At 39.4% G+C, this 72,089-nt stretch overlaps 1 long non-coding RNA gene across 1 annotated transcript; it reads right to left on the bottom strand.

The window, feature by feature from the left end:
- Positions 1-14,129: 14,129 nt before the first annotated feature.
- LOC116911003 lies at positions 14,130-47,583 on the bottom strand. Its single transcript, XR_004389295.1, has 3 exons — positions 47,141-47,583; positions 15,259-15,378; positions 14,130-14,303 (listed from the first exon to the last, which is right to left on the bottom strand). It is a non-coding gene; the product is annotated as an uncharacterized LOC116911003 (long non-coding RNA).
- Positions 47,584-72,089: the final 24,506 nt, after the last annotated feature.

Below are 72,089 nucleotides of genomic sequence, written 5' to 3'. Positions count from 1 at the left end.
ATGGTAGTCTAGTGCTCTGACATGGAACTGGATTAATCCAATGGGGAAGGAGCTGAATCTGGTTTTGGCTCTGTGTGTACAAGCATGAACAGCATTTCTATTCTGAGAAATTTAATAGCAGTTGGATGGAAAATGGTCCTGGTAATAATGACTGTACTTCTTTATGAACAGGTAACTAGTCCTTTGAAAGATCCTCAAGTGTCCTGTAGAAGGGGAAATGTTTTCATTCTCCAAATGTGTTCGTGATCTGTACACCCATACATAAAGAAATGTCTTTCGACAGCTCTTTTTAAAGGCGATGAGACTAAGGTTTAAATATTTTGCTCTTGAACCTGACAAATATAATACAGGAGGCTTACTCTCCTGATCGAAGAATTGTAGGAACGGTGGTGCATACCTACAATCCTAGAACTTGGGAAGTGGAAGCTGGAGAATCAGTGACATGGTGAGGTCTAGGACAGCCTGGAATACAAGGTCTCATGTCCTAAAACAAATAAACAAACAAAGAAACAAGCAATGGATTGTGCTGAAGAGGTAGGCATGGCGCTGTTCTGTAATACAAGCACTATGATACTGAGGCAAGAGGATTGAGAGTTCAAAGTCAACCCGAGCACCATAATAAAAACAACACAAAGAAAACGAGACAAATGTAATATACAGCATGTTGCACGTTTGACATAATCTGTTTAAGTGCCATTCTGCTTACATGACTTTGACCTATCTTTTAAAATGTCATAGTAAATTAACATCAGTGAAACCAGTGGTGGCCTACATCATATGGATGATAGAGTAAGGGGAACATAAAAACCAACACTCCAAATGAATTATTAACTTTGAGATTCCCAAACAAGATTCCATCTTTCAGAGATCACCTCTCTTGAGATGTGTAGCCAACTGCACTGTGATCTACTGCAGTGTTTTTACAAGAATTCACTCAGAGCTGGCACTCTGTCTTTGCCCCTTAATAATGGATGACACTTATCTTTTTAAAATCGCACTTTTTTTTTTTTTTGCTAAGATGAGTAAGAAAGGTCAAATGAGGCTCCTTAATGGTTGGCCTGTATATACATCTATAGACTTACCTATCCAGTATTTACTAACTTATAAACTACAGTAAATATCTTAAAATATACAATACTCTTAATGATGGCTATTTCATACAAATGTAGTCCGTCATTTGAAGAAGAAACAAGAATTGCCTCTATAAAATGTACAAGATCGTGTTATTAGGGAGAATCCCGTTTTATGAGATTGAAGTTAAGAAGAGCAGAATGAATATTACATCAACACTCAAGTTTTAGTCATTAGAAAAATAGAAACATTCATGTCAGAAAATATTTTAAAATTTAAAAACGTTACAAACAATTATCAGGGTCCTGCTTTCTGTCGATCCAAAGAAAGAATTAATAAAACCCAAAAACTTAACACCCAAGATCACAAGTGCTCATACTGACAAACATCACAGGTGCTCATAAGGACAAAATCACAAGATAAAAAGAGCTCATATTGTCAAGATCACAGGTGCTGATACCCTCTTACTGACAAGACCACGGGTGCTCTATACTGACTTACGCAAGTTTACAAAAGAATCTTCATAGCCAAAAAGCATTGAAAATAAAAGATTCAACAACTATTTTATGGTTTGTTGTTCTTGTTTGTTCCTTAATATCATTATTCATGACAGGCCAAGAGTTAGTGTGTGTGTGTGTGTATATATTAGTATTCATATATATTAGTATTCACATATATATATTAGTATTCATATATTTATATATGAATGAATGAAAGGATATTCTTCCTCCAAATGAAAATGAAAGAAATCTAAGGCCTTATGATAATTGGGATGAGCCAATTAAAGGAAGGCTATCCTTCTTCCAAGTGAATTGAGTACGACAGCCTTGTGATAATTGGAACGAGCTAATCAAGTGACTCTACACTTGCTCACAGGATGTAAGAAAGAATCAGTTCCATAAATACAGAGTGCAGTGACAACTGATGTGGCGCTGTGCTGGGCGTATGGTGTAATGGGTGTACAGTTCTTAGGGAGAGGGAGAACGGCCTAGAGCTGGATGGGAATTTGAGCTGTTCTTTAAATGAATGCTTCGTAGCATTAAAATGCACTTTTCATATTAAGTGCAAATTCTACTAGTGTTGACCTCATATAATGAAAAATGAATTTGGATAAAATAAATGACTTAGTAAGGCTTTGTAAAATGACTCAAGTAGCTACTAATATGTATTCGTGTGCACAAATATATTTCATTCTTTTAGATTTGTAAAGAACTCCTTGCTGAGTTTCATATTACACTATTCTAAAGGTTTTACTCTTCCCGTATGCATGCCAATCCTCCAATCCTCTGTGTAAAATAGCCTATTGCTTTAATTCCGATACTGAGGAAGCTGAGGCAGGCAGTTCTCTGTGAGTTCCAGGATAGTCTGGTTTACAGAATGAGTTCTAGGCCAGGAGAGTTCATGCTAATACCATGACACAGAACAAAACAATGTAAGAGGTTTAATTAAACCAACAAGAGACAAGTACCATTTTAAAGACTAGAGGTTGCATTTATATATCAATGAATATATATGTATATATCAATCATCTCTCTCTCTTTCTCTCTCTCTCTCTCTCTCTCTCTCTCTCTCTCTCTCTCTCTCATATGTATATATTCAAGGAATGGGCTTCCAGTATCTAGCCTGAATCCTAGGAGTGAGAGGAGGAGAGTCAGAGTCTAAAGCTGACTGTTCCCCACACGTGCAGAACTTCCTCTCTATGATTTCACCTCCGGATATGGCTATTCCTTCTTTTCCATTGCTTCTAACAAAAGAAAATTGTATTTTAATTAAAACATTATATTATGTGGCTCTATTTGGCTAAAAAAAAATCTGTCAGTAAAATACTTGTCATGATGTTTTTGCCAAAGATTAATTCAATGTGGGCCCATTTAACCCAATTCAATAAAAGAAAATATTGAATCACCTCCCTTCTCAGTAAATACACCTGTCATTCCTTACCTGGTTTCTTAGGGAGGTGAAGTAATGTTGTAAGATTTTAGACTTTCCCAGTTTGAGAACTCTTTTTTATTTCCATGTTTCTTATAGCTTAAAATGTAATTTTCTGGGGTTGGGGATTTAGCTCAGTGGTAGAGCGCTTGCCTAGGAAGCGCAAGGCCCTGGGTTCGGTCCCCAGCTCCGAAAAAAAAGAACCAAAAAAAAATGTAATTTTCTACACACACACACACACACACACACACACACACACTCACACACACACACACACACACACAAAGAGAGGGAGGGAGGGAGGGAGAGAGAGAGAGAGAGAGACTGTATAAATATAAGTTGCTCAGAACTCAGAACTTTCAGAAATTTAGGAATTCACTTACGTGTAGTGAATGACTTTTTCCAAAACTGAGACATTTTGGTAATAAATATTCTCTTCTCAGGTGAAGCTTAAGGTTAAGTATTAAGAGAATTTCAGAAAACAAAACAAAACAATAACAACGCCCGCCCCCCCCCAAAAAAAACCCCACTCCCATGAGAGTATTAAAGTCACTTATTTTCCACCTTGGTTTTAAAATGAGCTAGCATATTGTGTAAAACCTTATTACTTTGTCTGTGACCTAAACCTCCTCTTGCAAATGCATGAAATCCAAACTACACTAGGAAGAGTGAAGCCAAAGTTCTCCACGCAATTATGGGTGCTCTGTGATCCTGGAAGTCAGCTCTGTTCTTTGCTCACGGATGTTACAGATGGATAGCTACATGTGTTATTGTATAAACCATCGAATGGGGTGGATATATTGTGTTTTATAGAAAGCATAACATCTTTTTTGTGTATCTTTAGGAATACTGAGTGAGATGCTAATTTTTCAGAAGGGTTTTAGTGTGAAGTCACTATAATAAACATTATTTTAAAAGCACATATTCCAATTAAAACTCGTTTCTTGTATGACATTTGAAACACGCCATCTGTACTGAATGCCATCCCAGAATTCAGAGTGTGGTGCCTTTTCTTTATATTTAATACCTATTCTAGTATAAGTATGCTCTATATCAAATATCTCACTTTGGGAGAAAAGAAAATTCCTATAATTGAATATATACTTTTAATTTCCGTATATCATGTGTAAGCATATCATGTACGTGATACAGTAAATAGATGGCAATGTTAAAATAAAATTGTGAGAGGAATATATTACACAAAGGAAGGGAAGTCCATAAACAAAAGCATGTCCTCTGTCCATTTTGAACCATTCAACTATAGACCTAGTTTAAAAGACAGTACTCTTACCTTTTCTATCAAAAGATTGAAAACAAGAGGAAGCATATATGGATTCTTTAATGGCGACATCCTGACTGATTACAATTTGGTATCCAAAATGACATGGTGTTTTGACTGTGTGGCTGCAGAGCAGTATAATTTAAATGCCATTAAAGAGACATAAGGCCTAGCAAGGAGGCAGGAATGCTGTGAAATCTTTCGGTCTGCACTCACAATGCCGATCAAGTTGTTCCTCTGATCCCTCAGTGCTGAAGTCTGCTGTCCAGAAGGAAAACATCTTTTTTGTGCTTCGGTCTTAAACTAAGACAGACTACATTTTCCATCAGAGTCACCTTGTTAACACCACATAAAAAGCAACGCACGTTACATGGAGCAGGGTTTCGTATTCTCCCATCCTTATTTTGGGCTGGATTCTGATTGTGTAGTGCTGAAAAAAATGTGCCCAAAATATCCACATCTGGTAGGAAGAGCCTACACTCCAACTCTAGGAGTTGATGCAGACCGTTTACATCTTTCTGTGTTAGGAAGTCAGGACTTTGTTGTAGTTCACTGCTCTTCTCTGTAATTTTTCTTCAGGATCAATGGCGATATATTTTGCTCACAAGGCTAAGCAGAGCATCGACGCTGTTTGTGCCTCTAAGGAAGCTCAAGGGCTAAGAGGTTGAAGTAAACTATTCACCACACCATAACAAATGACAGGCAGCCCGTGTCAAGATTCTAAGTCACAGACAGATTAGTGGTATGTTCACATTTTTTGTATTAAATTATGATTTTAAAAATGCCTAGTAACTTCTCTAGGGAAAAAAATGATTTGGAAGGTTTTCCTAGCAGATTCACTATGTGTCCATAGAAAACCAGACAAAAGAAAAGCCATTTTCCTTTCAGTCGTCTTCTTATGGTCCATTAGATGTGACACTATAAAATCTGTCCCCAAATCATGTATTTGATGTGATAAATAAGTTGGTGATAGTTTTCAAATCTTAGTATATTTTAGGTCTCATACATTTGTATGGTGACTATTTATTTTAAAAAAAATAGGGGGTTAGAAATATTTTTTACCAAGATGAATCATGTCTATTCTCATAGTCAACAATCATTTTTAGTTTCTTTTGTAGGGAAGAAGTTCTCAGTAACTAAAGGCAGTCTATTTAATGACAAAAATGATGCTAGCTCCAGTCTGGGGATGTGCCTCAGTGGTAGCAGGCTTGCCTGGTATGTGTGAGGACCCGGTTTCAAACCCATGCACGGTACAAAATAAAATCTAGCAACCAAATTTGTCATGCGGGATAATCTTGATAATGACCTTTACTAAGGCTGGCTTAAACACTCTGAAGATACAATGTCCTGTGCACAAATCATTTCTATTTTCACCTTGTTACATTTTATGTCATGACATCAAAGATTCTAGCAATGAGCTGCAGAACTGAGATGTCTTTGGAAAGTTAAAAGTGATTTCTGAGGTGTGAGAAAAACCGAAGAAAAAGAATACGGAGAAAAGCATAAGTTCTGACACATAGGTGTCCAACAGAAACAATTCAAAATCAGGTTTGCACAGTGCTCTTCAATAAGGAAACAACCTACGTCAAGACTGCAGCTGCTAAATGATATCATTAACCTGTCCTAAGCGATTGCAAGTGGTCTGTAAGCCAGATAAATGGGGTTGGGGTGGGGGTCCTTTCTGTCTGCCCAGAGCCAAGGCCACTGCACATAGTTCTGTTGAGGGATCTTTAAAGCGAGCCGAATCTCCTCTCAGGAAAGACTAGGGTATGGTCTCCCCAACTGCAGCTCTTTGCCTTCCCCTTTGCCCATGAGCAGATGGATGGAACTTCCTCGCAAATGGAATGGCCCATGTGCTCTTGTTTAAGTAGCAGTAAAAAGGAGTGTTTTCTCCAATGTGTTACAAAGCATCAATGGTGTGTGAACAGACCATCCCAAGCACAATTCTGCTGTATTGATTCTGAAAATACTTCACCTGTGTCTGAATGCCCACGAATTGCTCAAACCAATACAAAACTTGCTCTTGCTCACCGTGGGGCAATGAAAAGTGAATTGTCGCTAAGAGAACAAAAATGCAGACGGAGAAAGGCAACCAGGCAATTGGACAAGATGTATTGTGCATTCTGTGCAATTTTAAATTGGGTTTTAAAAAATTCATCTAAACATCTTTCTGAGCTTCGTAATTGCTACTCAGAAAGATGAGCCCTGGCAAGGTTTTGGAAGGCAACAGAGGTAGAAAAACCAGCCACTATTCAAACAAAGATTTGTTTTAAAGTTAAGCCTTCAGTATGAAACGTCATATTCGAATATTAGAATAATGTCCAATAAATTCTGGTTATCAGAAGAACAATCCTCTAAAGCTAAACACACTGTTCGAACATATATAAAATTAATGTCTTATGAACATATTGTAAATACACTGTCAAACATTCTAACCAAAAGAGGATAGATTTTGAAGCCATCGCATGAATGAGACAAGCCTACTTTAATCATCTGAAATACACTGTTGAATTATAAGAGATCATTAATCATTATGAGTGCAAAATTAAAAATAATCAGGCAAAGGGAAATATTGAATTAAGTAGCAAGTTAGGGTGAATAATATGCTACGGAGACTATTTTAATGTTTTGGAGTAAATGAAAGCAAGATGAATAAACAGAAATAAAAATACAATCAGTAAACTAAATAAAAATCATATGCAATTATATTTTTGCCAAGTGGCACTGTGAGCGACAGCCATACTCAATCTCTTCTGGAGCAGTTTAGTTTCTAGAAGATTGCTGGCAATCATTTTGATTAACAAAATGATTATGGAGCATTAGTAAAATCCATCTCCCTCTTAATTTTGTGAACAAAAACCTACTAATGCTCTTAAGCTGAGGATAGTCATTATGTTTTTTTGAAGATAAGTTAATAGCTAGCCCATGTAGCGCCCACTCCTTTTGATCATTTTAAAAGAATCAAAGCACGCCATGTAAACAGCCGTAAGTGTTCATCAGCTTCAAATCACAAAACCATTCCCTACACTGATCTGATGCCAAAAGTCAGCTGGATTTTACCAACACTCGGTGACTCTCTATTTCATTTGGGAAACTGAAGATTTTTTTAAACTGATTCCTAAGTGTTTCAGAGTTCATTTGCTTGTTACCTGAAGTTCTATATGAACAAAGACAGAGTGGTAAAATTCTCCCATTTACTGTCTAACTTAATTCTCTTCCCACAGTTTAAATAGGAGTGTGTCTGGAGGCACATGTCCCTCTCACCTTGATCATTGGAGAAAACACTGGCAGTTGTCTCCAAATCAAAGACAAGAACAATGAAGACCAGTGTATATCTAAAAATGGCCAAATTCAAGATATAGCCATGACATGTGTGTGTGTGTGTGTGTGTGTGTGTGTGTGTGTGTGTGTGTGTGTGTGTGTGTGTGTGTGTTGCTAAGAAAACACAGCCTACACCATCTGTAAGTAAGTGGTTCATATTATGGTGCGGTTCACATGAGTACATGATTCCAATATGTCCATGGAACCAAGTGTATGCTCTCTAATAGCCTGGATTTTGAGTTCCCAGAAAATACCAAAACAATGAGTGTTCTTTGCAACATGTGCTTAACTTCCTGCAATGGGGCAGGAATCACAGCTGCGACAGTAGCTGGGGGCTTCCAGATGTCAAGGCTATATGGACGCTGAAGTAATTGCAGGAAGAAAGGGATACAATTTTGTCATCACAGTTTACCCCTCCCCACCATTCAAAACCCTGAATCCAGCATCAACAACGCTTTGGATAGGCACATGATGACCTACAAGTCCTGTGTCAAAGAGATCTATACTTTTGCCTCTGTAAAAAAGGAAAGCTAAGATTGGTAAACTACATAGAAAACAGAAAGGACAGGGGAGACAGACCTACGTTATTCTAATTATAGCCATTTTAGTTATTCTAAACAGAAGACAACTTCTAACCCTAACTCCCAAATTTGGATACTGTTGGCAAGGTATTGGAAAACAATGGTTTATAAAGCCAGGAAATAAAAATGTGAAGTTTAATTATTAGCGTTCTAATGGAGTGTTTATCCACTGCATTTGGGGATATAAAAATATTTACTCACTAATGAATCAGTACCTCTCCTCAAGGTTCTACAAGTAGCACTAATGGAATAGGGGGGAAGGGATGATGGCTTTCCAGTTTTCCACCAGAAACAATTATTTCCATCTTCTCTTGCTCTGTAGTCAGAACAACTACCAGATTCCAGATCTCAGCAAGCTTTCACTCCACAGGTACACTCAAGAGGTCAAAATTCTATGTATAATCTTAAAGCACACATGTATCGGTGTGTCAGAATTTATTGTCAACTGTAACAAATATTTATTGACAAATTAGATACTAATTCAATTGACAGTGTCTTGTGTCATTTATTTGGTTCACCGTTTCTGCCAGATAAGCAGAAGAGTTGGTACCCTGGTTTACAGTGAGTTCTATAATTCAATTTTGGATTCATTCTCCCAAGCACGAACAGAAGGACTTCATATCATTTTCATTTCTGCTGTCTTCATCTTCTTCTAAAACACCAAGCCTTATGTAGAAAGCTGCATGGTGACAGCTGACTGGCTGTGGTAAAGGATAATCTTCAACTAAACGGTCACCCAGCAAGTGGGCCATTCTTACTTGTGCTTCCGTCATGGTATCAGAATGGGAGTGAAGATGAGAAGCTGACCCCTGGTTTAGGATGAGTCGTCTCTGACATCTGACTCAGGGGCTACTCAGGTAGCTTGTTTACTCCGAGTGCTCAGAAATAAATGTACAAGGGAGAAGCCAACACTCAACATCCTGTATTCCATGTTGAATGGCCACAGTTCCCACAGTCTCATCCACATGATTAGCTACAGCATGTGCTTCAGGTGTGTGGTCTCCACCACCGTGGAGGGAAGCCCTGAATGTCTGTCGAGATATGCTTTGCAGTTCTGTCTAATTTATGAAATGCACTCTACTCCGTGGATTAGCATTTAATTCAATTTATTAGAGTCTTAATGGATTTTAAGTAACAGTGCTGAGTTAGTAGATACCTGTAGTACATGTAAGTGATAAAAAAAACCATATAAGGCTAAGAGATACTGGATAATTGGGTGTGGCTGAACTATGAAAAACCAGAGTTGTTAATTCCTTGAGAGCAGGTGGAACAGAGATAATCAAGAAAAGATGAATAAAACACTGATGATAGGAGGTATTTTTGTTTTGTGTTACTATATATTATATACTTTTAAAATTAAGCTGGCTGATATTTGTATTTCCTGTCTTTAATATCTTGTGAAGGAATTTGTTGGAAACAACTTCATTCACAATCCATCCATTCTGCTGATAAAGCTGTCAGTCTATTACAAATGAGTATTCCCAACTTACGAACTTATTTATTTAACCTGTACTAGTTGTCATTTCTATCAAAGAGCTCCAACTGAGAGTTGGTTCCTGAGTGTCAGTAAAGCTCTACAACAGTGGCCATCTGACAACACTGGACAATTGGTCATACCTGCAGGCTGCCAGCTAACACACACCACCGGACAACTGGTCATACATACAAGGTTGTCAAAATTCACTTGAAGCAGACTCTGGCCCAAAGCTGAGCAATCTATATTTTCACAACCCTTTGTGTAGTCCTGGTGCAGCCAACGTTTTGTAAAACTCTAGTGTAGAACAGACTGTGATCGTTAGAAATGCCTTTAGCCACAAAGTTGCTGAAAGTCTATTTCCCAGTTCACCATTAAACCAAGTTGTAATCTCTCTTTGATGTGAACTCACTCACTATAAAAGTTTATTTTATCGCATGAAACATCTACTAGCAATAAGTTCTCCTATCTATTCATCCTTTTTATTTCAGATCCTGTTATTTATGACCAGGGAAAGACTCCACCATAATTTTAAAAATTATGTGACATATCAAACAAAGCACACTCATTATAACCTCCTCATAAAGAAAAACAATGAGCTAGAAACTTAATACCATGGTTTGATGTAGTTACTACAAACTGGAGCCCTAAAGTCTTCTGGCTTTTATGTCTAACTCTTGACACTACCGATATACAGCTGTATGTTCTGTGATGCTACAACTAACCCCGGAATGGAGTTTAGCCCACGTCCTGCATTAGCATACAACTAAGGCCCTCGGAGGAAAGCCTGTTCTCTCACAATACCACAGTATGTGGCTCTGGATGATTTATTAAAATCTGAAACTGTAAACACATAATAATGTAAACAAGGCATGTTTAAACTTACTGCCTCCGCATCATGTGGTAGAAGTCATGAAGCAGAGAACCACGGAAACTTTAGAAAAATTGGAAAAAAGTAAAGTGAAGAAGGAGGAAAATAAGCTTTGTCCCACAGGTATGCAATGGGGAGGCCACATCACCCACCCACGTGTAAACGTAGCCTACGTGCACGTTCACTCAAAGGGAAATTATCGATTTATTCAGGAAATTAGTCTTCCTCAGTTAACAGACCCAGATTATTCATTTTTGGTAAAATGAGTTCAAACTACAATATACTTACTGTCTTAGCAACATTAACAGTTTTAAAAAGAGCAAGTTACGGCCATGGCATGTATTTTCCCTTTCGTCATCTCAAGTTGTACTCAGAACATTTTCCTCTTGATGACTCATCTTCTTGCTTTCTATGTGACTATGAGAATTTTATGTTTTTCCTTCCAATCAAAATCACTACCAGCCTACAAACACATGAACACATACTCAAAAGCAAGGTGTCTCTTCCTGCCTGGAAAGGACCATAATTATCAACCTACTTCCCTGATGGTCATACATGTTTGCTTCGAATTTTCTCCAGCATTCAATATTTTATGTGCCTTCTCAAGGAAACTAGTAGTTGGAGAAATTCCAAACCGATGACAAAGCACAATTAATACCACTTTTATACGCTGTTTCCCATGAAGTCATCCAAATCGCCCTGCTTTCTTCAACACTGTCAAAACTAGGTTCTAAAAACATATTATTATATCTAATGATAACGCCTAAGAAGAGTGTTTCACATCCAAATGAAGGCAACTATTTTATATCAGCATAGCTGGGCACTTTGAATGGTTTTAAATAAAGCATTATTAGCCCACATTCGATGACTCTTAATATTATTACGTTAATCACGTGAGTGATGCAGGTGAGGGGCACACAGCCGGAATTACAGTTTTACACACACCGATAAGATACGGATTGGCAGGAGCATTTGCATCAAAGCTGTCTGCTCTGTTCAGAAAACTGCTGCACACACACAAAAATTCTATTTAAGTGAGTGTGAAGGTCTAATATACCTAATTGTATGTGTAGATCAAAGAAGAAACCAAATATATTTCGCAGGTAGCTGTCAGTCAGGGAGAGCGGTTTCTGAGGGACCTTTGGTTGTGTATGAATATGAGTTGTTAGGGAGGGAGGAACTGTCGCACAGCAGGCAGAAGCCAAGACTGCGAGAACGCCCCATGAAAAGAATTATATAGATTAAAATATCAGCAGAGGTCAGGATGGGTGACCCTGACCTAGAGAAAAATAACAGACTTTTCCCTCGATATAAATTGGCCATCGTTGCTATAATTCATGTGACCCACGTGGGAAATGAGAGCTTCCATCACAGTGGTACGGCTCCACCAGACAAGTGAAATTCCTCTCTACCCAAAGCTCCACTCTAATTTCCAAGGCCTGTGAAGAGTTTTCACCCCAGTGCAGAAAACATAGCTACTTGGTTTGGATCGGCAGGGCATCTGAACAGAAGGCTTCTCTTTGTGCTGAGATTCTGAGTTAAATATCTCCTACCCCCGTGTGAGGGTTAAGCTTGGCTAGTCGCCTTCTTGGGAAAAGCAAGCTGCTGTGTAAGATTGCACTGCTCATTTTGACAGTGGAGTAAACAGTGTTCTTGAGCCACCAGGTGGTTGCTGGGATTTGAACTCAGGACCTCTAGAAGAGCAGTCGGTGCTCTTAACCACTGAGCCTTCTCTCCAGCCCCTAACACTGTTCTTGATAAGACTTCATAGTTTATCTCCCTTCATTTCCTCAAACCAGAAGTAGAAGCTAAAGTATGCAGCCCAGTTTCTGAATGAAATGGATTATGATCCACTGACACCTCTCAATGCACCTTTAAAAACTCCCAATAGAGCTGGAATACATTCTCGTGTGTATAATTCGACACCACCCATAGGCATTCCTCGAGCATCATAACTAAAGACGCTATGCACAATATACTATAATTTTATTACATTAAAATTAACGCTGGGGAAATGTGACTGACAAAATTCTGGTTTAATCTCTTTTAAAGCAGATGCTTATAGAATTTCTGTTTTATTTAGGCACGACCTGAGTTTGCAAGACGTTCGTCCCACATAAACAGCAAATGGCATTTGTAGGTGGAGATGGAGAACCACTCAAACATTTCAAGAAAATGTTTAGGTTTGACTGAAGAGACAGCTATCTTTAAAACATTTCAATCAAGCCATCTGTAGAAGAGAAACACCCCTATTTCTTCAAAACATCCCAAGCTTGCATTCCTAACCAGGGGAGGTGTGGCAAACTTTAAGGAATTAGGGCATCCTACATACCAAATTTTTAAAAACTATACAATTTTGTGTGCTGATTCAAATATGAGCAAAATTGTTTTAAAGAAATCTATTTTCCTAGGAAAACTAAATAATTGGTAAGGGGTAGAGTTAAAATTTTATGTCGTGTAGCGACTAGTTTCTGTAAACTTAGCACTGAAGACAGAGGCAGGAGGATGACCGTGAGTTTGAGGCTAGCCAGTACTGTTATCTCAAAAATCAACAACAAAAAGAATGTTACAACTTTAATGTACAGTTATTTATTGGTGTGTTTAATATCTTTGTTTCTTTTAAACAGTTGTGTCAATTGTGTTTTCCAGAGTAAGCTGTATTTCCTACAGAGTCCTGACAGTACTTCTAAAGATCCGATGTATCAGTTGTCTGTCATGCTTCTCTGTGCTCACACAGCTACCAGTTCTCGTGGGGCTATTTATAAATGAGAAAACAAGGCTTTCATCTCACCCAGTTAAAGAAACCAAACCAAACCAAACCACAATACTGAAAACGAGGAAAGAATTCCCAAAGGCCTAACACAACTTATGCAAGTCCTTACCTTCTTTTCTTCTGGGCATCCTCAGGAGCAAATCAAAACTATAGGGAAGTGAGCAAACACCTTCAGAACAGAAAAAAAAAAGCCAAAGCCAAACAGAAGCTGCAGATGTGTCCAGAAGAAAACACTCAATTCTCAGCAGAATTCTGCTGAGCAGCATATGTATACAGACGTCAGAAGATATAAGATTGACATCAGTTTGCTGTGTGAACAATATCCTCAGGCAATTTAAACACGTACTCTTGTCTAGGTTAGATGGCAATTCCAGTTTGCTGTGTGTGTATTTTGATAAGGGCCTTTCTCCTCAAACATTTCTTCAGCATTCTCTCTGAATGTACAAACCTGTAATTAAGCATTTTTTTTCTAGCTAGTCGGATGACTTAGGAGACAGTTTTAGGATTTCCTGCTTTCCACTCGATATGAGTCACAGCTTACAGTTTCTGTGCTTACTATCATTTCTAGAATTCTATTTAATTTTATGAAAATAAGGATAAGGCTACATTATAAACCGAGGACTGTAAGTGCACATGCAGCACACGTGCCTCTGGTCCACTAAGGGTTCTTTTCGATGCAGTGTCTTCTTTGAGCAGGGAATAGAGGTCAGGGGCCTGGTAACTTTCTTTTCTTTTCTTTTGCTTTAAAGTAAGGAAACAGAAGGAAGGAAAATCAAACATAGAACTGTTAAATCTAGGATGCAATCCACTGGGAAGTGGGGTCACAGGTGTTAGGACACGGTCACTGAGTGGGGAAGGGATTCAGTCAGGACTCCACACCATGCCACACAGCACATCCTGAGGAGTGGGGTTCTTCTTACCAGGCTCTGGCCGTCTACTCTTCCTGGCTCTGATTCCAGCAGCCACGTCTGTAGTCACCTGACTCCATCCATCTCCTGATTTTGCTACCACCACAGAAGGAGAAATTATAGCCTTCAATCCTCCACTTTATTCCTCTCACCTCTAGTTCCAGTATGTCTGTCCTTTTAACAAAGATTTTTTTTTTATTTTGCTCTTTTGGTTCAGGGTGTCAGGGGTGGTTTCACTAAAAAACAAACAAACACTGCAAAACAAAACAAAAACTACTGTAGCTTTCTGGATACATTTTCTACACAGAGAACTGTAGAGAGTCTTGAAATTTTTTGATGTGAGAAAAAAAAAACAGGAAAAAAAAAACACCCTGGTGGGAACACAAAACATCATGGAGGACACATAATCATGATCCTCATAATTGAGAATGTCATGTGTCTTATTAAGAGCCATCATTTACTTGCTTGATAAAGGCAGTCTGATGACTTACCGACTTTACACAAACATGTCTTTCAAAGCCTTGCTGATTTTTTTTTTTTTTTTGTGCATGATGTTTGGTTGGGTCCTTCAAAGGGTTTCAAGGGTTACTTTTATATTTACAAAGACCGAAGATGAAAGCTGTTATTTGAATGCCACTTTGCATTCAGTGGCACCAAGATGCTTATTAGAAGTGCCCCGATGAGACTGCGAGCGGCTCCTGCGTATCACTCTCCTCTAGTGTGTACTTAGGTGCTCTGGCTGCCCGCTCGCCTAGAAGCAGCTTAGCTCTAATGAAAGGATAGCAAACAACATAAATTATAAAAGACATCTGCCAAGGAGAGCAAGAAAAAGGGGGAGGAAAAAGGGAGAGAAGAAAAAGAGGAAGCAAGAGAGAGAGAGAGAGAGAGAGAGAGAGAGAGAGAGAGAGAGAGAGGCACAAATGTTGGAATGTATCTACATGGAGACATTGAGAGAGGAAAGTCTGACCAGCAGAGACCATAGTGTTTCCAGGGAGCTCAGAGAAAGGATGTACATTCATCACAGCCTAATTTTAGGGTGCAGCGAACCAACCTCTTTAAGTTCCTCAGGGACATGCACATGGCTGTGGTTCCTACTGGATGGCCTTTGAACATGTCGATGGAGCTGCCTTCTTTCTCCGTCATGAGATGTGTTGGTCCTTGAATCCAGAGCCTATGCAAAACAGCAACAAAAAAGAGCCTCTCTTGAACGCAGGAAAATTAGCCAAAGCCCCTTCGTAGCCTTTTATGGGGGTGGCTACCTCCCCAACAGCCTGTGAGGGTTGCTCACTTTGACCATCCTACATTTTGCTATCTTTATGATTAATTTTGGCACCAGAGAAGTTCCCAACTTGCATAAACACACCTTTTCAATAACAAGAGTCCCTGTTAAATGTAAGCTAATAATTTTAGCTACCTCCAGACTATGACAATTATGAATACTGCTTTTCCACAGACAACTAATCTGTGTACTTTCCATCCACACAGGCGTCTAAAATATTTTAAATGCTTCAATTATCAATGAAACCTACCTGCATTCTAAAATATCTTAAGTATATAGTTTTTTTTTATCACTTCATTTCTATGAAGAGTCAAGCTTACCTGTGACATCATGCTACTTTTATACCATTCTTTCAGCCTATGGTCATTGTTGAAATTTTAAGTTCTCAGGAAAGAAATATTGCAATTCAGTAATGTTATTTGAATATAGAAGTGTTTCCTTTTAATATATTAGAGAATGTATAGAAATCTAGAAAAAAATGAAAAATACCTCATCCCCCCCCAAAAAAAAATTGCTTCTTACTGCTGATTACTGATTTTCTTGGGTTGTTCATGATTTATTTTTCTTTAAATGTATTTCTCTTCTTTTTATTTCCAAAGACTGTGGCTATGGCTTTCTTCAGACCTCCTAGCCTGGCTTTTTCCTGGGATAGTTTGCTTTCACTGTCTTTTGGAGCTGAGCTCTGGAAGGTCCCTTAGAATCCAGCTAAAGAGGGGAGAATGGCCCTGTTAGCTAGCACTATGAGTCAGGGTACTAACCACTCCACATGTCCTTCTGGCACAGGCTCCTCAGGGTGGGGAGGAGCTGAAGAGGACTGTTTTCTAGCAGGAAGGTTCCCATCATGCCATTCTCTTTCAGCCCATGCCACTAAGGATTCCTGAACAGTTAGTAGAGTAGTGGTGGAGGGTAGACAGAGGAAAGTCAATACGTCTGAGTAAACATGGAGGGTACACTTTAAAAAATTTTAAAGCAGAGTATTGCACTTCAGGTTACAGAATGTTGAAATATTATGAGAAGAACACACACACACACACACACACACACACACACACAGCTGTACTGCAGTGGTCCCAATGCAGAGCCCTGAATTGCTTTATGCCAATGAATGCACAAGAGAGACAGAGCCACGTACTGCACATGTAAGTTTTTAAAACAATAAATATCTCGCACCCTTTCCCCTCAGCACATATATCTGCAATTTAGAGCAGAGATTAGTCTCCAAAAGTGAGCTACAACTTGCAGAATTCTTTCTATTCTAGGCAGGAGAGCTGAGATGGCATCAAAGGAAGATGGCGGCCTGGCTTAGTTAACACTTCCAACCAAGCTCTTGTTTGTTTCCCACAAGCATGCTGATGTTTTCAGTCCCCTTTAGGTGGGGCCTTTCAATACCACATATGAAGTATCAAGTTTACTGACTAATATTACTAATATCTTTTAAGATGCTAATATCCTTCCCAGTTGATCATAATAGCTAGTGCCTTAAAATGGTGTGTGTATGTGTGCATGTATGTGTGTATGTATGTGTGTGTGTGTATATGTGTGTGTATATGTGTGTATGTGAATAAAGAGTTTATATAGTCATACAGTTACCTAATAACCTATTTATCTTCCATGATACCTCTTTTTGAATTCTAAAGTGTTTTGTAATGCCTGTCTGCCTCTCTCCCCCTCTCCTCCTCCTGCTTCTCCTCCTCCTCCTGCTTCTCCTCCTCCTCCTCCTCCTCTTCCTCCTCCTCCTCCTTCTTCTCTCTCTCTCTCTTTCTCTCTCTCTCTCTCTCTCTCTCTCTCTCGCTGATGTTTCTAGAAGCTAAAGAAATTTAGGAATTGCGGGATCTTGTAAAAGGTATAGGAAAGTACTAATTGCGTTTGTTTCTTTTTAAATTTGTTATACAACTTTTTTAAAAACATTAAAACATTCCCAGTGCACTTTCTTGGTCTATTACCCCTGACAGCTATTATTAACGATATTTTAACCTGTTAAGGGCTTACTTTCTTAAGTATATTAAGCTAAGTTTTCTGCAAACACTGAACTCACTGAGTAGCGGGGATGGGCGTCCAGGGAGACAGGAAGAAAAGCATAATCCTTCTCATTAGACAGTCTTTCTTTGTCTCCCAGCCCTGGCCTTTGCACCTACACATTGCCTGGCATGACGGGGAGGCCAAGCAGATGGCCTTCGCTGGGGAAGCCAGGGCTCTGGGCCCACGAGACGAACCCTGCATGCTATGCTTGGCAAGGCTGAGACGCCAAGGTTTCATGTGTAATAAAGTACTCGCTGCCTCTCCAGTAATGATATTCTGGGGCTGCTGGGAGGAGATTCTTTTCACTAGAAACATACTCATAGGGATTTAATACTACCGTGCGTAACCCTTTGATTCAATAAGGTTTTAATTTTAAAAAAAATCTTACTTTGCAGACTCCAGGATGATGTGAGTATCAATCCTTCCTCTACGATCAATACCTATACCAACCTCAAGATTCTTTCGCCTTCTTAACCACGTGCTTCAACAAATAAAATATCTTACCATTGCCTGTCTTTTTTTTTTCCAGCCTGAAATACTTTTAGGTTAAATAATATTTGTTTGGCTTTGATGCAATCAAGTGAAATTTGAGTCCTCAGAGCGATTCAGCCCGGCCTCTTGGAGACCGCACATACGCGTCAGCTTTCAGTTTTTCTCACCAGTGTTTTACACATGAAATCTATTTTTCCTTGAGAAAATGGAATCTTTGTGTCTTTGTCTGGAAGGCGCGCTGTGCTCAGGCGTGTTCTGGCAAGAGCTGTGACTGCCAAGGCCCTGGGGGAGGGGCCTGGCAGTCATTTGTCAGCTGTCCTGCATCTGTAATTTCTGGCCACTCAGCACTTTCAGAGAGTCTTAGAAAAGGGGCACGAAGGGTGGGGGGAAGAGCTTGTCACTGATGAAAGACAAACCCCCCAATAACTGCCTGATGTTGATGACCAAAGGGAAGAGAAGAGCATGAAAAACTTTTATTGTGTGCATTAATGAGAAGGATTTTAGTTGAACTAGCTAATTTACGAAATTGCACATGGTAACATTTTCAGACCTCAGTCTAGAAAGGCCCTGTCCATACTGTGTTACCAATTTCATTGCTTTTACCTTGGCAAGGGCTCCTGAAAGTGTTTTAATTTTCCGCCATTGGCTTCTGGTTATTTCTGCTCTTACGCCCTTGTAACGGGACTGACAGCACAATTAAACGTCTGCATTTTAAAACTGGATTTTTCTCCACTGACTATTTTGCTTTGCTTCTAAAATTTCCAGATGTTTTTGGGTTCTTTATGATTTTAATGTATGCAAATACATTTGCTTATATTTTAGAGAAGGATGGAGAGAGAGCCGTGGGAGGGGAGGGGGAAGAGAGACGAAGACAGAGACACAAGGAGACTGAGAGACACAGAGACAGAAACAGAAAGACACAGAGACAGGCAGAGAGGCACACAGAGACGGATAGAGTATATACTAGCATGGACCAAGCAGATGTTGCTTTAAGAAAAGCTTTGTAATAATACATCAAGCATGAAATGAGCATTTCTCCTGTTTGTAGATTTACATTAGAATATATTTTGTCTCTTAGCACTTTACTATTTTAATTGAATTTTGGGACTCAGTTTTGTGACTAGAGTTCAAAATTCACATCTCAGTGTCTCATGGCTGGGTAGAAGCTTTCTGCCCTTTCTGCCTTTTCATTTCAAGGAGAGATAAGTTGAGGGGTAGGAGAAGAGACAATGTATTTCAAATGAGCATCTGACTTTGGGGAACTTCAGGAGATTGTGAGTATCTTGCCTGAAGTGTTCAAAGGAGAGTTACAAGAGTGTCCCTAACACTTTAAGAAAATCCGTTTCCCATAATTAATAACAGGAAGCTGGTAAACAGAGTCTTGCCTACAAATGAACCCCAAACAGTAACATAAAAGAAAGCAGTGAAAGACGCAAAAGCATCCTGTGGTACCCAAGTGGTTCAGACCAGAAACACTTATAAGATATGGGCTCACAGACTCCTTGGAAGTAAATGAATATTCATTTTCCATTCCTGACTGTCCGAACACATGCTTGGGAGAGCACAGCCATGTCTTCCAGAGTGATCTGAGGCAACGGACATAGTTAACGGGCAGATGAATGGCAAGTAATTGTGAAGGAAGGTTATTTTAAAAATATTATTTTGATATTTTTAAGATCCAATTATACTGTACCCTACGGGAGATGGTAATACCTAGTGAGGGAATCCGCGTACATGTAAGGTGTTTGGAGAAGTGGATGAGTAGATTTATGAGTCTCAAACTAAATGCATCATTAATTAGACAGATAACAGGACAGGGCGATTGACCCACTTCTACACAGAGCTCTGGGCTAAGCTCTCTGAGAACTGACAGGTCTTTATCTTCTAATTGTATCAAAAAATGGAGACTGTCTGATCCCAGTCCTGACCTTGAAAGCAGCAAACTGAAGTGATGTATGGTGTCCCTGTTTTTTGTTTTGTTTTGTTTTTGTTTTTGTTTTTGTTTGAAATGCTGAACTCAATCTCAAAGTTTAAAGTTTCAAAAGCAGAATTAGCTGCTTAATTTATATTGAATTTTTATAGTGAATCGTTTCCCCTCATAAGGGGGGAAAAAGCCTGTAAGAGAAAGGCGATTGCTCCACAAAGGTTAAATATAAGACTCGGCTCAATTAAAAGTGTAGTTGAGCAGGAAAATAGGGAAAGCTAGAAAAGAGAGGGTCCATGGATTATAAGTGAAGATGCATGTTGGCCATGATATCAGAGCAGACCACATCTCCATGGTTACCACAGAGCTGCAGGCATGTGCTTGGCTGGTTGACCCCAGCAAAACCAGGCCTTAGCTCCAGAAAGATGAGACTAGACGACGTTCTGCATGGCAGGGCAAATGTAATACACATACACTTAGATGACCTAGAATTGAAAACCTTGTTATCTTAGCCAATATAGTTATCACCTAAACACTTAAAGCAGAGAAGCTGTACTAAAAATAAGTGGACCTAAATATTTTCTTGTGTGTATGTGAGTGTGTGTCTGTCTGTGTGTGTGTGTGTGTGTGTGTGTCTGTGTCTGTGTATGTGTGCTCGAGTGTATGTGCATGCATGCATGATCACATGTGCATGTGCATATGGATAAAAAGAAGTGAATATGTCTCGTTGTATCTGTTTAGCATCCACATTATCTGTGTAGTCAATAAAATGAGTATTTAAAAACAGTTAAGTTCAGAAATAAGAATATAGTTTGGTCAAGTTGGAAAAAAATAAAGATATAGTTTTGCTAAATCAAAGATAAGATAATTTTTAGAAAGCCTAGAGGTAAGAAAGATATGCGAGTATTAAAGTGATATATTTAAGGTATATTTTGTTAAGGATAAGGTGTAGAATGTGCAGTATTGATTATTAGCAAAATTTTAATAACGTAGTATTCTCTCAGATCTCTACAGACAGATTCATGCTATTTATAAGTTGATGTTTTAGAAAGAATAAAATATGCTCCTTTGCTTTTAAAATAAAGAAGTTGGAAGCATTTAAAGATGAAGTATAAAGTTTATTATTTACTTGTTTAACTATTAAATAATTGTACATGAAATTAAATGAGGGCTATAGGTACAGATACATAGTAAACTTAGTGCCATGCCTGGGTTGAATGATCCGTGATTGGGAAAAAAAAAGGGAGGGAAGAGGGAGAGAGGGGAAGGAGAAGGAGGAAGAGGAAAATTGGAACAAGTTAGGAGGAGGAGAAGAAGAAGAAGAAGAAGAAGAAGAAGAAGAAGAAGAAGAAGAAGAAGAAGAAGAAGAAGAAGAAGAAGAAGAAGAAGAAGAAGAAATGAAGAAGATGAAATGAAGATGAAAAAGAGGAGGAGGAAGTTAAATTATTTATTTTTACAGGGTAACTCAGTCATATGCTCGCGCTATGACATTTAATGATATTCATTTGTGAAAATGATTTGTCCTGTGGAGTATGGAGTTGCTCTGAGTTAGTGTTTAGTAGGGGTCAAAGCCAAGACTTGGGTAGGCTGATTTCTCAGGCTGTGTAGACCTCCAGAGGAGTTCTAGGGCAGTCTGAGCTACAGACTGGGAATCCATCTCAGAACACAAAATAACAATGTTTGTTTTACTTCTTTAAAATCATATGTAGAAGAAAACAACATTATAGTGTATGAAGTGAAATATTATGTATTTTCCCCCGACTTGGACAAAAAATATCTATATCAAAAGGGCTGTGGACATGGCTCAGTGGAGGGCTGATTGACTCAAGTATGCAAGACCCCTGACTGAAGTGCTAAGGTTTATGAAGTAAAATCTTAATTTAGGTCTATGGAAATGGCCTCGGCTCCATTGCAAACAACATGGACAACAGAGTTTTATTCTCTTGCCTGCTCATCCCTCCCTTGAGTAACAGATGATCTCTGTCTTCTACTCTTCCTCTGCTTGGTGCTCAAAAACACCGAGAATCTGCGTCCGCAGTCTTGCCTTCTGCTATTTGGTCATGTGCACATTTTCTTCAGTAGGTATTAGAAAGAGCAAAAGTGCTTGGGTGTAGAAGGAAGATGACAGGAATAAACGTTAACAAAAATGCAGCATATCTAGGGCACAACGAATTTGCAGTGGGAGCCAGAAGGCTTCTGGAGTTTGAAAAGTATCAACTGGGACCTAGGCAGTCCTCCTGAGCAGGATTCATGGGAAGAGGACTGAAGTAACTAAAGCGTCAGTGGACTCCTTTCAGATAATTCAGAAGTTTGGACATTCCCTTCCTGTTCCTTCTGAAGACTGCTTATCGTCAAACATCTAAGACCCATCTCACAGTTCCCCAAATAGAGATGTTCTTTCCAATTCTGGGGATCCCTTTGTCTTGTGTTTTTGTGTATTTTAGTGACCACATCCCCATACATTTCCTGTCTTTGTCATTTTTCTAAACACTGAAACCTGTACTATACACTGAGCCTACAGGAAGAAACCATGATGTTTTGCTAATAATGTGCTAGCAGCAGAAATTATTAAGAACAAGGAGCAATTTTTTTAACATCTTTTCAGTCATAAACAAGTGATGGTTGTAATGGTCCTGCACTGAACTAACAATTAAAATTTTACAGGCAGTATAATTATAGGTCAGAAATGGACATACACAATATAATTAAATATCAGAACAACACTGATTTTTTCCCATGATAAATAACAGAATCCTCTCAAGATATATTAAAAAGACTTGTCGGCCTTGCAGTCAGAGCCAGTGAGGCCTCATTGCTGCCCAGTAGTTTCTCCCTTCAGCTGCTTCTCTCCCACCATTTGCAAATTCAATCAATTGGCCAGGCATGGGAAATGATGTTTGTAAATTTTAATTATAGAGGCAAAAATATAGCATTTGTCTTAGTGGCTTAACAAGTATTCATAACAGCCCCACCTATCATACATACATTTTTTAAAAAAATTAATCGAACCCTGGTTTTTCTAGCAAAAGTCTATGGATATTTCAGAAGGCAAGTTTTAAATATAAGTTGTAGTGTTATTATTTTTTTTTTAAATCTAAGTAAGAAACATGAAGGTTGCTCGAAAGACGCCCCAATGTTAATGAACTCTGGGTTCTCTGAATAGTCTGTAGAAAAATCCAAGCTCGCGTGACTCATCTCAAATTCTGCTTGCTGTCTGGTAAATGGTTTGTTGAAAACTTACTCTCACGCGAGACACTCGCTTTCCTCCGCAGCGAGGAAGAGAATGCGCGGGCAGCTCTTGAATGAAATGGGTGCTGCACCATTTTGTGTGGGCTGCAGCTGAGTTTTCAGTTCTGCTCTTCAGGGCGATGGGGCTCGCCTGCTCCCACCTAGAGACTAGCAGGCGACACAGCTCTGCCCGAGATCCTTCCTTCCCTACCTAAGCACCAATCGCTCTTAAAGACAGGCTGTGTGCTTAAATATTTGGCAAATCTGATCTCTTCACTGGGTTTTCACATTCCGTAGGGTAGGAACAGTCACCTTTAGTCCTTTATAATCTAGAAAGAAAGGTGTTCTGGAAGACGAAATTCTGCCTCCACTCTCTGGTTTATCATTATTAAGTCCTATAATTCTAGACTATAGGTTACTTCGCTAAAATGTTCAAAGCAAAGCCATATACGTTTTTATTTCTTTCTCTTAGTCATAATTTCTTTCATTCATCCTGTTGGAATATGTTTTAAAAGGAAATTTTTCCTAACACTGCAGACTATAGTAGTGATTCGTGTTATGTTATTAGTTTCCCGTCTGTAATCTAAGAAGTCTTTTCCCTATGCCTTGATGTCCTGTGAGAAAATATCTTTTATGCTAGTTATAGGCTTAGTAAACTTAAATATTTAAAATATTTGTGGTTTTAAGAGATAGACTATTTTAAAGGGATTGGAACCTCCTGGACCCTGGGCCTGAAGAATGTTACCACGTTCTAGTGTCCTCTTCTCTTGTACCCACTGGGATCGTCAGAAAAAAGGAAGTTCAGCTCTTCTATAATCTTTTCAAATCATGCACAACTTGCAGCAGTTCTTAAGCACGCAGGAATTTCATAAACATAATCTCCAAAAGAGACAGAATCGAGCACCAATAGGTCTGACAGAACAAGGTCTTACAAACTACATTTTAGCAAACGTGTATGCATCCACCCTTCTGCCTCTGCATTAAGAAAAAAGCACAGGTTTCCCTTCCCTCCAACATGGGGGCATCAAAGAGAAACTATGCTTTCATTGGAGCAAAACTGACACGCCCTGTAAGGAATGGAGGTGCTCACAGAGAACGCTCAGCCTGGGCTTGGTTCTCCTTGCCGAGGGTGCAGTCTACGACTGATGAGTCTTCTTTCTCTATTCCAAGCAGTCCTTCCCCATTCTTCTAAACACAGATAACCTCAGGCAGAAGAAAAGAAGAACTTCCTACCCCCTCCACTCTTCTGCCTCCCACACTTACACACTTCCTCTGATCAGTGAGTCAAACAATACTAAGGGCAGAATTTGTTTAAAAAAAAAAAGTTAAAAAGGCTGGAAAATACCCTAAAGGGAATGAAGAAACACCTCACACATCATTACTACAGAAGAGAAGGGGCTAAAATTATCTTTTAACACCTACTAGATGCTCACTTCTTTTATTTTAAGAATAAGCCACTGGTAAACATTATTAAATAATCAAATATTTAGTTTCTCATAACTAATGGAAAAGATGGATGGTATTTTTTTTCCATTTCCTTTGCTTTGCCTTTTTTGGGAGGGGGGTTGTCTGAAGGCTTGTTAGGTTGAACTTCCCTGATTATTTAGAAAGCATGTTTCATGTCCAACTCTCTGTTACTCTATTTCTTTCTTGGCCAAGCAAACGAAGGCTATAAATGGTGCACAGCATCTTGAGTTTCCAGAGGAGGAGGTTACAGAAAGAATGAAGCGAATATTTGACTCAGGAGACAGAAGAGTGTCCGCGTGTCAGAGGTGAGCCTCCGAGAGTATGGGAAATGAACGTTGTGTGTGAGGTGGGGGAAATGGTGCACATGTATGTGAGGGGAAGGCTTTAATACCAGAATTCATAGCTCCTGATTAAAACTGAGCAGCTGCGTCATGTTCTAGCATAAACAGCAAGGCGACTAAGCAGTATTAAAATTTTGTTCAAGAATAATAAGAAAAGAATAAACAGGAACTCCAGTGTTCTGATAGTACACATTCTCTAGTACAATATGATCATGATAATGAAATCTTTTAGTAAGTTTACTATGTGTTCAAGTAACACATGGTTGGTTAAAGAGGCATTTTGGGACAAAAAAAATCATGTCCTTAGATAATGTATTAGACTAAGCAAAATATGTCAATAATCAGAACTAGCCATAAACTTACATTTTAATGTTTAACAAATCGTTGAGTGTATCTCTGGGTGCCCTTTTTATGGCTATGCAAATCTGAAGCACCAAGTAACACAGCAAACATGGCTCACAGAGACTCAGCCTGGCCCTCTACAGAATACTGGCTACACATACTTACAGTGACTTGCCACACATGGGATTTTTAGCATACAAAGTCCAAAACATCGCCGAAAATCATTATGCCCATTTCCTCAAAACAAATTAGAAGTTCTTCATGAAGCCAGTCATTTAAAATTCAATTTTTTTTTCAAATTCTGCTAAAAATGCTTTATACGTTAACTCAAATCTCTTCTTGGATATATAGAATAAAAACACAGGGGAAAATGTGAAATTTGGTGGGCAGAACAGTAGCTTTGAAGCTCTGGGATCTGGCATGACTTGTGACACAAAGCATGTCACCAAGACCTGCCCGAGAGCTGGGTTAATCCTGACATTGAGCTCCCCGGAGAATAAGTTGGACAATGACTATCGTATGAATGTAACACAATGGAACCTTCTCATAAGGACACTTTTCAAATCTACATGGAGTTGAGCCTTATTTAGTACATGTCTAGGGGGAAAATAAAACCTTGGTGCCAATTTAACTATTTCCCAGCTCCAGCTACTTCTCAACATCTGCACGGCTGTGCATGCCCTGGGAAAGCACACTGTTCTGACGGGGCTCCATGCTTCCCCCTTACTCATCCCTCTAGACCTGTTCTCCAAGCAGCAGTCATGCTGTCCTGTTGACACAAGAGAGAAATCACACAGACCACTGTTTAAACACTTTAGCAGCTTTAAAATAAAACACCAAATCTTCCCCATGCCTAGAAGTACGACCCACCCACCCACTTCTTCATTGTGCCTCTTACCACTCTGTTCCTAGTCACTCTGTTTTGACTATGATGGCCACTTTGTTCTTCCCCATTCACCATAATGATGTTTGCATTTCAGGTTCATTATGTCTTTGGGTCTCTGGTCTGGAAAGATCTGGAGTTTATGTTTTCCCCAAACCTTTTCATTAAGACTTAAGTAAAATACTTCTTAGGTGCATCTTTCTCAAGACACACACACACACACACACACACACACACACACACACACACACACACACACACACGCTCATAGCTCACCTTCCCTGGTCTTTGATTTCTCGTCTCAGTATTTATGGCATACATGGTTATATTCTAGTGTGTGTGTATGGTTAGCTAGGGACTTGTTAACCATTTGTTTACCATTATCTCCTCTGCAATGAGAAGAATGCTGGGAGTTAAATATGTGATCAATAAATATTTGTTGAATGAAAAAGAATAGCTAACAGTCAGATGCAGAAGTATATAGATCATATGACCTTTTTGACTTATATTTATTTCTGAATAAATAAATTCCCGGTCATCTCTTCTCCTGGTCATATAATGGCTTCTATTTGAAAAGGCCTATTTGTTTCCTGTAGCCTGTTTGATGAGCTCACCATTTGTAGTCCGTAATGATGGAAGCCATTATCTTCAATACTGGCTATTTGTTGAACACAGACTTATAAAGTCATGGAAATTAAGGAAAATGAATTTATACAATACAAATCAAACAACTCCAATCTGAATTTCAATTACAAAGGGTATTTTTTATTCAGACTGTTGAAATAAATAAGGCTCTTTGAATGCTATCATTCAGGCGAAAAAGAACTTTCTAGAGATATTTCAGTCATAGGATTGCTTCTTTGATGTCTTCCTGGCTGTTTTTCCCCTAAGTCCTTACCCATTAATTCAATATTTCAATAAATATTCACCTGGAATTCACGATATCAAGAGCTTATGTTGAGTAAATGAAACCTCCATTTATGGAATAGTCTTCAAAAGATGAAGAGATACTACAAAAGGAAAATATGGTAAGTGCCATGCACAGCATAGAGCTATAAAGTTATTGGACTTTAAAGGGACTCTATTTGTCAAGTATGGATAGGGGACATGAATCTTAGATGATTCGCTCTCAGCTGGACTCCATCTGAATGTTCAAAGAGTAAGGAAGAATCATTTCAATAGAGTAAACATCGTAAGCAAGCTTGAAAGGTATATGGGACTAGCGATAGCCCCACACAATGATAGGAAGCCTTCGGCTTACACTCTCTAGAGATGAGGTTTTGAACTCTTCTATAAAAGCTAAATACATTTAGATATACGTGGACATATGTTCTCCAAAAAAGCAATTTCTATTGTTTTCTCCAGGTTATAATTTAAAAACCAAAAGAAATTCTCAAAGACCAAGGTAGATTAGATAAGCCACCAAGTAATATATACCACTGAGAAGAGTGGCCCCTTGACCAGTTTTGAGCTCTTGCAGACAGAAATGACATAATCTTTAAACCATTCTTTGGCATTGTTGTAATCAGGATATGAAGGGCATATGCCATCACATCTTAGATGTGTTAAAGTTATCAGGGGTTAGCCTGTATGGTGAGATGTGTACCTGTGTGTGAACATTGAAGTACTTCTAGTTTTGCATGCACAGTGAGTACAAATCCGGGGAGCTTGCTAAAGACCCTTGCAGAAATCTGCTCTTCTGATTTGGTATTTCTAGTGAGAGTCGATATTTTGTCTTCCGTGTGCAAATAATTGTGACTGCACTATAAATTTCTTGATCTGTTCCAATCTCAAGCAAAAGAACACTGTGTTCTACACACACAAAAGCACAATCTTTTTCGTTGTTGCTGCTGGTTACTTTTTAAATATTCTTGTGGAAACTGGGTTCTTAGCAAGGGAGAACAGCTATGAGAGTTGCTGGGGTAAGCATCAGCATCCCTTCTTTGTGCAGACTCTCAAGAACTCAAGGACGACCAGTGAGTGTTGTTCTCACGCGGACTACAGGTGCGTTCTCTACTCACAGGCTTAAACCACACTGATTGGCTTGTCTATAAGGACAGGGCTAAGAAAGGGAAATGGATACTTGTTTTTAATTCCTTGACTAACACATTACATTTCATACTCCAACCCTAGTGTCTCATTTCAGGAAATCCGAAGTAACTCATGTGAGTGAATTTCTGAATCATCTCTTAAAAGGTAACCTTCATCCTCTCGTACTTTGATTTGGCATCTTCTAACGGCTGTCAACTCTCTAATAAAAGTGCTTGCAAAACACAATTGTGCAAATGAATCACATGCAGTGAAATAAAGGGGATTCCCAGAAGAAAATGATCTGCATGTTTGCTGAGTTTCACTTTGAAGAGGGGTTGCTGTGTAAAATACATGAATTATGAGAAGTCAGCCAGCCCACAGGTTGCCCTTACACTCAAACTGCAGCTATTCCGGTCTTCCAGAATATAACTGGCCTGCCCAATAGATGCTGGTGTTTGCCATCACCTACTGTGCTTGAGGCAAACCTTTAGACTCCACACCATGAAAAATTCTGTTAATTTTGTTCCCTAAAATAAAAAAACTGAATGGAAGAAGATTCTGTCTCAGATGGCTATCTGAATAATGACAAGCTTCTTTGGATATCTGAAAACCTTGGTCAACCTGCCCAGACTCCTTCTTAAAATCCTTTTACAACTAAGCCAATAGAGATCTGTTGGATGTATAATCTATATTCTTATGCTAAAATTAGTCCAGCATATAGGACTAGCTTTCCTCACGCTCAATCCCATACCTCTTAAAAATGCTCTGAAGAGAGGCCATGTTACAAGCTATTTCAGTTCTACGCTATGGCCAATCTGCCCTTGATAGCAAAGGGCAGATACCAGTGGAAGAGCCAAGAACAGGAGAGAATGGAGAAAAGGAATGAAAAACAAATGAACCAAGATTCCTTAACAAATGCTCTGCAAACCCAGTAATAATATATAGCAAAAGTGCTTGGCTAGAGAGAGTCTATTCTTTGGATTAGTGGACGAAAGCACTTTCAATAATATTAGACGTCTTTACAGCATATGAATCTTCAGGCAGTTTTTACATGATGAGGTATCTTCTTAGATGTTTCCCCGTTAGTGGGACTTCCTGTTGACATATAGAAGGGACGAGTGTGTTTAAAGGCTATGTATGCTGCATCCGATGATGAGATTTGGAAGTCGGTTGGTATAGAGGTGAAGAGGAGTTTGAGAAGGCAATCCTCCCTAGGCTAGTTTATTGGGAAGATCAACTGGTTTTGTCTGTGCAATTCACAGTACCACTTCCTGAAGAGAATAGGTGGTCTAGGTCTCTGGTGTAAAATTTCAGTGAGAAAATGAGGATGGAGTGAGAGAAACAGGTTTAGTATAGAGAGCAGAAGACGACATGGCGATGTTCATGCTCACAGTCCCAGGTTTTTCTTTCAAACTTCTTTATTACAGTGTGAGTAGGGTGTGGAGCAGGGAGAATGGTTACAGTTCTGGGAATCACTTCAACTCATTTAGGTAGTAAAGCCATTCTTTCCCACCGTGTGTGTGTGTGTGTGTGTGTGTGTGTGTGTGTGTGTGCACGTGTATGTGTGTTTGTGTGTCTGTGTATCTGTGTGTGTGTCTGTGTGTGTGGTGTGTGTGTCTGTGTGTGTGCGTGTGTGTGTGCGTGTGTGTGTGTCTGTGTATCTGTGTGCGTGTGTGTCTGTGTGTGTGTATGTGTGTTTGTGTCTGTCTGTGTGTGTGTGTGTGTATCTGTGTGTGTGTATCTGTGTGTGTATGTGTGTGTGTGCATGTGTATGTGTGTCTGTGTATCTGTGTGTGTCTGTGTGTATGTGTATCTGTGTGTGTGTCTATGTGTGTGTGCGTGTGTGTGTGTCTGTCTGTGTATTGTTTTCTTGATATATTTACAATGCCAATAAATAATTTTGTTTTTGTTTTTCTCTTTAAAACTCCCTTTTTGTAATTTATGTTTGCCTTTTAATTTTTATAGAATACCTTTGAGGAGATATTTTTTACTCCTGACTTTTCTTGTGTAAAGAATTCCAAAAAAAAATAAAAAAAAAAAAAAAGAATTCCACCAACCAAACATTGTTAGCTCTTCTATTCACCCTGTTCCACACTCTACTCATAGTGTAATAAAGAAGTTTGGAAGAGAAACCTGGCAATGAGAGCGTGAACATCGCCATGTCTTCTTCTGCTCTCTCTACTAACCCTGTTTCTCTCACTCCATCGTCATTTTCTTTCTCCTATCCTTAAGGCAGGGCATGTAAGTTTTTGGATGGATTTTAAGTGGAACATCACAGTAAACTTATGAGATATCCCATGATGCAATTTTTCAGTCTACGTGTTTGAGGTAAGGACCACATTGAACAAAATAGCCGGCTGTAGCAGGAATGACAGCAGTAGTCTATTTCCATTCATTGTACTTTTTCACTGCTGCCAAGTGTAAGTGAGAAAAGAGGGTGTGATTTATTGCCTCAAGAAGGCCAGGAGTTTCAAACAATACATAGCTTGAAACAAATATTTGCTTCTGCACAAGCGTTCATATCACCAACACACCACAAATGTATATTTCATACGCTTAGTGTAGTCTTGTTCCACTTACAAATTGGTTCAATAATATATGTGTAGTAACCGAATTTAGAAAATGATCTCTATTTCCTCTGGTAAAAGCATTGATTATGTTTTTTCATAATTCTTTATTCTAAAGAAAATGATAATGTCTATGAAAATGATGATAATATGCAAACAAATATATATTAAGACTTACAATGAAAACACATGTGTCATACCTTCTCTTGTTCCATTAGGCAATTTAAACTCGACTATAAAGAAAGAACTTTAATAACTTTCTTTTTCTTGCACTTTACTAATTTGTGTAAATGCTCAAAATCTTTTAATCCTTTATTTTTTTAAAATACATTAGTTATCAAGGTGGGGGCTGATTCCTCCCCTCATCACATAAGATGATTTTTTTCACTTCTTCCTTGAATGTTTTCATTAATCTAGAGAGAGCATTTCTCTTTAATAAGGCAAAACAAAAACCATAAAAGTGAAGGGAAGAATACAATTCCCTTTTGTAGGCACATCTTCAGCTTCATGTGCAAGGCTTTGGGTTCAAGTCCCAGCATTTACCAAAAAAAAAAAAATCTTTTTTTTTTCATTAATCCCTCAGTAAAGGAAACCTCCATCTTATAAAACCATCTGCTACCCATTTACATAAAGGCTTTGGCCAGTTAGTCAAATCTCTTGAAACTGGTTGCACTACGGTAAAGAAATGCAGTGATACATTGAAGAGCATAATTTGAGGACACAAAGACCGACCAGTAGTTCAGCTATGGCTAATAAAAAGCCACATTGTCGACAAAAGGCTCATTAGGGAAAATCAGCTATGTTGTCAGGAAGGGAGAACACACTCCAGAGAGCACATCATTGTGTCTGTTATGATCGCTATTGGGAAACCTACTGAAGTGTCACTTCCACAGAAATGAGAGAAACGTGCAGACTAGCAGAGAATGCCTCTCCTGGCACTTGAAACCACTCTAAGGCACCTGAGTCTCTGTGCACCTGAATCTCTCTATGACCTATTAGCTATGTCGACTTCATTTCTGAATGCCCTGGGAGCTCGGTGAGTCTTCCCCAGTCAGAATGCCCCATATCTGCCTTCAATCTCAATTGTTTGCTGACAGCCTAACTTTTAATTTCTTTATAAAATAAGTTCACGTATTTCGGCTAGGGAACTGTCTTAGCTCCAAAACTTTGTAGGAATTCACACTGGGTGAATTAAAACTGCTTATAAATCCAGTTCTAGAGGATCTAATGTCTTTAGGTTTTCATGGGTACCTACACTCACAGGGACACATCTCCTTCACACACACACACACACACACACACAGAGAGAGAGAGAGAGAGAGAGAGAGAGAGAGAGAGAGAGAGAGACAAAAAAACAAAACAAAATAAAAAAACCCTAATGACTAAAAACCCAGAAGAGTGAGAATATAGAAACTAGTCATCAAAATTCATGACAAAAACAACCAGAACAATGGTAGTGACATTTTTTAACGTCTTGACTGTGGCTTCTTTAAATTGTTCGTACAGGGAAACATAAAGGGTAGAAGCATATAGGAACTCATTTGGTTGCAAACATTAGCTTTGATAAAAATCCCACTGAAGACAACAGAAGGTGTGGTCTTTTTGACAAGAAGGACCAGACTTCTTAAAAAGAGCTCATCTCTTTGCTGCTGTTTCCACATCTGCAACGATCAGGCATCCTTCTGTGCACAACACAGCATACAAGGCAGATGTCCCATACTATTAGATATTCTCTAAGTTATTACTATATATACATACATATATATGTATTATAAGTTTATATAAACAAATCATATATTCATTTTACACATACACATGTATATACTTTCTTCAGGTAAGTCCCACTAAGCAACTTAAAGACAGTGACTAGTTAATAATTCCCAAATGTTATAATACTTAGGGACCCAGACTAGACCCTGAGGTGAGAGACTCCTATCTCTGCATCTAAATGACGTGCTTTCTTCTGTTTTAATTTCAGTCACTGTGAGGTAGAAAAAAAACCCATCAAACCAGTAACGCATTTTAAAATGCAAGTTGGCATGAATTCCAAGAATTATGTAGCTTTATCTCATATTATCATGGGTAATCAATACTTGACTGTTCAGGTCAGATGTCTAATGAGTTCCATTCCAGGGAAGACTGGGAAGGAATGTGTTTAAACACCACAGAAAAGCCGAATTACTTTACTGATTAATATTTCTGTATACTGATCTCCCTTGATATACACCATAATAAACTACGACCTATGACTATGACATATACCACTCTTTTTTTTATTGTTAGTTTTTTGACAATGTCTTAGGTATCTGCAATTCATTCTGGTTACTCTCCCCTCTCACCTCCCTCTCCTATCTCCTTCTGATGCCTGTCCTTTCCTTTCTCCCTCCCTGTCCCTTTCCCAGATGCACAACTCTTCATTTCATTGTATAACTAACTTGCTTTGACCATTGGATTGGGCCTACCTGTTGATGCCTGGGGTACACCAGGGGTACAAAAGTGAACGCAATGTCTGATTCTTTCTCTGTTTCTAAATGTACAGTTAATTTTTGCAGCAGTTATATTTGTTCAAGGACCCTCTGTGATGGCTGCCCAGTCAACTTTCCTCACAGTTTTTCAGTGTTTTGTTTTCTTAATCTCCTTTGCCTACTCAACATGCTATATTCTGTACATCCATCTAGACTGATGTAATGCGTCTATCAGAAATGTTTACCAATCTTACACCTGTATTAGGTTTCTTTATAACTCATTCACAATAGCCCCGAGGTCCATCTCATAACTTATTCCATTCAAAGGAGTGGACTCGTTAAAATCCTTTCAAAAAGGCCAAGCTGAATCTAAGCACATGAATCAATCAAAAATATTGAACATTTTATATATACATATACATATATATATGTATATGTACATATAAAATCCATGCTTATATTGTCTGAAAAATATTTTGACAATATTCTCTTTAGAGATTTCATGTAGATTTTACGAGTTAAAATATGTAACCAGGAATATAGAATTGTTAAAACTCTTGATTTCTTTTAAATTTTTTTCTAATAAATTTTGGTTTACTCAGAAATTTGACGAGACACATGAGACCTCCCTCGTGACTTACTAAGTGTTCAACTGAAAGCTTTAAGTTGTGAAACGGTAACTCAAATCAGCTTCTGCCTTGCAGAAAACAAATCAGTCTATGCTTGAACACTTTCCTTCTGAAAATTCTTGATTCCGGGTAATACAATGGGTGCGCTGTAGAATCTTTAGTCGGTCCTATGCCCTAATGATCATGTGTTTCTTTGCCAATGTTTACGGAATAGACCAATATTCTTTACATTTACGTGGCGTTTCATTTGTAAAAATCTGAAATTTGGAGACAGTCAGCTTACACATATGTACAATCCTGAATGGTCTGAAATGTCAAGGAAAGACATTCTCAAGATGCTTCTCTTTGAACATATACCGAATAGTTGAAATTCTTAAGGACGACAAGAGGAATTAAGTAAGTCCTAGAATTACACAGAGAACATAAAATAATGTGGAGGGCGATTCTCAGTAGCACATAGGGTTATTGAGATGGGGACACTGGTCAGCAGACCATCATCAATGAGTTCTTGCTTTCTGTTGCTCTGACACTTGCTTTTGTTCTTAGAGCCTTGTTTTTACTATTAAACTTCTGTATTCTATCACTCTTACCATCACTGTCTCTCCACTTTTGTGTGCTCTGCTCATAAAGAGTGGCTTATTTTGTCTTTCCCTCAGTTGTAATTAACTTTAATGATATTTGAGGCAGACAGTCAGATTTGTCATGTTCCCTAGAAATTGCCCAAATCAATGCCAAGGACATTGCGATTTTCTGGGGGAGGACACCGGAAGTGTGAGGGGCTGGGTATCCAACTTGAATCCTCTATACAAGTTTTATCTGCTTCTAGCCACTGAGCCATTGCTCTGCCCCTAGATTTTTGGGACAGCGTGGTTTGAGAAAGGATTTCTCTGTGTAACCCTGGCTGTCCTAGAACTCACTCTATTGCCCTGCTTGGCCTCGAACTCAGAGATCTGCCTGCCTCCTTATCCAGAGAGATGAGGTAAAAGCATGTACCACTATCACCCAGCTCAGATTCAATTTTTTAGCCCTCTAGTGATCTCTTGAATTTTTGATAGAAAATAATGTTGCACCATTTCACCAGCTAAATCTCTTAAACACTGAATTTTCCCTTTAAATGATTGACCTTAAAAAATATGAACCCTTCCTTTGACTAACAAATTGTTGTATTTTATGTACCCTATAGTAAGCGTTGGTAGTTTCTAGTCCCATGCAGTTCTTTCTTTAGGTTAGCACTCCATTTAAAAATGTCTTGTAAGAGGATTAAACCTATACACTCAAAAGTGACAGAAGTAATGGGATTCAAGTCCAAATGTAACCATTAGCAATGTCTTGTGTTCATTTGAGTTTTTACAGAAGCCTTTCAATTTGCATCTGTTCTGTTTGTCGACTATTTTAGAAGTAGAGATAGTTTGGGCACACAAACAGATACAAGACATTTGTGGCTGTCAGATTTATGGCATGTTTTGAACGGTTGTTTGATTATCATTTCTTAAAGGAACAATTAAATCTTTTATATGGACCTCACTAGGAAAAGGATTTCAACATAGTTAAAACTTTTATATCTTGGGAATTACTGAAATGAATATTACAATCACTGTTTGAATCACTTGGTGTAATTTTTTCCTCCATAGGTTACCGTTACTCAGGTGGCAGTCCTGATTCTGAAATTATTTCTATGTCTGACACCTGCAACTCTTAGTTCAAATCTCCGTGGTCATTCCCAGAGTGAAAAGGTCTTTGTTCATTGCCGTCGTAAGTTGTGCAGCGCTACCTCGTGCACGGTATGAACTAACAATTTACGAGGCAAGCTGTTCACAAACAAGGATCTTGAGCAAGTTGGCATTGCAAAAATTCATAGTGTAAACTTGGCAAAGTTCTCATCATTCACTCAAGGATTAGCTTCCCTGTAATGGAAATAGTGCCAACGCCTAATTAAAACCTAGTACATTTCATAATACATTGAAGATATCTATTCTTCCTATTACCATCTAAGTCAGCACCTGGGAATCCCTGGGTCAAACCATGACCTTCAATGATAGTTCAGCGCTATCCCTCGTTGCTATGCTACTGAGTATTCCCAGATGATCAGAGAATCTTTGAGAGCGATTCCTACTCAACACAATCTTTACCTGTGAGTGGCAAGGTTTCCTCACTCCCCTTGCTTTATCCATGACATGTATTATCAGAATTACTTGACCTGTTCAACTACGAAATTTTCACAGATGACGCTTATCCTCAGAAGACACACACAGCCCAGTGGCATTTTTTAAGAGCAAAATAAATGAAAGCAGATAATGTTATATAAATGTGAGTCTGTATTTTAAAAGGATGGAACACTTGTATAACATATAGATTATTCCGAGAGCTCAGAAATCATCAGACAGTGGGAGTTCTAGCTGTACTGGCATGGAGATTTGTAAACATCTTGGAGACGTAGCTCAGACTTTGACAGTCACTTATTGGAAACCAGAGCTCCTAGAGAATCATTACACCATCCAGAGCCATAGAGAGTCATAGCATTTCCAAAGGAGCAACCTTTCTTGGTCCTTATGCAAGGTGCTTCATAGTCATTGAATAAGCATAATGAGAAGCAGACAGGAGGATTTTGAAAGACTAGTAATGAATTGACCAGGGTTCTGGGAAAACAGCAATGAAAATGGCCAAGGGTGTGACACTGACTATGTAATTACCTGCAGTGGTACTGGTAGCTAATGACTATAAGTAGCCAAAGATAACAAAGAAAGACCTCACTGCAATGATATTGTATACACTTGTAAGTCTTGGGATAAAATAAATGAGAGCTGATTTCTACAGTCTTTAATGTACTCTATCAAAAAATGTGACGCTGGGTTCGGTCCCCAGCTCCGAAAAAAAAAAAATGTGACGTGTAAATAAGTGGTTTTGTCTACAAAATATATCTAAAAATAATCTAAACTCTGCTGTGCATCAATCATACGTTGTTAGAAGGGGCATGGTATTATCCTATATTTCTAGCATAAATAAAATCGGTGATTATATTTTACTGGAGCTTGTGGTAAACTCTGAATAGAAGATAATAAAGAATGGAGCCCTTCATATCTCTTATTCTCTTCACTGGGTCATGCGAGGCCATTGTCTTGAGTCAATGTTTATTACTGGATACTAATTACCCAATTTTGGGATAGCAGGCAGCTTCTAAATGGACGGCGAGTGCAGTCTGCATGAATACCCACCTTAAGTATCTGAGTCAGGTACCTCAGTCTTTTCCAATTAAATGGTAAGCTACTTGGCTTAAGTTGTAAATTACTACAGATGTGTTCTCATATACTGTTTCGCAAGTAGTTTACTTACTAAGGAATCTTCAAAAGAAAACAATTCATCTTACCTATGCGTATTAACGTATTTTTTCTTAGATTTTTGTGTAAGAGAAGACATTAAGTGATGGAGGAGGTCTAGGCTCTAATGGCTAGGTGCGGAAAGATCCCTGGTATGTCTGTGTCAGGATGTACCGCCATGTGGTTATTGCAAATCTCCGACAACACATACATATAGGAAACTTTTTCAGAAATGCATTCTTTTCTTTTCTCAAAGGTCGGCACGCAGCTCAAAATGAAGAAACAAACAAACAAACAAATAATAATGCCAACGTCAGTGTTGCTTTCCATGACGCTATTTACTGAGTTTCCTTCCCATGTCAAGCTCAGCACAGTTCTAAGAGTTTCTCAGAATATTTTAAAACCAAGCATCCTTACAAACGGCTCAGAGAGTGAGAAAGGTGAATGCGTCGATGTACGGAGATGACTCTAACACACGTCCTTTATAAAAGCAGGGGGAGGTGAGAAACAGGATGCTAAAGCATGACGTCATCGCCTTGTGACCCACTCCTCGTGCAACATGAAGACGCAGTAAAGGACTGGCCTGCAAAGGCTCCACAGAAAGGGGAGCTAGGTGTCGGCTTTCTCCGTGTCTGCCACCCAAGTTAGTGGAGGATGAAGAAAACTCTTTCAATGTCTTACCACAACAGTCACCAAGTTATATACGTAAAAGGTTTAATTGCAGTAATTTTGCCCCTTCCCCCTCCTTTAAAGTGGGCTAACTGGGAATTTTACATTTGACATCTCATTTTTTTAACAATCTCTGACATAGAACTGATCAAATTGTGACAATGCAGATAAGAAAGATGAGCAACCAACTAGAGGACAGGCCGCTATTCCGCAGCCAGAGGAAAACCTGTGTGTTTGGTTTTCCTTAATTGTTTGGAATAAGTAAAACAAAATGCTGAAAATTATATGTCTTTGAAGTAGAAACATGAATCTAAATATTATTTTGCCATTAATTTCCTGTGTAATTTGAAATAATTTAAAATTAAAATGAAGTTTCATCTATATTGTTCTAACCATAAGAAACATTTGCATATTTAAAGTCATGTATTTTGTCAAAAATCAGAGATTTAATTTTCCTTAAAATTAAAAAATGTATTTAAAATTAGTGAACTAAGATCATATAGAATATATGATCTATATATAGAATGTCGCCTGCCAAATACTTTTTTCAGAAAAGTAAAACAATATTCTAAATCTTTTTAATATGGTTTTAAATATCTGTTTAATCTCTCTCTCTCTCTCTCTCTCTCTCTCTCTGTTCTATGGTTGAGTTTTTGGGCATCTCATGCTTCATGCATGCAATCATTCATTAGATTTTGGATGTGTAAATCTGTCTGTTTCTCATAAACGATCAACACTTATCAAATGTGATATAAATGCATAAATGTAATTTATAAAATCTTATAGCTAAAAGTTTCCAACGTACCAACATGCTATTGTTTGGGGTTTTTTAATCTCTCTTTTAGTTCCATGTTATAAAACAAAATTAGTCTTTTAAGAGTAGTCAATGTAAGAGTATGCTTAGGGTATGCATAACTTTAAAAGAAATACCTATACAAAAATATCTATACTCCCTTCCAAGAGACATGGTTTGGGTAGAAGTAGCCATTGTAGATATTCTTACAGAAATATTACAGTTACGCCGCAGTAATGTGCTTTAGGTTCAAGTTGTACTTGAGCAGCCTCATTTATAGCTTAAAGAACAGCCATGCTCACTGCTTATTAATTACAAAGGAAGTGGGTCTGAGTTTACAGAGCTTTGAAAAATGCTCCCATAACAACTACTGGGTACTTCTTAACATTCAACATATTTTGCTCATTCAGGAATGGAAGTTTGCTCAGAGTGCCCAAGAATGGGCAAGCACTTCACAAATGTTGCACCTGGAACCGAGAGGAGTGAAGAGGGCAAAGGTCAGAACCAGGCTTTAATAAGCATTGACTAAACAGACCTTAGACTGAGTGAAAAGTCCAGACGCCCCCTGCAGCGTCATCTTACTTCTGATTTTACTCTTTTCAACATGGAGTATAATCCATAAATACAGCCAAATCGCTGGCAGCTTAGCCTCTGGTTTTAGTTTAGTTTTTATCTTCCAGAGACTCCCCCCCACCCCGCCTCTTTGCAAAGATTTAAAAATTTAACCCTTTGCATCCCCTCCCCATTAACCAATAAATGTCACTGTTAGCTTACATCTGTAACTCTTTCCAGAACAAGAGGCACCTTAAGTGTTTTCTAAGCACAGCGCTGGCTGGGGGGATTCCTTTTTGCCTAAAACGTTTTGAATAATATTCTGGTAAACGATAAAATGGATCAAGACAATCAAACCACAGAATCAGCAAAAAAAAAAAAGGGGGGGTGGAAGTGTGTCTTTCACGCATCTTCCCCTGTGGTAGATTTAAATGAACACTTCAAATCTTAAAAGGACTTGTTTTTCTCCCACTTACTACCACATAGAAGTTAAATTTCCATAGGAGTTTCTATATGTGCACATGAGTGCTGAAAACGTCCAAATGTTGAGACCCTTACAACTTCAGGTCAGGTGACACAGCTTGTCCTGATAATTCTGTTGGCTTCATCTCCTGGTTGCTTGCCTTATTGTCTCTCCTTTAACCTTTCTTTGCAAAATAAGAAACTCTACTTCTTTTAAACAGTGATTTTTCCTCCAGGAAATATACTTACTGGAGGGGAGAACACAAGAATGAACTGGGCATCCATCTTGAGCTTATTAAACGAGAGAACCCTTCCACTTGGAGGTGGGCTTACTGCGTGAGCTAGACGTGAGAGGCACAGAGGCCAATTCGGTGGCTTGTTATTTACGACATTTTAGATTGTCAGAATACCAGAGACATCTGCACGAGCCCCTATATTTATCCTCACATCTATTCATATAGCACCACTTCCTTTACAGCAAAGGATATAAAATTACGCCTCTCAATGCAGGATGACGCAAACCGTCACTGAGGACTAATGGCTGGGTGCACAGCACCCTGGATGGGAGGCAGCGACTATACAGGGGAGGTTAAGCTGCAGAAGGCTCCTAAGCTGGAAAACCAGTACAAAGAGTGACCAGGGAGAGCTGAAAGGGAACCTGGGTTTCCCATGGCTCTCTACCACACAGTCATTCCCACAGTCTCACAGGACAGGAAGGAGACCATAGTGAGGGCAGACATTTTGCACAGCTGCAAAGGTTCCATAACTCTCCGTCATTTATCCTGGATTTTCTTTTTTTTTTTTTAACCAAAATGAAACTTAGGATCCATGAAGCGGAATTAGAGTGGGAATCTCAACCACAAACCTACAAAAATAAAAAGTGCTAACACTCACTTAGCTTAAGGAGATGTAGAACTATTATTGAATTAAACACTTTTGATCAGCCTTGACCCCACAGAATCAAGACCTGATTAGTAGCCAGTGATACTACAGAAAAGGAGAAAAATGGAAGTAATTAGAGTCATCATCCTTGTTTGCATCTGTATCTTTATTATTTGTATGGATGATGAAAATTTTCAATACCGATTTAATTTAATCACACCCATAATCCCATTCTCCACTATTTGCTATAGCCTGGCTGTGACTCATGATTAAACTCTGTGGTTCTAAAGGTAAAGATACGCTGTAGCTGTTAATAAATTAAAATCTTAGGTGGCACTTCGCTGTCATTTTTATTGTTCGTTCATAGTTTTGATCCCTTAAGATCTTTTACATCGTCCTATAGGATAAGACAGAACTGGGTAAATTAGAGCAGTGAACTCACATTTGTAGTTGGCTTTTCCAATTTTAAGTCATTAAGAAAAATATTTAATACGAGAATGGCAGTAGCTCACATGCCAAAGGACGCGATTACAGTCCTCGGGCCAACGCATGGAAGCACAAGTTGACTCACAGGAAGTTACATTAAGATAACCGAACGCTAATTTCCCTGAGGTGTGTGAAGAATCGACTCCATGTATGAGTGACTTAGAGCACAGCCTTCAGAACTGCAAATTCCATGGGTGGTCCATCTTGGTATTTGTATAATTTTGATGCAAAACATTTCATGAATGTTACCATTCACTGGGTGCATGTTTTCAAGCATTTGCATGAAGGTGGCTTTTGATAAAGCATCTCTTTTGGGGCAGTCAATATATTTGTTACATACTAGGTTGTACCCCAGTAATGAGCATGACCTTGAACCCAGGGCCTGCACTGCTGTAAAGCCTCTTCAGGATTTTTCAGTGGCACCAATAACTGATATTTATTTTCTAAATTCCTATGTCTTTAAAATGTGCACCTTGAGTTCAACTTTTCTTCTAAGTTTTTATATCAAAATAATGCCAGTATCTCATGGGATTGCCATTCCAAAAATGTTCTTCTTAGAACAGAGTACTTTTAACTGCAAAAAATAAATATAAAGAAAATGATTTGAGCCAAGAATTTATCCAAAAGAGGGTTTGAGTATAGCTCAGTGGTCGAATGTGTGCTTAGCATGTATTAGGCCTTGGGTTCAAATCTCAGTACTGCCACCTCCCTAAAATGAACAACAAAAAATTTAGGGGTGCCTACTAAAGTATATACCCACTTTCAAAGCATATATAACTAACTGAACTATATATTATATTTACATATAATATATATATATAATTCACTAAACTATATATTACGTATATACATACATATATATTTCATCTTCTATTTCCAGTATAATTGCTAGTAAAAGTATGAATAAACTTCAAGGAAAATATTTTTCATTACTTAGTATTCATATACAATATATGAACAATCCTGATAATTAATATTTCCATAAAAATTGAAAATGCATACAGATCTATATATATACATATATATATAATGAAATGATTTACTTTAGCAATGAGGAAAATAAATATGACATTCCATCTTTCTATCTCAATTCAACTGTTATGCTACTATTTTAGGGCACTTTTTAAAAAAAACGAAGCTATGTAAGTGCATAACAATTTTTGATTTTTATGATTAAATGAGAAAATCAGATCAAGCAACTAATTCTCACTAAAGAATAATAGTGCAGTTATTTTAATGTTAAACATTTTCAATATTTTCAGCTAGTTTGGGTTGGCTAGCAAGGGTAAAATACAAAGGCAGAGCTGAGGCAAGAGACTTACAATGCCTCCAGTGATTTCTGTCCCGGCCCTTCCTCTGCACATGGTCAATTAGAATTGAAAATCCTGTGCTGATTTCATTCGCTGGAATTTTTAAGCAGGTCAGGAAGAAAGATGTTATTGAAAGGAAGAGTCTCATCTAAATAAGAAAGGAGCGTGTGGCCATCTGGTCTTAGCTATACGCTATACTATAAAAAGTTATTTCGGCTGAACTAAGGGTTGGTGTTTTAAAAAGATGTGCCAAAAATCAACCCCAAATCCATTTATAGTAAAAAAAAATAGGTATATAGACATATATATCCTAAATCTTTCCTTTTAAACCCCCAAATATGCATTTGGTTCAGTTCCTATCTGTGATTCATGAGTTGGTGTGACCAGCGTCTCCCTGGGCCTGAGTAGATTGCAAGCAGAGGGTCAGTCAATCACTTTCCAAACTCTCGCTGCCTTCACAGGGCATCTAACAAAACAGTGGCTCTTTTGTAAGTCATAAAAATAACTTTGATAGCCTTCATTCAAATTAATTTCGAGTTCAGCGTGCGTCCAGACTGGGAGAAGAAAATTTGGAGCATAAAGCAGTGGAACGAGTTCCCCTTCTTAGCCACTGCAACTAGAGTTTCCTTGCACTCTCTGAACACCGCTGGGACATCTGTGCACAATAATCTCAGGCCTTCAGACTACAGCGGAAGCTTAAAAAACACCACCGTTCTCTTCGTGAAGAGATTATGACCTCTAGACTTTTAGGAATCAACCGTGTACTCAGAAACACAGTCTGGTTCTGTAGTAATTTTTGTTCTGTTCTTCAAATTTGGATTGACGTTTTTGAGTTATGAAAGGTGTGTGTGTGTGTGTGTGTGTGTGTGTGTGTGTAGTATTCATAATAATTATCTCACCAATAAACTAATTTATTCAATACCTAAGCACGATTCTCACTTAGAATAATCACAACCAGTGGATCTTGCTACCCAAATTTTCATTGTATTAAAGTACAGTCATACTCTCCAACATTTCAGACACTCTTACGTAATAACAAAAATAAACTGTGACTGCAAGCCTATATTCTAATGTATATGTTGAATATCATCCGCACATGGTCACAACCGTCAGCTGATACCAAGGAGCACAGCCAGCACAATCTTCAACAAAAAGACAGAGTAAGAATATTCTGTGATAACCAAGACTTCTGATGTATTCCCTGACATGAAAGAGCACTGGTTGTTTTCTGTTTGGGTACATCTATCTCCTGTTTGTTCTGCCATGTCCAATAAACCATTACCATTGCATAAGGAGAAGAAACTATAGAAAATTGTTCTCTCGTAGTTATGATCTGAAACACCATTTGTTCTTGAATGGGCCTCACGTAGTCCAACTATTTCAATCAAGTCCATTATCTTCTTGTCTTTGAAAGATGCCTTTCTAGTAACCTGTGTCCCCAGAGGGCAATGTCAGCTCTGGCTTTCAGAAAGTAGGGTGGAATCAAAAACAGTTTGTTCATTTTCTCTCTTGGATAAAGAAATTAAATTATGTCTCATCAAGTCAGAACCTCAGCGTGCGTTGGGAGGGATTGTTTACATAAAAAAATAGAAAGTCATACCTCAGAAAAAGTTATTTACTTGTTTACGGCAGAGTGTTACACCACAGAAATACCAGTCAACATGAATAGATTATTTTTATAAGTACAAAATGTGTCAATTCTTCAACTGCATGCTTTTCTGGGCAATAATCAAATGAAACAATAATTATTTATTCTCTTGCTTTCAAACAATCACATATTAACATTGGCAGGTAAATCTGTTGTGCTGATCCTTCAGTTCACAGGCACGTGCTTTGGAAATCTTTTCTAAATTAGAAGTACAAAGAATGAATTTTGAAGCTTACAAAAACTGTATATCAAATGCTGGACATGTCTGAGCTAGCAAATATATCATAATTCCTATATTATTAATAAGTTACATATCAAAACTTGATAGCTAAGGTGTAGGATGTCCGTAGAATTTTTCTCCATGCCTGTCTCAAATTCAGTCATCTTGTGTGGTAAAAGTAATCTTTCTTCCCGTTGATACAAGAAAAATAAAATAATATAATATGCATAATATAAAGATCTGAGCACTTGTTTGGCGAGTGACTTTTTAGGAATGACCCACGAAGTAGAAATGAAAAATACTTAGTGAACTCCTGCACAAACACTGAATCCAAGTTTCATCTAACCCAGATACATGCTCACAAAGGCACAAGAATCGGCATCACTTCAAAACCATTTGTATAAATGATTCTTTCCTTGAGAAATTTTAATAGTAAAAATCATTTAAAATTAATAGCAAAGGACAAATACCAATTCTTAATGGCTATTACTTTTGTAAAATTTTGAGGCAAATTATTTTAAAACGCCTTTCATTTCATCTATTCATATTGAAATTCAGCCACCTCTGACATGTGCAATCAACATATTAATAAGGCATCCTAGAGCCACAGAACTCTGACTGACTACATATATCATGATAAGCACACACATACTGCCCCATAAACACATCTTAAAGACAGAGAGATAGTTCCGAATAAAAGCCTGCTTTCCTGTGGGTGTTGGTTAACCCGCAAACACTTGAACTTCCTATGGGCACACACCCAGCAGACGCTGGCGTCTAGGTGATTGAAAATGTTGCCCACAAAGGCGAAATTTTATCTGTGATGACATCACCAACTAACCTGGGTTCGTTGTGATAGAGTGGTGTGTTTTTCTAGCTGATGTGTGCATCTTAAGTGTGTGTGAGAGAGAGAATGAGAAAAAGACACAGGGGCAAACAGAACGATGCTCACAGAACGGCAGCCCCAGAAACCCTCTGCAGCCCTCAACGAGGCTTGTAGGAACCTTCCCACAGCCCTCTGACTTTTCCGCCCCCTCGATCTTAAATAGCTTAAGTTTGTTCAAAAATGCGTTCCCTCCACCAGCGAATTCGGTTTCTTTTCGTTAACACACTGTGAATCCTCAAATATCCTGCCAGGATCCGTGGAGATGGGATTTCCACACCAAATGAGGCGTGTGCTTCTACGCGAAATGGTGCAGGAGTTGCAGGGTCCCTGGAGACCTGCCTTCGAGTGCTTGAGACATTTCGGTTTCAGAGGTAATGAAAGGGTTAAAAATCGAGTCTGTCTAGGGTAGGAGAAAGGGGATATTGTTGTCTTTAATCTTTCCGCAGTATGTGTACGACTTCCATCTCGGATCTGCACGTAGTGGTGGAAAAGGCTCGGCATGCATTGCGTGCAAGCTCCTTGATTGTAGAAGGGGGGTGGGGGGGACCTGGCTGGAGTCCAGACAGGCTGGAGCTCTGTTGATCATTATGTCTAGCCTTCAGGTGTCTCCGCGCACAGTGGGCGGCAGTGGGGGAGGTGTAGATAACAGGAGAGAGCAGACAAAGAAAAACTGGTGTATTTTTAAAAGATTATGTGAAATGTCGTGCTCGAGCCTCCCTTAAAAAAAAAAAAATGATTCCTAGCGTCTTGGACTTTTATAATTACAGCACAGGCTCAGCCCTGGCACCTCTCTAAGCCATAATTAGTTATGTCTGGAGCCTCTGAATAATTCCTTTCAATAATTGATGGAGTTAATATTCTCTTTTAAGAACGGGGAGGGCAGCGTGTTCTTATAAACTCTCTTTCTGTCAGCGTCTTTGTTGTTCGGAATCCTCATCAGTCATAATCACACTGACCTGATGTGCAGTTTCATTTCTTATGAGACTAAACATAACTTTTTAAGGATTTGGATGATTCTCGAAGGAAAGACATAATGCACCGCTTACCCTAGCTGACTGTGAAAAGGAAGCAGTAACTGGAACAATTTCTACCATTTGTTTCCAATTATTGTATAAATGTAAAAAAAAAAATGCTGCTTTGAATGTCACTTCTGTTTAAAACTCCACAGGGGGGGAAACAATCTTACCAGAAATACAACTTAGATGTTAGCTATAACCTTGCCTCCTCCAGCACGAAGGCATTCTAAATTATTTTATTCTTTGAGGAGTCTTCTATGAAGAAGCTTCGGCATGCTTCCTCCCCACCCCCCCACATCCTCACCCCACCCTATTAGGAATTTAAAAAAAAAAAAATCTTTATATGGAGGCCTGGCTCCTAAGACAGAAAGCTGTCTTTTCCTTCTCCACACTGGCCACTTTCAGCTGCCGTCACTCGTGCCGGGGACCTCGTTTCACATTTTGTGGGCAAAACACAAAACCCAGTTCAGTCTCTGTCATTATGGTAAAATTTAAAACACTTCAAAAATGAATCAAAAGAAAGCCCTGGCTTGAAGCCATTGTTCAGATTTAAGAGCTATTTTGCCTCCAAGTGTCTTTAGCCGTCTTTCATAGCTAATTATAATAACTGTCAGATGTCTGGAAAGTGTGGGGTGCCCTAGTCTGTGGAGTCAGCAAAGTTTGTCTTTTATTTTTCCTGGGGACAAATCAAATCTGATTAGACATAAAGAGCAAAAAGAAGGGAACTAAGTACATATGTGTGTGCCTTCATTTTTTTTTTCTCCCTATGAACAAAGCGGCATGCTCGAGCAGTGTCCCAGTGCGGAGCCTCCTACAGCTACTCTTCAGAAAGCCTGACTTTTCTTTTTAATTCTTTATCTTTCACAGAAGAAGGCACGCAACAAATGCTCCCGGTGTAGCTTCCCTGCCCTTTGGCTACCTTTCAAACTGCACCGAAAAGGATTCCCTGGCAAATCCTCGAGTATTTTGTGCTTCTGGCAGAAAACTATTTCAATCAGCCCACTTGACGGAAAGAAATGCATACTTACAATTTTCAAATGCTGCTTCTTGCTCTAGTTCCTTGTCCCCGCGGGCGAGGCGAGGCGAGGCAGAGGCTTCTCTCTCGGACAAACTGCGGTGCAGGTGCAGAACCTTGTTTGCATGCCCAGGAAGGGGGGGAGAAGCATTTCCTAAAGTCCCTCGGAACTCGGCCACTTGTGCTCAGGGATCCCTGCTCCACCGTACTATCTGCAGTTCTGAATTGAACTAAATTAGAGCCCATGCGAAAGGCAGGGACAGGCAGTCATGTGAGAGGCACGCAGTCTTCCTATTGGCCACAGAACCATAGCTTAGGCATTCTGCCTTTTCTACTATTGGTGAAGAGTTAAAACTGAAAGCATCTAGATCCTCCTCTCCTGCCTATTTGTCCTTTATGTGTGGAAGAATGACTGTAGGATTTCACAGTGACAGAATCAGTTAGGAGCCACTAAAGTCACCTCCCAGAGACCGTGGGAGGGGGTGGGAAGCTCAGCTTTTGCAAGATCCACCCCCCCACACACCCCTTTTCACTCCCTTGACCTGCAATCTTGTGTGTGATTTGCCTTCAAGAAAAATGTAGTTGTTGTGGCTTTTCCCTCAGCTCCAGTGATGACAGAAATAAATTATCATTGCATGCCTTTGCAGAATGTGTCAGGTTGAGGAGCACAGGATCAAGGTCTTCCAATGATAAGTTTTCTGATTTTATTTTGAAAACCAAGAAGGCTTTAGTGCCGTTCTAAACCAACATACTGAATTATTCATTAGTGACACCAGCAACAGAATTAAGGTTTTTGAGTCCTTAGTTCATTTTGGAGAAAACCAAGGGGAAAGTAACGCTAGAAAATATCAAAAAGCAAAATGCCAGAGAAGTTAAATCAGGAACTCTAAGTCCTTTAATGAGGAGGAGGAGGAGGAAATACATTCTTCTCACTCAAATCCCATCTTTAATTACCTCTTTAAGCAACACGAAATGTCCATAAAACTTGGAAACAGACTGTATTTTCCAGTTATTCAGGGAATATTTGCACACCAGGGTTCTTAAAACGCCTGAGCTGTTTGTCAAGACTTAAAGGTTAAGGTCCCGTAAAGATCATCAAATCCCACTCTCTCAGTACCGACGCGCGCCTGACCAATAATGCCTGCCTTGTAGCACTAACGCCCGAGTTAAGCCCAGTGAAAGCAATCTTGCTGCAACCTCATCCTGCCCTTCCTGGCAACACCTCCTAAGAGCCCGTCACTCTTACACTGAGTCTGTCCTTAGGATAACCCAGTCTCTTTTATTTACTTTCATTTCTCGACGAGAAACTCACACTTTTCCACAATGGCGTCTTCAGGATCTTACCCAATTGGTTATGCCCCCATGAGTAATTACGTTATTTACGGACACCTTACTTTAAGTCAGGGACGGAACAAGACTTCACACCTTTAGTCCACCTTCACAGCTGCGACTGAGTTAGCTTTAGGTTTGTAATACATTTTATTACTATCTTGAGGGATTCCTAGGATATAATTTGATTATATGCACCCTCTAGTCTCCCGCCTAACTCCTCTCAAGTCTACGCCCATTGTGTGTATCCTTTTCCGTTGTTTCCTCGCCTTAAACAACACACCTAGTCCAACTTATTCACTGGTATGGGGCCATCCACCAGAACACAGTTGCCCTACAAGCGGCCACGCCCTTAAAAATAACAAGTTGGGGTTGACCTGAAGTTGCCAGCTGCTGCTTTGCTCACACTTCATAGCTGAGGAAATGAGCTTCAACGCTCTCAAGGTAGGTGGTACCCTGTGGTAGTCACTCATTACACGTACAGCTCTCATTCTTCTATAGAGACAAAACAGGAGTTCTCCCAAGGTGTCCACGTGCTTCATTTGCCTTGATTACTTCCTTCCTTGTGTAACATACTGGAATATTTATGCATAATCATGGGATGGGATATTCACTGTTGTCACCAATATATGCTAGGTTCAGATTGAGACTGTACTGTAAAGTGGCCCACATAGGAATGGTAACACAGAGTAAGGACAACTGCGGTATCATGCTGACATCTGAACCCTACAGAAAGCTCATACTACCATATGAACTTACGGCCACAGAAGCTTAAATGTTGTCTACAGTGTTGTTCTGGCCATTAGAAGCACCATTACTGGTCCAAATGCTTAAAATGAAATGCTTAGTAGGACAACAAGTTCTAGAAAACTTTCAAAGTGGGGGTCAAAAGGTCTGTCTCAGCCTGGGAAACTCAGCATCCAGTCCTTACCCCTTGCACTCTTTCAAATAGGTCAATTAAATGCCTCTGGGCTATGAAATCTCACTTATAAATTTCAATCATTCAAATAAGTCTTCCTGTCTGAAATATTTTAAAGCTCGCTGCTTCTCGTCGTTGGAAGTGTTCTCCTTCTGTTGCCCTGTATTCCTGTTTTTTCTTTATTTCCAAGGCTATTATTTTGTTCATTTCATGCACTGTGTTTCCTCTGGTTTCTTTACAGATCTGTGTTTTGTAGTCTCCTATGTGACTTCGGATTTCACTCCACAGATTTCAGCCTGTGAACAGATGGCACTTGTGAGTGCTGGGAGAAAGCAGACTGAGTGCGGGATCCGATGAAGAGGAAAAGCTCTGTTTCCCACTCACCACAGGGCCGTCGATTACAATGTGGTACTGAAGATCGGCTTCCATTTACCACACAGGCTGCCGGCCGAAATCGTAGACCACACAACACCCTTGCCTTTGGATGTCTCAATCCCATGAACACAACCCTTTCGACATCTAAGTTACTGTTTCTTCCTTGAATTATGCAATATCTCAGAGAGAGTATCAGTGTCTACCAGAGAGCAAGGGTGACATGGAACTCAGATCAAATCTTTCTTCTCCAGACATCTCCATACCTAGATAACTAGCATAACTCACATCCCTTGACGTGCTCTGTCCCATTCCAGATGAGTGTTCTGGGATAGGATTAGATCTCTTGTCCCCAGACATATGGAACTCCGCTCTGTTTTCTATTGGTCACATTGAAACTAGAAATAACGCCAATAAATTCATTTAATGATGATATGTCTTCCTCAAAATTTCCAAGTCACATGGATGTGCTTTTGAAATGTACTCAAACATTTTAAAAAGTCTTAGTCCCATAAAAAAGTGTGTTAAAGGCAGTAATTTCTGCTACCAACATGCAGAAAGAAATCTATTAGAAAATGAAAGTCTTTGATGGCAGAATTGGACATACTAAGTTACATGTTACCAAATAAGCCCAGAACGTGTTGGGAATCCTAAAATGTCTCCCAAAAATCACACTTTTCAGTAACAGCCTATCGTGCTTCTACAGTCACTACATCTCAAGGCCCTTTAGCATTCATGTCCTATTTATACAATATCAATCAGGACAGAGGTATAAACACTACCCAAGCAATACAAGAAAACCAAAACCTAGAAAGTTCTATGACATCTAGAAATCACAACATAGAAACAGCTTTATGTCTCTGTACCCCCAACATTTGAGGCTACAGTAAGGACAGAATATTCCGTATTTTACACATGCAAACAACTTTACTCGATTAAGAATTAAATCGTGGCCCTAAACTTTCATTCCGAAGAAAAAGATTCATGGAAGTTTCTGCCTTTCACACATTTATGCTCAAATTGTTTTCATTACAAAATTAGCTCTTGGTGGTAATTTTGTTTGTTTGCCATGGGTGGTCTGAGCCTTGGGTGGGAAAATTGAGATCAGATGAAAATGAGCTATCTGAACAGGAAGTGTCACAGCCAGTCTGAATTTACAATAAGCACACATTGAGAAGTGTGGCCAGATCAGAGAGAGATGAGCCAAGCACATTACATACATACAAAGCCTCTTCCTTTGGTTAAATTCTAAATGACAAATATTTTGGGGAAACTTAGTCTTTTTTTTTTACCTTGAAATAGCTAAAATGCTTTTAATTTTTCTTGGCTTAATTTTCACTGGAGTACTAAGACTACATTTCTTACAAGTAAGCAAAAGTTAAATAATTTAAACAATGAAAGTGAGCCAAATATACACATGGTTTATGCAGGGCAAAGCCAATAACACAATATTTTGATTTTTCATTTTCATGTGGCTGTCTTGGCACCAGGTAGAATAGAGAAAATAAGCAATCTGACCAACTGGCATGTTAATCTCTCAGTTCCAAACCCTCAGCTGATTGAGAGGCAAAGTTTACTTCCTGTTCCCTTTTGATTATAGGAGAGCAGCTACAGAGAAAGATCCTTTCTTTAGAATTAAGTTAGCCAACACAAAGTAACAGTATTGCTTCATCAGATTAACAACACACTCATTTTTAGACAAAAGGATAATTATTTTGTGGGAGTTTGATTCTTACTTGTCAACACACCATGCTTTGATACTCACATACAGAAATGCTTCGAATCGTTGTGTGCATGAAGGGCTTGAGCTCATGATAAAATGCTGCCTGTTTTTATGATAGTCTGAAGTATGGTCTTAGACTCTTCCTAGTAAAAGTCCTGAGTGATGTTGATGTCTCTGGTCAACTGGCTTCCTTCATGAACAAAGCCCTGGCATTTATATTAGGACATAACATTAAAAACCAGCTCCATGCCAACCATGGGACACTTATCCCAAGGAGAGAACTTTTCTGGACTTTTCCATTTTCCTCCTTTCCAACTGTAGCCCTCTCTCCCTGCTGTGCCACAACCTGCTCTCAAAGGACAGAATATGGCCTCTCATTCACTCACTTAACTTCAAGGGATACCTTTGAATGGGACCCAGAAAGCTTCACCCATTCTTTCCTCACCTACCAACAAACTGAATCTACAAAATCTCAGCTGCTCCCCTCCCCACACATCCCCAGCATAAACCATGCAACCTGGTGGCTACTCCGTTTGTCTATTACAGGTTATCGCTGTTCAACTTCAACTCTGGTCACATATTTTTGAACTCTTGAGCTATTTGTTTCTTCTTTCTCAAAAGCTGGTACTTTGGTCTTGCTTTGAGTGTGCTTTTAATCTTTTGTGTGGTATTAATTGTTTTTGCCTAAACCAAATTTGAAATTAACCCGCTCCTTTTCTAAAACATTTGTGTGGTGTTCTGCTGGACTTGATGGGTTAATAACAATCCCTTAGATCACTCACTGTCTTCCTAGACAGAAGCCTTGCAGGCAGGTACAATAAATCTTCCATCCGTGTAGCCAGTGGGAAAACTGTAGGTAATGTGACACTTGGAGAAAAGAAAAGGGTAACAGCAAAATCATCGTGTAATCCTTAGGTTAACACTATGAAGCACCTCTTCATTGCCATTCGCTCTGTATATTTGTGCTTCTTCTGACACAACAAGTAGGGTTGATTACAATGGTCCAGATTCTCCATGTCTAAGAATGCCCATGTGTTTGTGACTCAATGGCATGGCAAGGCTAAAATATTATAAATACTACTTGGGAGTTATACATACTCACGGAAAGAAATACCAGGCATCCAGGCATGTACATATATATATATATATATATATATATATATATATATATATATTTACTTTTAGGGTCTTTATTTGACAAAGGTTTCTTTTACTTACTTTACTTACTTACTTGTCTTAGAAACTATTCCTGAGGCCCTGTGATAACAGCTGCCTTGACAATTTGTTCAATGGTAGCTAGCCTCTAACAGTTACCTGACTTTTAAAAAGTACTGACCATTAAAAAAAAAAAAAGTGAAACACAGCAGAAGACATAAGGGACAATGTATTAGTCTGTGGCTTGAACTTCTTAACCTGGATAAATCCAGACCATCTGGGCCACAGCAAGTATTTATGGAAGTTTCCACTATGAAAAGTGTTCAGCTTTACAGAGAGCACTGCAGTTCTGAGATCCATCCATTCAGTCATCTCTAACTTCACTTCTAGCTCTTGGGTGGTCTAATGTTGAGATAATTAATTAAGCCCCAGGAAAAGCATCTGCTATCCACATTTCGTCTTGGATGAGAGAAATTATTTTATCCATTACTTAAAGAAAGTTAATACCCAAAGGCTACACATTAGCACTGTCTTGAATTAGGACTCACCAAAATCTGAAAATCAGCTATTCACATGGAATCTACTTTAATAACTTATGAAAATTTAAACTAAATTGGATTAATAATTTAAGTAGAAAGTTCTACCAGTGAAGCTTAAAATTTAAAGCTTTACTATAAGCAGTGCAAATAATAGCCAGAACATGTGTAGTATTTTAACATCTGTCTTAAAAGCAGAGGGAAAATTCCTGGTTCATCAAAGTAATACATAAAAGGGGATAATCAAAAACTTGATTCAAAGGTTTAAAAAAAGTAGAAGCACTCCCTGACCCTCCACATAAAAAAAAATCAACTATATCTTAGTCAATTTCTTTTTTTTAAGTTAAATTATCTTTAAAAGTAGTGGAGGTGAAGAAAAGTACAAACTCCCATTTATTGGCTGCCTCGGGAGATGACCACTGTTTTGAAAGTAGCCTGTTTAATCACTGCCGTTACAGAACGGCCCAGTGCATGGAAAGCTATGGAAAACACCTCAGAGGACACAGGCGGGAGATATGCTGGTGCCTGAGTTTCAAGTCTGCATTGGAGGAGAATAAGAAGAAAATATGGGACGATCTAAAAATCGAGTGCCGAGGCCACAGAACTATTCTTTAGGATAAAATGTGTGAAGCAAATAAAACCCATCCTTTAAAATAGTGAAGGGTGTCGTGCAGGTCACTTGCACTGCAGCAAGGTACAGCATTTTAGTCATCCTAAGAGGTGTATACGTCATCTCAACTGCTTCAATACCCATGTGATCAGCTGACACTGATGGACACGCTGGACCTATGGGATCCCTCTAGATCTGTCTCCTAGAAAGTCCCGTTGTGGATGGTCAACCAATGACTGACCCAAAGGTCATCCCGTGGGAGAAACTTCTGAAACTAACAATGATACTCTGCTATGCTCTCAGACAGAAGCCTAGCGTAACTCGCCTCTGAGAGGCTCCACCCAGTTGTTGACCAAAACAGATAGAGATCCACAGTCAAACACTAGGTGGAGCTGTGGAGGGTGGAGTCCTGTGGAAGAGTGGACTGTTGAGGAAGCCAGAGGGGTCAAGGAGACCTACAGAGTCAACTAACCTGGGCCCATGGGGGCTCATAGAGAACTGAACCACCAACCTAAAAGCATGCATGGGCTGGACCTCGGCCCCCTACACATACAGCACACGTGCAGTATGGTCTCCATGTGGGTTTCCTAACAATCAAATCTTGAATTGCTCTAACTCTGCTGCTTACCTTTGGATACCTTTCGCCTAGTTGGTCTGCCTTGTTTGGCCTCAGTGGGCTAGGATGCACCTAGTCCTGCTGAGAGTTGAAGTTCCAGGGCAAAGGAGAAGGGAAGGAGGGAATGGGGTAAGGGGAGGAGAGTGGGACCGGGAGGAGAGGAGGGAGGGGGCTGTGAACAGGATGTAGAGTGAATAAATACATAAATAAATTGGGAGGAACAAAGCAAACCCCATTGCAGCTCCTCTCAGGCTATCCAATAGTCCTCCATGGACTAGCTTTGAGCCTTGGCCAAAAGTCAGTTAATCCATTTTCTTTGTTAGGAATGGAAACTTCTAACTATGTAGCTTGGGGTCAGAGTACCTGCCGCAAAGGAAAGAAAGTCCACATCATGCTCAATAAGAACATGAAGTAAAAGTGAAGTCGATCTTCAGCAAGAAGGAAGTAATATAGAGCTCGGGTATGCACGCACAATAACTCTCCAGTTTTCTTCGGTGACATCATCAGATTTGGGCGTGGTGGCAAGTTATGTTTTGAGTGTTCCATGTCCTGACAGCTGTCTGTCCCCCAAGCCCCGAAGACACCGGCCCTAATGACTGAGACTTGACACATGCCGGATATAGAAACGGACAGGCAGAGTACAGGGCTTCTCCATCACTTTCTAAGTACTCCTTCATACCGTAAGTAAACAGGTCTCAGCGACTGCCTGGAATTGTTAATGTGTAGCTTTAGATAAAAAGGCAATTCACTTCTTTAGTGTCAAACTTCTTCTAAAGAAAACTGATACATATTCTCTAATCTTTGTCAAAGACACAATATGAGTTCTAAATAATTTTATTTGTAATAATATTATTTGTAATAATTTTATTTGTTAAGACTGAACCAGTTAGTCAACAAAAGGTTTTTTTTTGAGAATGCCCTATTGACCAATATCATGAATAGGGCAAACAAAAAGTGAGAATAATGTTCTTTTATTAGGTTATTGCAAGAGATAATAAGATGTGACTAAAGACACTGAAAAATGTATGTAAAATGGCAAGAAACTTTAATACCTAGGCTTTAGTATAGTAGATGTATAATATCACACACACACAGACACACACACATGTCTATATATCATTACTCTATATAATATACTGTATAGATAAGGCTATATTAAAGGAAATGGTCTCTCATGTTTAGGAGAAACAAATCTAGTCAATTCTAATACCACAGCTATTTGGAATATAGCTCTGAGCATATTTCTCATGACTGTGTCCCTTTGATGTTTTATGTTCTCTAGTGCCTGTGAACTGTCTGATGTTCATTAAGGTCCTCAGATCAGCTTTTCAATTAGTGTTTTCACTCTGTCTATGTCATTTATCACTTCACATCCAGATTGTCTCCTTGATTTAAGGTCATAACAACTCCCTAAGAAGAGAGGGCAACTCGAGTGTACTATTGTTCCTCAATCGATTCTGACTTCCACCTTAAAAGGGGGGCTTTGCACAAGTATCCAGAGCTTTGCAAAGAATGACAGGCCACTCTTCTTATTTGCTAACACCCATGAAGAAGATCAAACATCTCGGGCCCAAAGGAAAGCCTCAATTGCAAGAACTGTTGTCCTTCCATCCCAGTGCCCCATGGCCACACCCCTCGCATCCCTTAGCATTTTCAGATCCCTGTAGACCTTGGTGAGCTGATAGGAGGCTCGCCTGGCTTGCTCTCTGCCTGTCAGCTTCCCACACATTTGCTCCTGTGTCTGTCCTGTTTTGTAAGTTAAAGGGATAGAAATCTCCCCAGACTTTGCAACCACGTCGAAATAAGAGGACTGTGATGTGTGCAGCAAGAGTTCACACTATTTAGCTAGAATTGGTACCCAAATCTGAGCAGCCCTTTCATGGCATCTTCCAGAATATTAGGGCATCTAATTAAATTATGTATGCTGTCTTGCCCAAATAAGGCATTTGTTTCATTTTAATAGGAGATGACATTTATTTCTCTATCCCAAAAGAACTCCACACAGCTTTCCCCACAAGGAAGTCTAATTTTATACCTAATTATATGTATATAATCACACCATTTTTGTCTTTAATATTTTTTTGCTCCCTTTGAAGAAGTAAACTTTCCTTACCTGCCTCCTAAAATTGACAATTTTCTTGATAACTACCTTCAACTTTTCTCCTTGTTTTTATGGCAAATAATCTTGTCCCATGCCCACACCTTACTGAACACAGCATTTGAGTGCACAATTTAGAATCCACGAGATTGTTTTGAATGGATTCTTTCAATGTTTCAGATGACTATTGAAATTCATACAATGGGGTCAAATTGCAATTTACAAACGTTTGTGCATATTGAAGTGCTTTCTTTGACCGTGATAAGTTTTCCACAAATGACGATGATAGCAGTTACCTGCCGCTGGCCGGTGTTTAATTTTACTCATTCTTATTCATGATATTCTAAGCCATGTGTATTAAAGATTGAGTAACTTCTAAAAGTGCCGCGTTTCTTTGAGTTTCAGTTTATCACACTGCTCAAGTCTATACATCATAAACAAACAATTCATGCAGAAAACTGTGTCTGCTATTTAGAGGGAGGTAAATAGATAAGCTGTCCAAGGCACAAAGAACTAGAGCGTGCATAATGCACGTTGGAGAATGCACGTTTGAGATATCCTCTTGCCTAAGTGACATGCGTTCAATCAATATCCTGCAAAGGCTTTTTTTTTTTTTTTTTTTTTTGGTTATGTTTTTTTTTGGTACTGTAAGAATTTTCTGTTGAATTATCTATTTCAGAAGACACATATTTTCTCAGTTTCCAATTTCATTTAATTAGTATTCTTTAAATCCTTTTGCCATGTATGCAAATTATCATCTATCACCATCATCATGACATTCTTCCGCTCAAAGAACTCCAGTGCTTCCCTATCTCTTGTCATATCGAATTTAGCCATTTTATCTGATGGTTTTAATGCCTGTAACTCTGGGTCCCTCCTCTAATCACAGACCTTCCCTAACATAACCAGAACTCCCACGCAGTTACACAGACACATCACGCCAGTCCCACTCATATAACCCATGGCTCATCTTCCCCCTGTCCACCCTTGCCTACTGCATGTGTGCATGCCCATGTACGTTACGCATGTATGAATGTGTGTGTGTGTACATGCATGTATGTTCATGTCTCTCTGTGTGTATGTGTGTTGGCTTTTCTACTAATTTCTTCTGTTTCTTCATTTCTTACAGGCAGAAGGCCTGTCTTAGTAACTTTTTCTCCAAGTGTCTCCAAAATGACCTTCCTTATCTTTTAAAATGTCCTGCACACAAGGCCATACCTGACCTCTTGCTAAGTAGCTTAAGATTTCTTTGTTTTTATTTTCTTGCTTCAGTTGTGTGTGCTAATGGTAGCTTTTACATACTTAGAGGCTTAGAGTATCTGGGCACAGTATGCAACAATATGAAAAACGAATGGTCTGTTCACTTATACACATGCTAGAGTCATGAACTCAACCAATGGCTGCTGGATCCAAGGTCCTGTGTCCACTTGCTCTAAGAAATGGCATAGTTCATGGGAGTAACTTCTCTATTGAATGTTAAGTTCCATGTAACGAATGAAATGCAGTCAGGATACAATAATGTGAGCAACGTGAGCACGGGCTTTGCTGGCTGAGATCCTGTCTGTTCAGATTACATCACTTCCGGTTTCCTTAAAGCCCTGTAGTTCCTTGACAATAGTTTATGCTTTATATTTTACAAAGTATATGGTAAAGCACTAAGGACATACTTAGCATTCCCTAAAACATTGTCACCGGAATGGGCTAATTCAAGCCATAGCTATAAGAAATTTCGGTAAATAGATTTGAATCTTTTTTTTTTTTACTGGAAGTTATGAACCTGTAATTAGGAACACCTGTTATAAAATACTCAGGTGAAATTTTAAAAGTGCTTAAACGTTCTGTGAATGAATAGTCCAGTTCTTAAGGAATAAGCAGATTAGAGCACCGTGGTTTCGAAGAGTGGGCATTTTGTATACACCAAACATGAAAATGACGGAAACATTAAAAATGTTATTCAAAAATAACCAAAGTGAACCATAAATATTAATAAGACAGCTGCTTGGAACTTCGCCATGGCTGCTTCTGAGTGTTGCTTAGCAATCCTGGGTGACCTGGTTCCTCTCAGGAACGATGACTGAAATGCATAGGCTTCTTTCTGGTAGATTCTACAAATATTTAGGCTTTTGTTAAAGGTGACGGGTGATGTATTATACTGACATTGAGTAGAAGCACCTGTCTGCCGTGAACATATTGTTAGGAGGAAAAGACATAATGTAGGATTTTCGAGGTGAGAAGACACTACTCATTATCTGGGTAGGTCCAAATGCAATCACGCATCCCAATCAAAGCGGACAACAGGTATTTGAAAAGACCATGCACACAAAGGTAGAGCAGCATGCCAACAGAATAGAGACCGGAATGATGAGGTAACAAATCCAGCCTCACCATCAGCCAAAGAAGAAACAGCAGGCAGCTTCCTGAGGACCCGAAAGCTGCTGGCTCTTGGTCCGGGGATACAGATTTTTGAATTTCTGGTTTGAACACATGTGGGTAAATGCATATTAAGCCATATATTTCATTAACTGTGGGACTTGTGCATGTTAGGGAAATGATATAATTTTATGTTTAAGAAAACCAAAAGTCCATCAAAAATTCTGGAAAACAGTAAAGGTAGTGAAGTTACAAGTTCCACAGTCACTGTTCAAAAGTAAAGATCAGTGACATATTTTAAACCAACAGAATATCCTACAATTAAAAAAAAAATCTACTATAGTAATGTTTTGGTTTGTTTTTTTTTTTTTTTCTCTTTTTTTTCGGAGCTGGGGACCGAACCCAGGGCCTTTCGCTTGCTAGGTAAGCGCAGTAATGTTTTTTTTATAGAATTACTTAAAATATGTTTAAGCAGCAAGGTAAAAAAAAATTGGCCAGCTGAAAAAAAAATGAAACGCCTGTGTAAGAAATTAAAGCTGTAAACAGTGAATGAGCTCCTGAATCCCATTTCAAAGATGGTTGTGGTCAAACCCTGGCCCACAGTGAGCTACGGTCAGGGAAGTGCCCATGAAATCTCTATTGGCAGTTGTGCAAAAAAAAAAAAAAAAGGTAAAAATCAGTCATCAAATAAATAGGGATCACACATACACCATAGCCAAACGAATTTAGAAAGGACATCTCTGGAGGCATCACACACTGTACCACAAATTATCTAACAAAGCTGTAATAGTCGAAGCACCGTGATTTTAGCTTAAAAACTGACATACAGATACTTACGGACTGTCTGAGGTTACGGGTATGTTCATTGGATCAACGTTATTGCTTATTACATATTATCTATTTATATCAAATATTTGCTCAGATTTTAAATAGGTGGAATTTTCTGTCAGTTATACCTTAATAAAGCTGGAGAGAGGAACAACCAGGCTATAATAGTCTCTGGTTATGTTTTTAATTTTAGCTAAAATGAGGGCACTCTGGATACGAGTCCTCAGGGCTGATTCGGCTGACAATGAATGGCTGAATAGGTGTCATCCTTCAATCTCGCTCTTCGCCAATTTATTTCAGCTAACCATTCAGAGCCGGACTTCTTTTTCTGTGGGACAGATGCCATCTTGACTATGGGTGAGCTTAGCTTAATACTGGACACATAATGAAGGATGAGAGAATCTTGCTTTCATTTGTAAGCACAGATATTGGCCTTTTCTGCTACCCGTGGATGGATCCGTGTTCACCTGTATGTCCACTAGAGCACATTTAGCTTCATACTTCCTCGGTGCGAGAGGAGAATGCCATTTGTTCATTCGATTCACGTGAAAGCTCGCTGCCTTCTTGTTGTTTGCTTGCCCTGGCTCTGGCTCTGAATTTTTGCTTATCATTAAGTATTTACAAGAAATTTAGAAGTGTGATGAAATACTTTGCTGTGAAAAATGCCAATGAGTGACGTAATTTGGAGGTAAATTTTATCATGTTTGGCATTATTCATGGTGCTCTGCTTCCTAAGAAAATTGGTACTTTAATAAGTTTGTGTCCAATATCCAGCGGCTATCCACTTGTAACAGTTTTATCCATCTGAACGTGAAACTCGAGAGGGAAAAAAAAGCCTCTAAAATGTTAAAGGGACTCCAGTAGGATTGTACAGACATAACATTACTCCTTGAGATTTGTATAGACTCCCATTTGATGTCAAAAGTTTATACTTAATAAGTTTCATGTATATTTACTTTCAAAACTGAAAGTTAAATGACGGTCAGGCTCTGTATCCCAATGGGAACACCTGTTGTTAGTGCATTTGGGACAAATCCCTTAATATACTCCTGCTTTGAATGTGAACCGTCCAGTTCAAGCACTGGACCAGTTAGTGGGCAGTCAGTGGCAGCTTTTTGAAGGCTGTCGGATCTTTAGAAAGTAAAATAGTCCTGGAGGAAAGTGAGGCGGAACTTGGGGATGATATTCTGGCCACACGTGCAGTTTCTCTGCTTTGTGCTGCAGATGCCACATGACTGCTCCCTCAGGATTCTCTTACCATGCCTCCCCCTGCCTCTGGAAAGCAGACTGCAACCCTCTGAAACTGTCATCCCCCAGCCTCTTCTTTCTGTATGTTATTTCCTGTCAGGTATTTGGTCATAGCAATAACAGATGTTGCTAATGTGCAGAGAATGACTGTGTTTTAGAAGGATAGATGAATCAGATATTTAAAGGCTGTGAATTCAGGTTTATGTGACGTCACGGCTTTACCAACTTAGTAACAGTAACTGAAAATTAAAAAAAAAATAGATTTCGGTGAAAAGTCAGAAGCGCTCATTATTTTCAAATAAATAATTCAGTTCTACATTTTACACTCGCACACTTCTATAGCACTTTAATGGAGGACACAGTAGCAAATATCTATTGGAAAATGGCTTTTTGAATGGCAGGAATTGGATTTTTTTTTCTACAAAGTCTAATCACTTTGTATTTATATCTAATGAGTAGATACTCATTACTCATTTACTGAAATACATATATATATATATATTAAATTATCTTGAAAAAAGTGAACATTCAGGCTTCTTAATGTGCAGTCATGTGAGCACTTCTGCACGGCTTTCAGATTACCCAGGAGTACTGCTCTGGATTTTCCCATAATTGGATCTCATCCAGCTAATGTACGACCCCTTTTAGCCCTTATAATATCTGTTCCATAATGAGCAGGAGAAGGGAAAAAGCCCCGTTGAAACTCTATCATGAAGTAACTGAGCAAGAAGATGAGGCGTTTAGATTTAATATGAAGCTTTACTCAGCAGTGAAAGAAAACATTCACCCCCAGCCTGCCCTGCTGAGGGCCACATCCCTCACCTCTAACAAGCATGGAGGAAAATAAATCTCAGGTTTTCATTGTGTGGGGGATGGGAAAGAATAACAAATTACTGATTAACGTATATCCCACAGCTTTCCCTCTTTCTGTTAATGCTGTGCACTTGAAAATATGGTTACGCCTCCTAAAACTTCGGACATTTGAGGCTAGAAGAATATTTTAAATATACTATAATATTTATGAACTTAGGGGTCGTCTGATACTGCCACATAATTTTTGTGAGGAAAAAATAGCAAAGCCTCTTATAATGGAGTAGATAGTTTTGGATATTTTAAAATTATATGCTCACTTGGAGAGGGACTTTGATGAAGGTTGGCATTCATTTCGGATTTCTTTTAATGGTCATCACGTCTATCTTCGGTCTAGAAAAGTCTGATGGTATCATTAAAAGGGAATTGTAACTCACAGTGTATTATGACAACGAAGAAAGGAAATATTCCAGCCTTAAACGAACTCAAACTTTTAGGATCAAAGAACTATTCATAAACATTGCAAGATAAGCTCTTTGAGTGTGACACTGGTAACCTGGGGAGAACTTCAGCAGGACAGAAATGTTGGCAAACAAAGGAAGAAGACATGACCATACAGATTTTTATGAAGGGCGAATAAGGGAAAGGGTCCTAGAAAGTACAGACTGGAAATCTTGATGTGAATCCAAAATCATGGCTGAGAATTTTGAGAAAAGGTTTGAAGTGATGGAGAATTACACAGAGACGAAAGCACAACATAACAGAGGGTGGCGTACAGGCTTGTCCTGTGGGATGAGAGCGTTCCTTCCACCTTGCAAGAGCCGAGTTCCGATAGGGAATCAGGTTAGAACGTGGTGCTAGGGGAATACGTCATGGACCAAGTCACTGGTTAAAAATAATAATAAGTCTTGTAGCAGTTTAGAATATGCAAATTTTTCTGATAGTTCTGGATAGGTGTAGAAGTAATGATTACTCAGTGAGCTGGCGTTAAAGGGCAACTTAGATGCTACCATTTACAGGTTAACAAAACAGTGTCTGCCCTCTCACAAAATTTCCTGCATAGAGGAAGAGAACTTACAAAGCCGTGTCAGTTTATCTTCATAAATCATATCCCTGGGCTGGAGAGACGGTTCAAGGAGCAAGAGAATGGGCTACTGTTTCAGAGCACTAGGATTCAGTTCCCAGCATCCACATGCTGGGACACAACTGTCTGTAACTCCAGTTCCGGGGATCCAACGCACCCTTCTGATTGCCATAGGCACTGCACATGCGTGGTGCGTAGATATGCATACAGACGAAACACTCATGGGCATAAAAAAAAATTTAAAGTAGAAACATATCCTTTTCTACTCTATTTCACTTAAATGATTTGTCCTTTAAATTTTTATAGCAGTTTACTTGCAAAGATTTCAAATGTATTAGGTTCAGATTATGACTTAGCAGGGAAGGAACGTACACTTGAGTTTTCTAATTTTGCAAGTGATGCCCTCGTGCAAAGGATCCTTAGTGTGCTTTCTTGTCACCTGCTATGGTTTAGAGCTACAAACCAGCAAAGTAAAATCTTAAGAAATGGATATACGAAGGTTCATTTCCCTTTCCGCAAACACACTACCATTTCCGGAATGCAATGAATAAAACGGATAAATTATAAACTTTTTTTTAATCATGCTTTTCTTTTTAAGCTGGTGGAGAGAGACTGCTGCAAGCTCTCAAGAAAACAAAACAAAACAAAAAGCCCAGAAGAAACCGTTTACAGCTTCCAGGACAGCGGGATGCCTGTCTTCTCAGTTGAAATTTCAACCTTGTGGTGCCTTCCTCTTTGAATTAATTGTGCAATTGAATAAATTTTGAATCAGCTAAAGAAGTGCTGCCTGTGAGGAGAAACCCTGCTGTGTTGGATTACTCGTACCTCTGGAGACAAGGCACCACAGTAAGCTCTCTTCTTTCTGGGACATAGAGGGAAGCAGAGAGGCCATAATCAGGTGACTCAATTAGCTAGTTACTGTAGCAGCAAAGGAAGAAGAAGCAGGCAGGATTGTGAGCCAGGACATGGAGGAAAAACAAAGTGGAGAGTTTCTGGGTCCTGTCTGAAGACAGGGTTGAAGGAATGTCCCGGTGTTTCTTACTTACAGAGTGTCCCGTCTGCTTCCTGTTGCCATAACTGAGCTTGTGAGCCTGAGCAAAGGATTAGAGTTAAGATGCTCTTTAAGAGATCTGAGTGGTAGAGAGCTTCTGACAGAGCCCGACCGATACAGATGTGGATGCTCTCAGCCAACCATCAGACTGAGTAAAGGGGACCCCAATGGAGGAGCTAGGGGAAGGACTGAAGGAGATGAAGGGGTTTGCAACCCCATAGGAAGAACAATATCAACCAACCGGACTCCCCAGAGCTCCCAGAGACTAAACCACTAACCAAAGAGTACACCCATAGCTCCAGCTGCATATGATTGCCTTATCTGGCATCAATGGGAGGGGAGACTCAATGCCCCATCACAGGGGAATGCTAGGGCAGTGAGACTGGAGTGGGTAAGGGAACACCCTCATAGAAACAGGGTGAGGGAGTGGGGGTATAGGAGATTTGAGGAGGGGAAACCAGGAAAGGAGATAACATTTGAAATGTAAATAAATAAAATAACCAATGATGATGATGATGAAGAAGGAGAAGAAGAAGAAGAAGAAGAAGAAGAAGAAGAAGAAGAAGAAGAAGAAGAAGAAGAAGAAGAAGAAGAAGGAGGAGGAGGAGGAGGAGGAGGAGGAGGAGGAGGAGGAGGAGGAGGAGGAGGAAGAGGAGGAGGAGGAGGAGGAGGAGGAGGAGGAGGAGGAGGAGGAGGAGGAGGAGGAAGAAGAAGAAGAAGAAGAAGAAGAAGAAGAAGAAGAAGAAGAAGAAGAAGAAGAAGAAGAAGAAGAAGAAGAAGAAGAAATGTGTGTCATTCAAAATTCAGAGGCCTTGTCTGGTGACATTGTCTTGTTGCTTTAGAATGGCGTGGTACTCAGAAAGGCTAAAAGGGCACGCAGGATGAGGGAAAGGAGACCACAGTTCTTTAACAGTCAGCCCATTCCTACAAGACAGACTTCATCCATCCTACTCATGATGCTTCCAATTGGTCTCTAGGGGCACTGCACAATGTGCTACACAGATATACGTGCACATGAAGGTCTCATGGGTGTGAAAATATTAAAACAGAAGCCAAATCGTTTCCTCCTGGGCTCGCTTGAGATACTGCCTCACTGAATAGTTGTGATCCTCTCACACAAACTGTACATAGCAGGTGACCTTACAGTAATGGAGCCGTGAGGTGCTCTGGCAGAGAGGGGTGAGCGCCAGCGTCGTTTGCTGAGATGGGCAATTCAGAGAGATCAAATGCCTTCTTCAGTTGAGGGCTGGAAGGAAAGGAAAGCAAGATTAAACACGACCCTACAACGTTTTATATACTCATGAGGCACTTCTGAAGATCAGACCAAGTAGCCTATATGAGTCTGTCACTTAAGAGAATTATTTTGGCTAGAAACAGAAGACAAAAGTTTTTATATATGTGAAATTTAAAGTTGCATAAAAGCATAAAAAATATCTATAGAAATGAAGACTGACCTATGGAAAGGCACAGAAGGCTAATGCATACTTCTGTTCTAAAGGAATTTAATCTGAAAGGACACCAAATTTGCTCAGGTTCAGACCTGGGCCCTGAGCTTTCCCTACAGTCACAATGATCAAGGCACAGCTATGGATTCTTGAAGTTAATGCTCAAGCATCTCTTCCTTCTACCTAGGAAGTAATCAGAATCCAGAAAATTGGTAAGGCCAGAGCCGCCATCAACAGATTCGCATTTAATTTCCTAGATACCGGTATCCGCCCTGCCCACTGAACTCACACTGGCAAATTAAACCTGGCCTTTTTCACGGTCCCCCCTCCGTCTCTACCTTCCATCTTCACTGTGGACAAGCTTCTGACATTTCTCATTTCTCCCCATAAATCTTCCAAGTCAGTAACGGGCATAAATCAATTCATATTGCCTCACGTCAGTGTTCCATCTGTCTTTCAGGGCTCCGATGTTCAAATCTGTGGCCCTGTTTACCTCTTCGAATTGAGCTACTCTCCTCCTCATACTGTCTGCCCAGCTCAACTGTTCTAGTCACCAGGGAATTCACATTTCACCCTGGGGATTTTATTTCCTGCAATCTCCTTCACAGCATGCTCTTTTTACCACCATTAAGACTGCTTCTGTCAGTCCGTCAGATTTCAGCATAAATATCACATCCACAGAGGTGTCTTTCTAACTCCTGTTTAAAATAATTCCCCACTCTTTTGGTAGCTTGCTTTTCTCTCTCTTATATTTTCTCCACATAAGGTATCAACTATGCAGGAACACAGATACTCTCTACACTGGACAGCACAAAGAGTTACGGTCAGTCGACTCCAGTTGAGTTAAATCACATGACAGCATCTGGCCTTGAATTTGGATATTTTGCTTACTTGATTTTGATGTGTCTTCAGATACTCTTCTAGGTTTGAAACCCAATTGGTGACCATAATTAATACATTTAAATTGTTCTAGGTAATAAAAATTATTCTTACTTATTTAATGACTAATCGGTGTAGAATAATTGATTTATTTATTTGAGATGAAAAACGATTTCATTTTTCTCTCAATTAATTTATTTATTTCCTTTACATCCTGATCAAAGCTCCCCCTCCATCCTCTCCTCCCAGTCCTTCTTTCTTTCCTCTCCTCCGCCCCTGTCCTTCAATCATCCCCTTCCTCTCCAAGAAGGGGAGGCCTCCCGTAGATAGCAACCCCCCTTGGCCTATCAAGTGGCAGCAGGAATAGGTGTACCAACTCCCACTGTGGCGAGACAAGGCAGCCCAGTTAGGGGGAAGGGAACAAAGGTGGGCAACAGTCAGATGAGCCCCTTGTTCCTGCTGCTAAGGGTCCCACAGGAAGACTGAGCTATACAACTGTTACATATAAGCCGAGAGCCTAGTGATGTCACCTTTATCACACACACACACACACACACACACACACACACACACACACACACATATTTTTTTAAAGGGCCTTGCTATGTAGTAATTTTACAGAAAGAGTAAAGGTAGAGAAAGGAGAATCAGTCTCAGGAAGCTTCCAGGTTAGGTAGCCTAGGGGAACGAATGCCAAGTAAGAACCCAACACCCAAGAAACCAACAATAACCAGGAATTCTGTTTCAATCGAGGACATCTGACACCTGAGGTTGACTCCTAGCCTTAACATATACGCTTAGGTGCAAGAGCTCATCCACATGTACACACATTCACATACATCGTATGTCCACACATACAAAAGAAGAAAAGAGGAAGGAGTGTAAGGAGGACGAGGAGGAGGAGGATGAGGAGGAGGAGAAGGAGGAGGAGGGGGAGGAGGAGGAGGGGGAGGAGGAAGTTGTTATAGTTTGGTAGTATAACTTTAGAATATGACCAATAAACTCAATAAAACATCCAAAGTTCTCACTAGTTCCATATAACAACACTGGGTTAAAAAATAAATTTATCAAGCACAGATTAGGCTTGTAAAAACATATGCTAAAGTTATGGTTTGTCATTTTAAAAAAATATGAAGTCACATATATAATTTTGTTTGTCCCAAGAAAAACATCCTATTTTTGGGGAAAAGTTACAAGGACCATAGCTTTGTTTTTATTAACATCCCTCCACAGTTCATTAAAAAATTAAGCACATTAAGATTTGCTCCATTGTGGAAGCAAGGAGATAAACTACAAATGCAGTTTGCTTTGAAAGTTCTACATGTAAAGTTTACTTCAACTTAAGTTGAACCTTAGACCAGAACAAGAAAAAACACTAGGAACAGGATGCTGAAAACAGCAAGACTAAAGGAGTAAGAGACAGGGAGAGTTTTTGAAGAGGGGGGCGGGACCACACCACGTATTTTGAAGCCATCAGAGATCTGCTAACTGGAGGAAACAAGCTGCCTTATAGCCTAGTCCAATGGTTCTCAACCTTTCTAATGCTGTGGCCTTTTATTACTGTCCCTCATGTTGTGGTGATCCCCAACCATAAAATCATTTTGTTGTTACTTTATAACAATTTTGCTGTTGTAATGAGTCATAACAAATATCTGTGTTTTCCGATGCCCTCGGGTGACCTCTGTGAAAGGGTTGTTTGACCCACAAAAGGGGTTGAGATCCACAAGTTCAGAATCACTGGCCTATATGGTTAAGGACATGACATTGTGTTACCAAAGCCCAGTGATTTCCACTGTGGTAGTTAGGGACGAGACAATGGGAGCTGCAGACCTGGCAGATTCACCTACACGCTGAAAAACATCAGGAAAAGAGCCAGGTCTCTCCCCGCCATCCATTCCAGTCGTCTGACAGCCTCCCCGCTCATTCATAAGTTACGGCCTCCAAGGATCAGCATAAGGAATGCTTCTAGTGTAGCCCACGGACGCTATCTTCTTGCAGCAGGGAGTAGAGCAGAGACAAGAGTTTGGTTCTAGGAACAGGCCAGGCAGGATCCTCAGCCTAATGTGGTCTTGTGGCATCAGTGTGCTGCCCTGAATTATGCTTCAGAGGCAAGAAGGATCTGCAAGTGGAAGCCTAGCAGGCTCTACCTGATAGCTCATAAAAATAAGGATTTTATTGTAAGAATGTTACGATAATAATGTGTTTTAATCTTCATGCTCCTATTTAGGTTTTATCCCATATGTATCTATTTTGTTTAAACTTTTGTACCCATAATTCCAAAACCTCACGGCCCCTAAACTTTGAGGCAAATATATGCACTTGTGTGCTGAATATGGTCCAGCAGTAAGTGCAATAGTCTGTGAGTCCGTGTGCAGTGCTCGCCTGTCCACTGACAGTGGGTTTACAACCCACAGAAGGGGTTGGCATTGTGTGTACTAGTGTAGTAGATATTGTTGTCTCCAGAGATGTATGTGTTGAAGGTTTGGGCCTTGACTTGACAGGTCAAGGAAATAGTCTTGTCTTAAGAAGTAGGTCTTTTAGATTCAGGGGTTCCCTCAGAGGAGATTGGTCTCTCTTTCTCTTTGCTTCCTCCCATGGTACAAGCATGTGTTCCCATGGTTATGTGCTGCCTTGTGTGGAACTGGATGCGATGAAGCCAATCAGTCTCTAACCATGAGCCCAACTGAATATGTTCTGAGCTGATTATCTTGAGTATTTGCTCGGGTGATGTCAAGCTGGGAAAGAAACGGGAAACTGTGGTGCTTTTTATGAACGATGCACAATTCTGTCTGTGAGAAGAACATAGGGCCACCCGAGTTAGGGTACAGGTTTGGGAAAGTGTAGCATTGAGACATGTGATTTGGAGCAGTCTCATATTTTGTATGCTAGACTAAGAAAGACAGGTGCACTAAGGAGCAGGGGTCAGGGGACCTTCCCAACAGTGGAAGTTTGCTCTACTCCTCAAATGAACTATTGTCATCTGAACAATAAATGTTAGAGCAATTTCACTGACGATTAAATCTTTCTCAATACAGGAAAAAAACACGAAAAACTAGTAAATGGCAATTATATTATTTACATGATGAAAAATAAGAACTTTTAGGATGTGTAGCAATGACGAGATCAAATTTTCAATTAATAACTGTGGAACCGAAGCCATATCTGTTACACCAAACACATATTTGGCACTCGTTATGATTTGGTCCCTTGACTATCCAGACCAAGCCCATAAAACAGTGTGAGAAAAGCAGAGTTTCATCTCATACCTCACATCCCTGTAACTCTGCGGATTTTCGACACATTGTGACTTTAAGACAGAAGGAAAAGTATGGGGTTGCTCAACCTAATAGGCAGTGTCAGCTCCTTAGGAGACGAATGTAAGGCTTTGCTGATCTATGTACACAAATCTCAGGAGAACGCACGCAAGAATTAGTTCTGAGGTGAGAGAAGGAAGGCAGAAGTAATTTTAAATCAGACATTATCAACTTCGATGTGCTTGCCAGGGATCCAGCCACACAGCCGGGAGGAGGTTGAATTATTTGCTACTTTTGTTCCACTTAAAAGGCGATCATGCTATGCATTTTGAAGATATCAGGCATTTATTGCTGTAATGTACAGAAGGGATCAAAGACGTTAGTGGTTTCATCCTCTTAAATGACCAAAGCCAACACCTTTCCGCCATGCAGACCTTTAAGGACACAGCTAATTACTACCTGCTTTTTTGAAAACCCATTTGTATAACAGTTTGTAGATTAAGCATCCTTTGCTGGATTCCGTAGTTGGTTCCAACAGAAACAAGAGATGTCTGCAGTGCTAGTGCAGGATGCTGTGATGCTCACTGCAGGTCAGCTACAGGCAGCAGGGATCCACCTAGGAGACTGGTCAAACTGGCATAGAACAGTGGAATAGAAAGTCTTCAGGGTATACAGACGGGGGATACACTAAAAATCTGCCTTGCTCTGTGGAAGAAGTCACCCGCTAAGAGGCCTGAGAAGGGTACCGAAGTGGAGAGCTGTTTGTTGCCCCTTCAAATCACTGGTACTCAGCCAGCTCACAAAACACTACTTAAAGCAAGTACTCTGAGGAGAGGCAATACTATTCAAAATGAATAATTCACCAAACACCAGGCAATGCTACACTGAGAACAAAGACAGTGCCTGGAGTTACAGGATGTTAGTGGGACAGTAATCTGATGTCCTGTTCACACCTGAGGATCAGGTGTGCCCTCTGCCAGTGAGCTGTGGTTCTGGGGATCATTTAAAAGGAGTCTGGACCTAAGCTATAAGCTCACACAAAGGAATTTCTTTCTAGGTTCCACTCTCTATTTGTGATCTTGACCCCAAACTAGGTTCAACAATTAGTAGAATTTTCATGTTGCTTTTCAGAACTGATAGATTAAGGATGTGTGTGTGTGTGTGTGTGTGTGTGTGTGTGTGTGTGTGTGCATTGTTCACCAAAATGTCAAACCAAGCACAACTCTATGTGCATAGGGAGTCTCACAGAAATTAATGGCTCAGCCAACAAAATGGCATGGACAAGAATTCTTGGTTTCACAGAGTAGAATTCTCTGTTCAAGGAGACCAAGAGATATGAGTCGTAAGAGATGGAAATGAATTATGAACACGGTGTATCAAGTTCAATCTGATAGTGACTGTTGCTTATTTTGCTATTGTACAGGATGATGTACGAAAAATGAATTAAGAACCAATTAAGAACTGAGCCATAAGTGAGCATCTTGGGGATAAGAAACAAAAGTGGACAGAGAAAATGAAAGCCCCCTTTATGTGCTGCTAACCATTTCTTTCAGAACTAAATACTTTCTGTTGTTGAGCATTTTAATCTTCTCTTACACATTATGCTCACCAGTTTCTCCTCCTACCACTCGTTCTACCACCCCCAGATCCACTCTTCTTCTACTTCCCTCCCATAAAAAAAATAAAGCAGGCATCCCAGGGAAATCAACCAGAGAATAACAAGTTCCGAGACTAGGTACAAGTCCTCCTGTCAAGGCTGCACTATCCCATATAACCAGAGAGGGAGTGTTACGGGGATGAAAAGGTGTGCACGGATGAGGAAAGAAAGCGCACAAAAGAGAAGGTAGGAAGTGATTTCACTGCTATTTCTTCACACCTACAATACTTCACATTTCCTCAAATCCTGTTCCTTCTCACACACACATATATGGAAGGATATGCTGTGCACATGCGCAGAACTTCCTTGTATTCTGTAGATTATGAGATGCCTAATAGATTGGCTTTCTACTCATACTGAATTTCAATTTGAGTAATTAATACCATGCTGCACAAAGACCGATGCTTTTTGTTTCCAGTGCCAAGGTTCTATTAAACATCCTAACTTTTTCTCTCAGTCATTACACTTTCTAGTTCTAGAATTTTTATTTGCTTTATGTTCATGATTTCCATAGCTCCCATCTTCAGGTTACTCATATTGTCTCTATTATAGCCATCAACTCTGCGATGTTTTAAGCATAGTTTAATGAACCTCTTAGGAGTTCAGAATTTTATAACACCTTACCATTTTCAATAAGTGTTGTTTTTCTGATATTTGAGGTCTATTTCGGGGAATCCATTATGACTTTTCCTTTCATTTGGGGGTGAGGGCAGATGGTCTGAATTGCATTTTTGGCGGATACCTAGTATATTTTCATATGAGCTCAGTCTTTTGAAGTTTTCTGTACATTGGTGGGATGTGTTTCTAGTTTAGAACTAATACAGAGATTTCTAGAATGAAACAATATACAAACTTAGCATCAATGTCACACATGCCTTCTCCCAGCTCTGGCTTATTGGAGACTTTACATCCTATTTTCATGAAGAATCAGAATCTAGCCAACTTTCTGCTCTCTTTCTGGTTTTCCATTTCCCTTCC

Source organism: Rattus rattus, chromosome 10, assembly GCF_011064425.1.
Source record: "Rattus rattus isolate New Zealand chromosome 10, Rrattus_CSIRO_v1, whole genome shotgun sequence".
In the NCBI taxonomy this organism is placed as follows: domain Eukaryota; kingdom Metazoa; phylum Chordata; class Mammalia; order Rodentia; family Muridae; genus Rattus; species Rattus rattus.
This window is presented reverse-complemented; position numbering and strand designations above follow the sequence as displayed.